We start from the raw sequence: 72,089 nt of genomic DNA, 5'->3' as shown, positions 1-72,089 counted from the left end.
ATATCAAATTAAATTTCCTACAAAAGTGGCTGGCCATGCTTAGTGGATTTGGGCCTCACTTTTTGCAATTTTGCAGTTTTACCTTTTCTGCATCTGATTTTCTCAAAAAACGCCAATTTTCTAATTCAACCATTTAAATGTCAATTCTAACTATTTAATAACTATAAATAATTATTAAATAATATTGTCATTTATCATATTTATTAATTGAACCATACAAAGTACCATAATTAACAAATATGCCCCTAAAATTCTTTCTTTACAATTTCGCCCTTACTTAGTGAAAAATTCACAAATAGGCATAGTCTAATTTGAGAATTATAATTGATTAATCAAAACCAATTACATGAGTCTTACAAGCAATATTATCTCAACTAGTGGGGGGACCATGGGTCTATATAACCGAGCTTCCAATAAGTAGATCAAGAATTTAGGACTAAAATTCACTGACTTATTAATTCTTCGTTGAATCCACACATAGAACTTAGAATTGCACTCTCAGTATATAGAATGCTCTATATGTTCCACCATATAGACACATCATTAGTTATCCATTGTTATAATCCTAATGTGATCAATGATCCTCTATATGAATGATCTACACAGTAAAGGGATTAAATTACCGTAACACCCTACTATGTATTTTATCCTTAAAACACTTGACCCCGTATAAATGATATTTCAGCTTATGTGAAATGAGATCTCCACCATTTATTTTCGTTTGGTCAAGCTCAAAGGAGATCATCCTTTGCTTACTATTCGCCAGATAGAAGCTATAGATTCCATGTTTATGCTAGCGCTCCCACTCAATTGCACTACCGTGTTCCCAAAATGTACGTATCACCCTGACCTAAAAGTAGGCTTAACTAACAAATCAAAGAACACGAATAGCCTTTCAAGATTGAGCCTAATCATAACAGGATTAAGATCATTTGATCTAGGATCAACTAGGCGATATTGACTTGAATAGATATTACGGTAAGTTTAATAAATCTAAGTCAAAGTTCAATATCGGTCCCTTCCGATGCATACTCCATGCATCCAACCTGAGCTTTACTTTAACCAATGCTCTGGAAAGAACATAGCACTTCTCTAAATGCAAGTAAACTCTGTTGTAGATTATCATATCAGTATAACCCTATGTCTGATAAATCTAGGAAACTTTATTCACATAGTCATGTTTACTTTCCAATGTGTTGACGGCACAATAAACAGGATCAAGTATGTGAAAAGGGTTTCAAATGAATTTATACATTATGTACATATAATCATGAAATAAATCATGTGAACCATGCAACATTAAATGTTATTTCTGATCTATATTAATAAGTAAATCTGATTATATTGAAATGAGTTTTATTTAGGGCATAAAACCCAACAAACTCCCACTTGCACTAATATAAAACAAAAAGTGCGTTTCAAATAATCTCAACACCTTGATATACAAATCAAGTGTAGTAGTAGTAAACTCCTCGTAATAGGATCTGAAAGGTTGACTTAACCACAACCTTTTCTCCACTATTACTCTTCCTTAATCACAAAATCATTGATAATGTGAAATTCCTCTCTATATGTCTACTCTCTTGGGATATTGGATTCTATATCTTTGGCAACTACTTTTGGTTAATCAGGAAATTAACACTAGTAGTTTAAGGCAATTCGGAATGATGCCAAAAATGTATAGAACTTTCCTTAGACTGAATAAGTACCTTTCCTGCAACCTTAACATTCAGTCCCTCTCTGGTAGACCTAGAGACTTCAGATAGGTTTTTACACTTCTCCAAAATCACTATTCCACCCCCAGAGTAATCACCATCTTATCAGAAAGATTTACTAGCACAAAGGCAAATTTTGAAATCTGATGTGGTGTAGTCTAAGAGTTTTAAACACACTCTTATAGACTAACATATAGTTCCTCTTCTTAATCTTAAAATTTACTTGATTGTCTTCCAATGTTCTTCTCCTGGATTAATCTGATACCTACTCATTACTCCCACTCAACAGCAGGTGTCTGGTCTAAGGCATACAAAAGCATATCTAAGACCTCTCACTGTTGATATAAGAAATTCTTTCATGGCTTTATCTTTTCTGGAATAGTTGAGACTTTTCCTTAGATAAATAAAATCTATGTCTAAGAAGTTGTGAAGCTTCTATAGATTGCCATTAGAAAGAAAATGCTTCAGCATCTTACTAAAGTAAGTTGCTTGCATTAGAGTAAGTAATTCCCAGGTATACCACAAGCCATAGGTTTAGATAAACTCAAACCTATAATACTAGGAACAGGAAGTTTTGTTAAGTCCATAGAATAGACTTATTAACTAAAATTTCCTTTTATGTCCTTGTAATAGAAAACTTAAGGTTACTCCATGTGAATGGATTAAACCATAGTTCTATTGGCTTTCTTCTTAGTTTCTTATCTTGACAATCCATTACTTGTTTAAACTCACAATGGATTTTAATCACTAGTGTCTCCCAAGTCATAAGAAGGTGAGTTCCTAGAAACTCTCCCACTACGACAAGGCACCGTGAATTATGTCTAAGAAAACTAAATGGTATTGATCTCTTCGGTTGTGACAAGACAACAGAGGCAGTGGGATCATCATATGTTATATAAGATGATAGAACACTTTTGGAATCAAGAATTAAATATCTCCTTTATTTGCTACTTGTTTTTCAGACCTAGTCATTTTCTTAGAAAAGTAGTATTTTTTTGAACAAACACTTTCTTATCTATTGACAATGGGATGGTCCACCCCTAATCACTTAGAAAAGCTAACAAACCATGGTTAACAGTTCTAGCTTTTCTTAAGATTTTGATTAGGTCATCCATGAATCTAGTAATGATTTACATTAAGTACCCAACCATTACATCATTCTGAAATCGTATTACCATAGAAGGAATTAGGCAACGACTAGTAACTAATCATCAACATGCAACTCGAAATTTCTGGGGAGGTAAGTTTGGATATAATTCAAAAATCAATTTAATGATCTTTGAACTGCATATCTACTAACTATTTCTCCACCCCTATCAGTTCGCAAGATCTTTAACCACTTACCTTAATGGTTTTAACCATTGCTAGAAATTATGAAATTTTTCAACATTTCAAATTTCTTTGCATAAGGTATAATCTAGAGTTATCGTTTTAAGAATACAACGAAAAACTCATATCCACCCCTGAATGTACATCCATCTGCGAATGAGATGAACTACTTTCAGTGGATATAGGCATATTAACTCTTTGCAGAGATTGATCTTGTCAAATCCACTATGAACAAGATACAAATGCCATAGATTAAAAAAAATGTGGTAGTGTCTTTTGATGACTTAGGTATAGTTACATCAAAGAGTTCTTAGAATACTTCAAGTGGATCCTGGTCACAGAATACCTAACTCATATTCCATTAATAGAAGATGGATATTAAACACTTGGAAAGTGTAACTGTATTGCTTCCTGGAAATAGAAATATAAGAAAATTTCTGTTTGGATTATAAAATTAAAGTCAAAGACTTAAATTTATACCAAATATTATGAGTAATTCTATCTTGGACCACCACTACTAATTTAACTCTAAGTCAGATTTGCCCATACAAGTAGGAGATTTCTAAGATTGAGGATTTATATCAATTGGGAATAGAATTTCGGGATTATAATCATAAGCGTCATTTAATTTTCTTAAGAGAAAATATAGAATGACATGAAATGATTTATACACCATTCATCCAATGATTTGTTTTTAAAGCTAATTCGAAATGAATAAGCTAAGAGGAATTAGGATAATTTCGTTTATAAATAAGAATCCAACGATGCTTCGATTAGCGAAAGACAAAGTAATCTTATTTATGTAATCTTCTTGTTTCATATTGTAAAAATACTAGTCTAAGGTGTCATCAATTGATGAACAGCTAGATGTTGCATATACAATATTTATCTTTCGAGATCTTACACTATTATGTATGACTAATGGTGAAAATCCATTAGGGATTTATCTCATTAGAAAAACAAACATGTTAGACCAACAATGAAGATTCGAAATTAAACTACAACTTAATAACAGAAAATAACATGGTTCAATATAAATTCATACACAATTCAGAAATTATAAACATATAGCAAGTAGGAATGACTAGTGAAAATACTAAAACATACAATCCTAAATAATTTCCAAGGTTTTCAACAAGGCGATACGAAAGTGTCCGGTAGGCGAGAGTCAAAGCATCATTTATTGAATAGAGTTGTCAGCTCATCTAAAATAGAAACCATTCTAGCAACCTTTTATTCGATCAAAATAAGAATCCAACGTTGTCCCGGTAGGCGAGAGTCAAGGTTATTCTCATTTTATGAGCTTCCACCATTGTTTCATGTTTTATGAGTTTATCTCTAAGTAGTCACCGTAGGGGAGAGTCTAAATAGAGACGAAAACTCACAAAACACTTATCAAATGAAATCTTACGGTGTTAAATGCGTTCAACGAATAACCATCCATAGGGGGACGAAGTCTAGCGTCTCGAGGTGATATTAAAAACATTTAACTTTTGTAAGACCAACAATGGAGATCGAATATCTTAATAATAATCAAGCTCATTATTTAAACTGATTTGTATTTTCTTTGATTCTCTTTATTTAATTTATTTATTTTAAATATATATTTATTTAAAATTTCCAATTTAGAATGAAAAATTCTAAATATAAATTTTAATTTAATATTTATAAATTTTACTTAGATGGATATGAAAATAACATGAATTATTTCCATCTTAGTAATAATTTCCAATGAATATTTAGAAAAATATTCAATTTAAGTTGTTACAAAATTAATATAAATTAATTTACAACTCAAATTTAATTTTCTATAAATATATATTGCATTTCGAAAAATTAAAGTATTTAAGAATACAATTTTCGAAAATGCATGTTAAAATAAAAAATTAATCCTGGAAAAATTATTCTAATTTAATGTTGGCCCAAAATTAATTAATAAAATTAATTTACAACAAAAAATATAATTTTCCTATTTAATTAAATATATAAGAAAAATTTCAAATATTTAAGTGTGATGATGAAAATCAACTTAAATATTAATTTTCTATTTAATTAAATACACTAGAAAAATACTTCAAGCAAAAATATCATCTATCTAGATTTTCCTTTGACTAATTAATTTAATTTCTAATAATATACTTTAATTCAATTTATTTTAAAATTAATCAATAAATGAAAAAATCATTGATTTAAGTTGATCCAAGAATTAATTAAAATAAATAATTAATTTACAACTTAATCTATTTTTCAAATAAAATTTGAAATTCCAACATTTAAGAAATGCAATTTCGAAATTTGATTAATAAAATAAAAAAAATATATATTTTGAAAATTATTTAAATTTAGTTGAAAAAATAAATTTCAACTAAAAATAATTTTCTATTTAATTAAATGTCATGAAAAAGAAATATTTAAGTATTATGATAAAAATCAACTTAGATATTTAATTTTCAAATTAATTAAATGTATTAAATTCAAGAAATAAATAATTAAGTGTAGAGAAGGCTTAATTATTAATCTCTAGTTTAATACTAGGAAAAATATACTTAAAATAAATTGTACCAAAATTAATTAATAAATAATTAATTTCACAATGTATAATATTTTCCTTTTAAATATTAGAAATAATAAGTAGTCTAGAAATAACTATCTAGAAAATATCTTATTTGACTAAGTATCTTTTCCACAAAATTTGAAAAAATATCTAATTTAGGTTGTATTAGAAAAAATCTAGGACCTAAATATTTTTCAAATTTAAATTTAATTAAATATCAAAAATTAAGTTGTAACCACTTAATTTGAAAATATTCCATTTTAAGTTAATATTCGAAAAGATATTAACTTAAAAAATATCTAAAGAATCTTAATAACCAATGCCTAAAATTCCTCAACTTAATTTTGAAATTTGAAATTCAAAAGATATTCAGATTTAAGTTGGTTAGTTGTAGATAACTAAATATCAACTTAAATAAGAATATTTAATGAAAAATTTAAATTAAGTTCCAGAAAGAATCTAGATGGTTATAATTCTATATTTAATTAAATACAAGAAAATACATATAGTTTAGCTTAGAATAAAAAATTCTTTAAACTATAATTTTCTTAAATTAATTTCAAAATAAATGAAATTAATTATGTTGCTAATCAATTTTATTAGGTTAAACTAGTGTAATTAACCTAGTACAGTTGTTCAAATCAGGCAAATGGGCCTTCACAATTGGGGTGGTTCATGTGAGGGGGTGCTGGGTTCAGTATGTCGTACCCACTTCTATGGCTCCCAACTCTCACACAAGGCCCAAAAGAGAGAAATTTAACCTTAATAAGAACAACTGTTATTAATTGAATAAGCCCAATAACTAAATGGGCCTAAATAAATTCTATCAAGAACTATGATAATTTATTTTAGCAACAACAACCTATATGTATCTATAATCAAATTAAACACATAGGCTCACACAGGCACACTTTGGATGGGTCCTATCATGTTGCTAGGTCATACACAGATGAAAGAAAATTGTAAATATAACTATTACAAATTATTAACTTGACCAAGGGAGCCATCAGATCATTAGATCTGGCAAAAAGTAACCATGGCTATTTGCAATCAAGTAATAATAGGTTTTGAAAACTTACAAACAAGCTAAAACACATACTCTTGCAACAAGGTTAGCTGGATAGTTGGATGTAGGATTTATTTAATTTTAAATTAAATAATTAATTTCGAAATAATTAATTAATTAAAAAATAATTTTTCGAAAATTTTAAAAAAAATTTGAATCATTCAAAATTTAAAAAAATTTAAATTTAAAATTAAACCTACAATTTTGAAAAATTAGGTTTCAACCAACCTAAATATCATTTCAAAATTTGCTAACTACTTTTAAAATTTAAATGTTATTTTATAAATAAAAATTAAATAAAAATTAGAAAAGATAAGTTAAATATCTTTTTCAGATTTTAAATTTAATTTAAATAAAATAACAAAATTTAAAAGTTAGCAAAATATCTTACATCTATTTAAAATTACATGATTATAATTATCTTATTTTAAATTTAAATAAGGTCAAAATATCTAAAAAAGATTTAATTTAGAAAATATATATAAAATCTGACCTTAAATTTAAAATTAAGATAAGATATAATCAAATTTAAAAATAAGATAGATTTTTAAGCAAGAAGATAGATACTAATTCTATTCAAATTCAAATTACACTAATATCTTCAATTAAATTTAAAAAATATTAAATTCATTCAAAATGATAATTAGAATTGAATTAGGAATAGTAATAGTATAAATACAAAACTATACGAAAAATCAGAAGTTAATTCCATGAAAAAGCATGAAAAATCGAAGAAAAACGAAAAAATTGTGAACTGTACGGACAGTTTTCGCGATCGTAGGAAAATTTCAGCACAGCTCTGATTTTTTCGAATCTTCAAAAAATCATAACTAATTCAAATAAAATCGAAATTGAGTTCTGTAAAAGGCTAACTTGCTTAATTTACAAACATCAATCAATCATCAAATAACACTCAATACAACATGATACCATCCAAAAACATACAAACAATCGTTTTAAAGTCCTAATTTCTTGCAAGTAAATCAATTACCATGGCTCTGAGGCGAGTTGTTGGAAATTATTTTACCAGGATCTTAGATCTACTCACAAGTATGTTTATTAACATCATAAATAAGAACTTTCTAAAACGATAAATTAAACACATATAAAGTTTAAGAAACCTTACATTGGGTGCAGCGGAATTAAATGACTCCTTCCGTTCAGATATCTAGCCCTTGATTCCTTTCTGTAGCAGAGCATTATCAATATCTGAACCGGGATCTCTTTCTCTGAATCTTTGATGCTGAAACTCCTTTGCTGATGATCTTTCTTCACGATCTTCCTCACTATGATTGAGGTATCACTTGCTGTGTGTGGGCACTACTCATACACTAAGGATTTCGAAATATTGAAGAAGAAAAGAAGAGAGGGAGTGGTCAGCCAGATAGGGAGAGAGAAGGCTCAGGTTTTTCTCTGAAGGAAAAATAGAAAATTTAAGTGTTATTTTCCTGAAGCCTTCACTATCTATTTATAGCATTCCACTAGGGTTAGGTTTGAATTATTTGGCATTAAAATAATGAAAATATCAGATTAAATTTCCTACAAAAGTGGCTGGCCATGCTTAGTGGATTTGGGCCTCACTTTTTGCAATTTTCCAGTTTTAACCTTTTCTGCATCTGATTTTCTCAAAAAATGCCAATTTTCTAATTCAACCATTTAAATGTCAATTCTAACTATTTAATAACTATAAATAATTATTAAATAATATTGTCATTTATCATATTTATTAATTGAACCATACAAAGTACCATAATTAACAAATATGCCCCTAAAACTCTTTCTTTACAATTTCGCCCTTACTTAGTGAAAAATTCACAAATAGACATAGTCTAATTTGAGAATTATAATTGATTAATCAAAACCAATTACATGAGTCTTACAAGAAATATTATCTCAACTAGTGGGGGGACCATGGGTCTATATAACCGAGCTTCCAATAAGTAGATCAAGAATTTAGGACTAAAATTCACTGACTTATTAATTCTTCGTTGAATCCACGCATAGAACTTAGAATTGCACTCTCAGTATATAGAATGCTCTATATGTTCCACCATATAGACACATCATTAGTTATCCATTGTTATAATCCTAATGTGATCAATGATCCTCTATATGAATGATCTACACAGTAAAGGAATTAAATTACCGTAACACCCTACTATGTATTTTATCCTTAAAACACTTGACCCCGTATAAATGATATTTCAGCTTATGTGAAATGAGATCTCCACCATTTATTTTCGTTTGGTCAAGCTCAAAGGAGATCATCCTTTGCTTACTATTCGCCAGATAGAAGCTATAGATTCCATGCTTATGCTAGCGCTCCCACTCAATTGCACTACCGTGTTCCCAAAATGTACGTATCACCCTGACCTAAAAGTAGGCTTAACTAACAAATCAAAGAACACGAATAGCCTTTCAAGATTGAGCCTAATCATAACAGGATTAAGATCATTTGATCTAGGATCAACTAGGCGATATTGACTTGAATAGATATTACGGTAAGTTTAATAAATCTAAGTCAAAGTTCAATATCGGTCCCTTCCGATGCATACTCCATGCATCCAACCTGAGCTTTACTTTAACCAATGCTCTGGAAAGAACATAGCACTTCTCCAAATGCAAGTAAACTCTGTTGTAGATTATCATATCAGTAAAACCCTATGTCTGATAAATCTAGGAAACTTTATTCACATAGTGATGTTTACTTTCCAATGTGTTGACGGCACAATAAACAGGATCAAGTATGTGAAAAGGGTTTCAAATGAATTTATACATTATGTACATATAATCATGAAATAAATCATGTGAACCATGCGACATTAAATGTTATTTCTGATCTATATTAATAAGTAAATCTGATTATATTGAAATGAGTTTTATTTAGGGCATAAAACCCAACAAAAGATATTGATAATGCTCTGCTACAGAAAGGAATCAAGGGCTAGATATCTGAACGGAAGGAGTCATATTATTCCGCTGCACCCAATGTAAGGTTTCCTAAACTTTATATGTGTTTATTTTATCGTTTTAGAAAGTTCATATTTAGGATGTTAATAAACATACTTGTGAGTAGATCTAAGATCCTGGTAAAATAATTTCCAACAACTGGCCTCAGAGCCATGGTAATTGATTTACTTGCAACAAATTTGGACTTTAAAACGATTGTTTGTATGTTCTTTGGATGGTATCATGTTGTATTGAGTGTTATTTGATGATTGATTGATGTTTGTGAAATTTTCGTGAAAAATAATTGCGATTTTATCACTGCAATTATTTTTATTGGATAATATGGAAACAATTAAGCAAGTTAGCCTTTTACAGAACTTAATTTGGATTTTATTTGAATTAGTTATGATTTTTCATGGAATTAACTTCCAATTTTTTGTATAGTTTTGTATTTATACTATTACTATTCCTAATTCAATTCAAATTATCATTTTGAATTAATTTAATATTTTTTAAATTTAATTCAAGATATTAGTGTAATTTGAATTTGAATAGAATTAGTATCTATCTTCTTGCTTAAAAATCTATCTTATTTTTTAAATTTGATTATATCTTATTTTTTTTTAAATTTAAGGTCAGATTTTATAAGATATTTATAAAATCTTTTAAGATATTTTTAAGATATCTTATCTTTTAAGATATTTTTAATTATATCTTATCTTTTAAGATATTTTTTTTTTTAAAATTAAATCGTTTTAGATATTTTGACCTTATTTAAATTTAAAATGAGATATTTATAATCATGTAATTTTAAATAGATGTAACATATTTTGCTAACTTTTAAATTTTGTTATTTTATTTATTTAAATTAAATTTAAAATCTGAAAAGATATTTCATTTATCTTTTCTAATTTTTATTTAATTTTTATTTTTAAAATAACATTTAAAATTTAAAAGTAGTTAACAAATTTTTGAAATGATATTTAGGTTGGTTAAAACCTAATTTTTCAAAAATTGTAGGTTTAATTTTAAATTTAATTTTTTTCAATTTTTGAATTTTTTCAATTTTTTTTTAAATTTTTCGAATTTTTTTTTATTATTTAATTAATTATTTTCGAAATTAAATATTTAATTTAAAATTAAATAAATCCTACATCCAACTATCCAGCTAACCTTGTTGCAGGAGTATGTGTTTTAGCTTATGTGTAAGTTTTCAAAACCTATTATTACTTGATTGCAAATAGTCATGGTTACCTTTTGCAAGTGGACGGACGGCCCACTATTACAATTATGAATTATTTGTTTCAATATTTATATTGAGTACTACCAATGTCTAATAATTTTTATAATAGGGTCTCCCATGATTAAATTAACGATATTATTTAAAAAAAATTCATTTATATGAAATACTAATAAAAATATTAGACACTAATAATATCTTTTAACAATTCTTTTGTAAGAATTTATTGTTATAATAATTAATGCATTATGTAAGTTCAGTTTTGCACACTAGGTTAAAAATTGTGACACAGATAATATAACTTGAAAATAATAGGAATATGTTTAAGTGATACATTTAATTTTTGTATCATGCATAAACATGTTGGTTAATATGTTTTATTTGAAAATAATATAATTATAGCACGTATAAAAAACTGTAATTAAGTATTTTAATTTTGTATATTATGTAAATAAAAAGAATTTATATCTTACAAACCTTATTTTCTTCTTATTCTCTTAAGAAAAAACTATTAAATATTAATATTACAATTAATATTAAGTTATAGTATCATAAAGTGTTTATAATGATATCGCGTGTTAAGATAATAATTTGTAACATGTATATTTACAATCTTCTTTCATCTGTGTATGACCTAGCAACATGATAGGACCCATCCAAAGTGTGCCTGTGTGAGCCTATGTGTTTAATTTGATTATAGATACATATAGGTTGTTGTTGCTAAAATAAATTATCATAGTTCTTGATAGAATTTATTTAGGCCCATTTATTTATTGGGCTTATTCAATTAATAACAGTTGTTCTTATTAAGGTTAAATTCCTCTCTTTTGGGCCTTGTGTGAGAGTTGGGAGCCATAGAAGTGGGTACGACATACTGAACCCAGCACCCCCTCACACAAACCACCCCAATTGGGAAGGCCCATTTGCCTGATTTGAACAACTGTACTAGGTTAATTACACTAGTTTAACCTAATAAAATTGATTAGCAACATAATTAATTTCATTTATTTTGAAATTAATTTAAGAAAATTATAGTTTAAAGAATTCTTTATTCTAAGCTAAACTATATGTATTTTCTTGTATTTAATTAAATATAGAATTATAACCATCTAGATTCTTTCTGGAGCTTAATTTAAATTTTTCATTAAATATTCCTATTTAAGTTGAAATTTAGTTATCTACAACTAACCAACTTAAATCTGAATATCTTTTGAATTTCAAATTTCAAAATGAAGTTGAGGAATTTTAGGGATTGGTTATTAAGATTCTTTAGATATTTTTTAAGTTAATATCTTTTCGAATATTAACTTAAAATGGAATATTTTTAAATTAAGTGGTTACAACTTAATTTTTTATATTTAATTAAATTTAAATTTGAAAAATATTTAAGTTCTAGATTTTTTCTAATGCAACTTAAATTAGATATTTTTTCAAATTTTGTGGAAAAGATACTTAGTCAAATAAGATATTTTCTAGATAATTATTTCTAGACTACTTATTATTTCTAATATTAAATAGGAAAATATTATAAATTGTGAAATTAATTATTTAAATAATTAATTTTGGTACAATTTATTTTAAGTATATTTTTTCCTAGTATTAAACTAGAGATTAATAATTAAGCCTTCTCTACACTTAATTATTTATTTCTTGAATTTAATACATTTAATTAATTTGAAAAATTAAATATCTAAGTTGATTTTTATCATCATACTTAAATATTTCTTTTTCATGACATTTAATTAAATAGAAAATTATTTTTAGTTGAAATATATTTTTTCAACTAAATTTAAATAATTTTCAAAAATATATTTTTTTTATTTTATTAATCAAATTTCGAAATTGCATTTCTTAAGTGCTGGAATTTCAAATTTTATCTTGAAAAATAGATTAAGTTGTAAATTAATTATCTATTTTAATTAATTCTTGGATCAACTTAAATCAATGATTTTTTTCATTTATTGATTAATTTAAAATAAATTGAATTAAAATATACTATTAGAAATTGAATTAATTAGTCAAAGGAAAATCTAGATAGGTGATATTTTTGCTTGAAGTATTTTTCTAGTGTATTTAATTAAATAGAAAATTAATATTTAAGTTGATTTTCATCATCATACTTAAATATTTGAAATTTTTCTTATAAATTTAATTAAATAGGAAAATTATATTTTTTGTTGTAAATTAATTTTATTAATTAATTTTGGGCCAACATTAAATTAGAATAATTTTTCCAGGATTTATTTTTTATTTTAACATGCATTTTTCGAAAATTGTATCCTTGAATACTTTAATTTTTCGAAATGCAATATATATTTATAGAAAATTAAATTTGAGTTGTAAATTAATTTAAATTAATTTTGTAACAACTTAAATATTTTTACTAAATATTTATTGGAAATTATTACTAAGATGGAAATAATTCATGTTATTTTCATATCCATCTAAGTAAAATTTATAAATATTAAATTAAAATTTATATTTAGAATTTTTCATTCTAAATTGGAAATTTTAATTAAATAAATATATATTTAAAATAAATAGAATAAATAAAGAGAATCAAAGAAAATACAACTCTTTTTTTAAATAATGAGCTTTATTATTAAGACATTCGATCTCCATTGTGGGTTTTACACCGCGTTTGTTTTAGTGAGTAATCCTCCCTAATGGAGGAACGTTCATTAGCAATTTATCACCGTTTAACCTCGCATGATAAGTAGTTTGTAAGTGTTTTGTATGGTATGGATCACCCTAATGGTGGCGACCATACTTGACTTGCAAATTATGAAACAATGGTGGAAGCTCATAAGATAGAATTGCCTTGACTCTCGCCTAAACGGGACAACGCTGAAATCCAATCTTGATCGAATAAAAGGTTGCTAGAATGTTTAACATTTTAGACGAGCTGACAACTCTATTCAATGAATGGTAGCTTTGACTCTCGCCTAAACGGGACACTGATATCAGTTTGTTGAAAACCTTGGAAATTATTTAGGATTGTAAGTTTTAGTATTTTCACTTGTCATTCCTACCTGCTATATGCTTATAATTTCTGAATTGTGTATGAATTTATATTGAACCATGTTATTTTGTGTTATTAAGTTGTAGTTTAATTTCAAATCTTCATTGTTGGTCTAACTTGGCTTGTTTATCTAATGAGATAAATCCCTAGTGGATTTTCACCATTAGACATACATAATAGTGTTAGATCTCGAAAGATAAATATTGTATATGCAACATCTAGCTGTTCATCAATTGATGACACCTTAGACTAGTATTTTTACGATATGAAACAAGAAGATTGTATAAATAAGATTACTTTGACTTTCGCTAATCGAAGCATCGTTGGATTCTTATTTTAAACGAAATTATCCTAATTCCTCTTAGCTTATTCATTTCGAATTAGCTCAATAACATATCATTGGATGAATGGTCTATAAATCATTTCATGTCATTCTATATTTTCTCTTAAGAAATTAAATGACGTATATGATTATAATCCCGAAATTCTATTCCCAATTGATATAAATCCTCAATCTTAGAAATCTCCTACTTGTATGGGCAAATCTGACTTAGAGTTTAAATTTGTAATGGTGGTCCAAGATAGAATTACTCATTATATTTGGTATAAATTTAAGTCTTTGACTTTAATTTTAGATTCCAAATAGAAATTTTCTTATATTTCTAATTCCAGATACAATACAGTTACACCTTCTCAAGTGTTTAATATCCATCTTTTATTAATGGATTCAAACTGTATGGAATATGAGTTAGGTATTCTGTGACCAGGATCCACTTGCACTATTCTAAAAATTCTTTGATGTAACTAAACCTAAGTCATCAAAAGACACTACCACATGTTTTTTAATCTATGGCATTTGTATCTTGTTCATAGTGGATTTGAAAAGATCAATCTCTGCAAAGAGTTAATATGCCTATATCCACTGAAAGTAGTTCATCTCATTCGCAGATGGATGTACATTCAGGGGTGGATATGAGTTTTTCGTTGTATTCTTAAAACGAAAACTCTAGATTATACCTTTTAGCAAGAAATTTGAAATGTGTAAAAATTTCATTAATTTCTAGCAATGGTTAAATCCATTAAGGTAAGTGGTTAAAGATCTTGCGAACTGATAGGGGTGGAGAAATAATTAGTAGATATGCAGTTCAAAGATCATTAAATTGATTTTTGAATTATATCCAAACTTACCTCCCCAGAAATTTCAAGTTGCATGTTGATGATTAGTTACTAGTCGTTGCCTAATTCCTTCTATGGTAATACAATTTCAGAATGATGTAATGGTTGTAAATCATTACTAGATTCATGGATGACCTAATCAAAATCTTAAGAAAAGCTAGAACTGTTAACCATGGTTTGTAAGCTATTCTAAGTGATTAGGGGTGGACCATCCCATTGTCAATAGATAAGAAAGTGTTTGTTCAAATAAATACTACTTTTCTAAGAAAATGACTAAGTCTGAAAAACAAGTAGCAAATAAAGGAGATATTTAATTCTTGATTCCAAAAGTGTTCTATCATCTTATATAACATATGATGATCCCACTGCCTCTGTTGTCTTGTCACAACCGAAGAGATCAATACCATTTAGTTTTCTTAGACATATTTCACGGTGCTATGTCGTAGTGGGAGAGTTTCTAGGAACTCACCTTCTTATGACTTGGGAGACACAAGTGATTAAAATCCATTGTGAGTTTAAACAAGTAATGGATTGTCAAGATAAGAAAATAAGAAGAAAGCCAATAGAACTATGGTTTAATTCATTCACATGGAGTAACCTAAAGTTTTCTATTACAAGGACATAAAAGGAAATTTTCGTTTATAAGTCTATTCAATGGACTTAACAAAACTTCATGTTCCTAGTATTATAGGTTTGAGTTTATCTAAACCTATGGCTTGTGGAATACCTGGTAATTACTTACTCTAATGCAAGCAACTTACTTTAGTAAGATGCTGAAGCATTTTTCTTTCTAATGGCAATCTATAGAAGCTTCACAACTTCTTAGACATAGATTTTATTTATCTAAGGAAAAGTCTTAACTATTCCAGAAAAGATAAAGCCATGAAAGAATTTCTTATATCAACAGTGAGAGGTCTTAGATATGCTTTTGTATGCCTTAGACCAGACACCTGCTGTTAAGTGGGAGTAATGAGTAGGTATCAGATTAATCCAGGAGAAGAACATTGGAAGACAATCAAGTAAATCCTAAGATTAAGAAGAGGAACTATATGTTAGTCTATAAGAGTGTGTTTAAAACTCTTAGACTACACCACATTAGATTTCGAAATTTGCCTATGTGCTAGTAAATATTTCTGATAAGATGGTGGTTACTCTGGGGGTGGAATAGTGATTTTGGAGAAGTGTAAAAACCTATCTGAAGTCTCTAGGTCTACCAGAGAGGGACTGAATGTTAAGGTTGCAAGAAAGGTAGTTATTCAGTCTAAGGAAAGTTCTATACATTTTTGGCATCATTCCAAATTGCCTTAAACTACTAGTGTTAATTTCCTGATTAACCAAAAGTAGTTGCCAAAGATATAGAATCCAGTATCCCAAGAGAGTAGACATATAGAGAGGAATTTCACATTATCAATGATTTTGTGATTAAAGGAAGAGTAATAGTGGAGAAAAGGTTGTGATTAATTCAACCTTTCAGATCCTATTACGAGGAGTTTACTACTACTACACTTGATTTGTATATCAAGGTGTTGAGATTATTTGAAACGCACTTTTTGTTTTATATTAGTGCAAGTGGGAGTTTGTTGGGTTTTATGCCCTAAATAAAACTCATTTCAATATAATCAGATTTACTTATTAATATAGATCAGAAATAACATTTAATGTTGCATGGTTCACATGATTTATTTCATGATTATATTTACATAATGTATGAATTCATCTGAAACCCTTTTCACATACTTGATCCTGTTTATTGTGCTGTCAACACATTGGAAAGTAAACATGACTAATGTGAATAAAGTTTCCTAGATTTATCAGACATAGGGTTTTACTGATAGGATAATCTACAACAGAGTTTACTTGCATTTGGAGAAGTGCTATGTTCTTTCCAGAGCATTGGTTAAAGTAAAGCTCAGGTTGGATGCATGGAGTATGCATCGGAAGGGACTGATATTGAACTTTGACTTAGATTTATTAAACTTACCGTAATATCTATTCAAGTCAATATCGCCTAGTTGATCCTAGATCAAATGTTCTTAATCCTGTTATGATTAGGCTCAATCTTGAAAGGCTATTCGTGTTCTTTGATTTGTTAGTTAAGCCTACTTTTAGGTCAGGGTGATACGTACATTTTGGGAACACGGTAGTGCAATTGAGTGGGAGCGCTAGCATAAACATGGAATCTATAGCTTTTATCTGGCGAATTGTAAGCAAAGGATGATCTCCTTCGAGCTTGACCAAACGAACATAAATGGTGGAGTACTCATTTCACATAAGCTGAAATATCATTTATACGGGGTCAAGTGTTTTAAGGATAAAATACATTGTAGGGTGTAACGGTAATCTAATCCCTTTACAGTGTAGATCATTCATATAGAGGAGCATTGATCACATTAGGATTATAACAATGGATAACAAATGATGTGTCTATATGGTGGAACATATAGAGCATTCTATATACTGAGAGTGCAATTCTAAGTTCTATGCGTGGATTCAACGAAGAATTAATAAGTTAGTGAATTTTAGTGCTAAATTCTTGATCTACTTATTGGAAGCTCGGTTATATAGACCCATGGTCCCCCCACTAGTTGAGATAATATTACTTGTAAGACTCGTGTAATTAGTTTTGATTAATCAATTATAATTCTCAAATTAGACTATGTCTATTTGTGAATTTTCACTAAGTAAGGGCGAAATTGTAAAGGAAGAGTTTATAGGGGCATATTTGTTAATTATGATACTTTGTATGGTTCAATTAATAAATATGATAAATGACAATATTATTTAATAATTATTTATAGTTATTAAATAGTTAGAATTGGCATTTAAATGATTGAATTAGAAAATTGGCATTTTTGAGAAAATCAGATACAAAAGGTGTTAAAATTGCAAAATTGCAAAAAGCAAGGCCCAATCCATTAGTGTATGGCCGGCCACCTTTGTAGCTATTTTAAGTTGATTTTTTCATTATTTTAATGCCATATAATTCAAATCTAACCCTAGTGGAATGCTATAAATAGATAGTGAAGGCTTCAGGAAAATTACACTTTTCTTCAGACTTTCTGAATCAGAAAAAACTGAGCCTTCTCTCTCCCTATCTTTAGCTGACCACTCTCTCTCTTCTTCTTCAATATATTTCGAAATCCTTAGTGATTAGAGTAGTGCCCACACACATCAAGCAATACCTCAATCATAGTGAGGAAGATCGTGAAGAAAGATCATCAGCAAAGGAGATTCAGCATCAAAGATTCAGAGAAAGATCCAGGTTCAGATATTGATAATGCTCTGCTACAGAAAGGAATCAAGGGCTAGATATCTGAACGGAAGGAGTCATATTATTCCGCTGCACCCAATGTAAGGTTTCCTAAACTTTATATGTGTTTATTTTATCGTTTTAGAAAGTTCATATTTAGGATGTTAATAAACATACTTGTGAGTAGATATAAGATCCTGGTAAAATAATTTCCAACACTCGATTCGATTGAATAATCACAACTTCTTGCTGTCAAAACAACAGATCTTGGGTGAAATCAAAGGAAATCGATTAATGAAATACATCAGAGAACTAGCTCCAGATGAGTTCTTGAACGAAGGAGATGTTGCAACCAACAAGATCAATCCTGCTTATCCTGAATAGGAAGTGCAAGATCAACTCGTGGTTTCGTGGTTGTTGTCATCCATGACAGAAAGCTTACTGGCGAGAATGGTTGGCTGTAATACATCGCACTAGATCTAGAACACCTTAAAAAAACACTTCACCTTGAAGGTTTCATCAAAAATTCTTGAATTTCACACCAAGCTGCAAAACTTAAAGAAGGCTCATTGAGCTTGAATGATTACTTGATGAAAGTTAAACAAACAGTCGATCTCATAGCCTCGGTTGGAGAAGTGTTAAGAGATCGTGATAATGTAGCTGCGATCTTTAAAGGATTGCCTAATGAGTACGACACATTTGTCATCTCCTCAAACACTAGGATCGAGAACTACATTGTTAGGAAATAGAAGCTCTGCTCTGGGCCTCTGAATCAAGGATCAAGAATCAAACAAAGAAGTAGATCTCAGTGCCAATTTTACAACTTCTAGTCTTGATCCAGCTGCTGAAGCTAATCTAGCCTTCAGAAGATTCAGGCAGCAACAATATGCAACAAGAGGAAATATGCAATTCTCTAATACTGGACAAGGTTAGTTCAACAACAGAAACTATATGCGTGCAAATGACTCAGCTTTGAACACTAACCAAAAATTTTGGATGTAGAGGTAATTTTAATATGAACAGAGGTGGTAGATCTGGTATGAATCCCAATAACATGCCTCAATGTCAACTTTGTTTACGATTTGGACATATTGTTCAAGATTGTTTTTATCATTTTGACAAAGCTTTCTCAAGACCCTCTCTAGGCTCAACCAGCTGCAGTACTCAACCATTTACTCAACCTCAGACACAAGCTAATCTTGCAACATCAAACAACATTGGTGATGCCAGCTGGTACCCAGATTCTGGAGCCACAAATCATTGTACTCCACAGACTCAGAATCTGGCAAACTATTATGACTATGATGGCCAAGATTAGATGTATGTTGGTGATGGCTCTTAGTATCTCAAAATTTGCTCATGACAATAATGTATTCTTTGAATTCCATGATGACATGTGCTTTCTCAAGGACAAATTGACTCATTCTATCTTGCTGATGAGGAGGCACAAGAATGGCCTTTATTCTTTTGAGCCATCTCAATTCAGCATTGGCTCCTCAAAATCTCAGCAACCTGTGTCACACTAGCAACCCAACCTAGTAGTAGCTGCAATCCTACATCAAAAAGCACCTTTGTTATTACTCTCAGTAACTCTAGAGCCACTGTTTCTAGCTATATCAAGTGTAATTCTGATGTTAAAAATGATTTCACTTTATGACACAATAGGTTAGGACATCCATTTGAGAAAATTGTACAAAGAGTCTTGCAATCTTGTATCATTCATTTAAGCAATAAAATTTCTCAATTTTCAATATATTCTGCCTGTTGCCTTGAGAAAATTCACAAGTTTCCCTTCCCAAAGGCTTCCAATAATGTTATTTTAGAACCGTTGCAGCTAGTGGTTTCAGATTTATGGGGACCATGTCACACAACCTCCTTTAATGGCTATAAATATTACATCCATTTTGTTGATGTTTTCTCTAGGTTTACATGGTTGTATCTGCTGAAAAACAAGTCAGATGCATTCAAAGTTTTTCTAAACTTTAAATCTGAAGTAGAACTCAAAAGTTGTAAGCCTCTCAAAGCCTTGCAAACTGACTGAGGGTGAATTTAGATCATTTTCTAACTATCTTACTAAAAATGGAATACATCACAAACATCCTTGCCCCACCACACGCCAACAAAATGGTCTAGCTGAGTGCAAACATAGACACATTGTTGAGAATGATCTTGCTTTGTTAGCTCAAGCTTCTCTATCCCTTAAGTTTTGGGATGAAGCTTTCAGAACTGTTGTGTACATTCACAACAGGTTGCCTACACCTGTGTTAGGCAACAAATCTCCCCTTGAAACCCTGTTCAACATTCAACCAGATTACACATCCTTTAAAACATTTGGTTGTAAATGTTTTCCTAATATAAGGCCATACAATATACACAAACTTTAGTTTAGATTTGCTCCATGCACATTTCTAGGCTATAGCTTGAATCATTAAGACTATAAATGCCTTGACAAAAATGGAAGACTTTATATCTCAAGAGATGTTGTCTTTGAAGAGTTCTCTTTTCCTTATGAGGAGTCTGGTGCTCAATCCATTCCTAATTCCTCTCAGCAAGCAAAGAACTCCTTTGTGTCTGGCATTATCCCTATTTGTCCTCACTTTAAATCACCTTACACCATGATAGATTTGTTAACTTATAATTTGTAGATTGACCACCATGTTGTACCTGAAAATACTGAACCATTTGTGCAACCAACCAACAAATACATTTGATGTTATGACTAACAGTTGGCATCAAAGTCAACCACAACATGTTGATATACATCATGAGCAACCTGTGCATGACATTCAACATCTATAGAGTGAGCAATAGCCTGTGCATAATATTCAACCTGTGTAAGAGGAGCAACAAAGTATTTCACATGATCTCTCACCAGATTTACCTCACATACCCCAAACTACCTCTCTGCCAACTGACCCTGCAAGAAACCTTATCTCTCCCTCAGTCTCACTTGAAACTAATCATCCAGTGCCAACATCTTTACCTGACATTATTGCAGGGTGTCAAAATGCTTCTGAACAACAAAATAAACACAACATGAAGATTAGGTCTAAGTTATCGATTCACAAGCCAAAAACCTATTTAGTATCCAAAGTTCCCACAACACTTCAAGAAGCATTGCAACAAATTCAATGGAACAATGCAATGGTTGATGAAGTCTTAGCACTCACAAGAAACAAAACATATACTTTGGTCAAACTTCCACCAGGAAGAAAGGCAATTGGATGCAAGTGGGTCTACAGAATTAAAGAAAATATTGATGGCACTGTCAACAAACACAAGGCAAGACTGGTTGCCAAGGGCTTTCATCAGCAGCCTGGGTTCGATTACACTAAAACATTTAGTTTTGTGGTGAAACCAGTCACAATTACAGTGGTCTTAACACTTGCTTTATCCAAGGGATGGACAATAAGACAACTAGATGTCAATAATGCTTTTCTCAATGGAGAATTGCAGGAAGAAGTGTACATGGTGTTGCCACCTGGGTTTAAAATTCCTAGAAAAATTGATCTATTTTGCAAGCTTCACAAAGCCCTTTATGGCCTCAAACAAGCTCCTAGAGCATGGTTTAACAAGCTACAAAATAATCTTTTATCTCTTTGTTTTGTTTCATCCATTTCAGATCACTCTCTGTTTATACTTCATACTGATGAAGTTGTCACTTTGGTACTTATGTATGTGGAGAATATTATCATCACAGGAAGTGACCATAATGTTGTTGCTGAGCTCATCTCAACTCTCAATACTCTATTTGCTCTCAAAGATCTGGGTCCTCTACACTATATCTTTGGTATTGAAGTACATCACACTAAATAAGGGTCTTCATCTCTATCAAGCAAAATATGCTCGAGACCTACTTGTAAAGGCTCAAATGGCTGATGCAAAACCTTCTCCTCAACCAATGATCAGTGCCTTTCATTTGTCAGCTCACCAAGGGGAACCACTGGCAGATTTTGTACATTATCGTTCTGTAGTAGGAGCATAACAATATCTTATAATCACAAGGCCTAAACTTTCATTCAGTGTGAACAAAGTTTGTCAATTCATGTAAAAGCCTTTAACCAAACATTGTCTGCTATCAAATGAATTCTTAGGTACATCAGTGGCACCATCAACTTTGGTCTTCATCTAAAAAGACCTAACTCTTATGATTTTATGGCCATTTGTGATGCTGATTGGGCATCAGATCCAGATGACAGGTGTTCCACTACTGGTTTTGCTATTTGCTTTGGCTCCAAGTTGATAACCTGGAATAGTAAGAAGCAGCCAACAATATCTTGTTCAAGTAGTAAAGCAAAGTACAGAAGTGTGGCTAATAGCAGTACTGAGTTATCATGGTTGCATTATTTGTTCTCTAAACTTAGAATTCAGCTACCTTAGCCACCCACAATTTGGTGCGACAACTTAAGCACTGTCTTGTTAACTCAAAATCCAATTCTACATGCTAGAACAAAGCATATTGAACTTGATTTGTACTTTGTTCGAGAGAAGGTGTTGAACAAGATGGTCCAAATCAGACATGTTCCCGCCTATGATCAGTTGGTTGATGGTCTAACCAAAGAAATCTCGAGCTAAAGGTTCTCTTTGTTCAGGAACAAATCAACATTGAAAATGCTTCAATTGTGAGTTTGAGGGGAGGTGTTATAACTGATTAGTTGATTAGTTAGTTAGAGCTAGTTACCTAACTCATCCTAGTCAGCATTTGTTAGTTTGTGGAGCTGCTACCACTTGATGTTGTTAGTTGTTTTCTGTTTCAATGTACTTGTATATATACTCTCCCCTGCTTCATTGAATAACAAGATTTTCTTTCACAATCTTCAACCTTTCCTTTTCTTTCTTCTTCTTCTTCTTTTCTTTCTATTCATTACTTTAAGTTCAACAATGGCCAAGATTTAACATTCGGAAGAAAAAACAAAGAATGAAAAGCTTGATATATGTCTTAAAACATTAAATGTCCAACTTATATCTCATTTGCTAAGAGGTATTAAAACAAGTTAAGTGGCTGTAAAAAATAAAAACAAATAATCTTAATGAGTATAAATCTGACCTAATAAGATTTAGCTCTTCATTAACTGGAAACAAATACAGCCTTAATATTTAACTACTTTTTATCACACTAAAAGCTTGAAAAATTTGAATACTTACCAAATATGACGACTTATTCCTTTCACTAAAACCTTTAATACATCAAGTCCAAGCAAAAAAATCAAAAATGAAAGAAAAGGAAACACAAGCAGAATGTTGTGCTACTTGGGTTCAATCTTTGTTGAGAGTACGTATCCACCACCACCACTATAATCAAAGTGGTCACTACCACTAACATCCTTTTTAAGCAAAGCAACATTACTATAAGGATGTCTAAGAGGGCCTTTGGCATTTCCAACAAAATCAGTGGCGGAAGAGGATGCTGATGTTGAGTTGGTATTAATACCATCATTCTGTAAAATGGTTTCAATAGCCTTAACAACTTCACTCATTGACGGACGATAAACAGCTGTCTCTTCAACGCATTGCATGGCCAACTCCAAGAATTTGCCAAAGCCAATAAGAATTGGAGTATTTCTAATGGATGGATCAATCATCTCCTTCATGCCGTAACTCTCCACATCGTTTCTATTCAATGACATTCGTACTTCGCGAACAATATACTTTCCCTTCTCGATTGGTTGCTTCGAAGTTATAAGCTCAAGCATAACAACACCAAAACTATACACATCACTCTTCTCTGTTAATTGGTTAGTCATGTAGTACTCCGGATCAAGATAACCCTGCAAATTGACCAAAAAAAAATTAGCATAATACTCACTATTTGGTGTTGATCATGCCATTGGATTAGTTCTTTAGAAAGAAAAAACCTAAATTTTGAATTAATTATAGAGAAAAATATAATAATGATAGTTCCAAGGAAAAAAGACTTGGATCACGCCCTTTTACTTGAAAATGGAGTTGAAAAGACAGTTAGCCACTCTACAAAGCATTGCTCCTCTGTTCAGAAGCACAATAATTTTCATTTTCTTCTTTGTTTTTATCATAATATAATTAATATTAATTTCGCTCATATTTGCCTAATGATGCGCAGACAACAAGTTCCTCGACCACTTAAAGAGTACAGCTGATGTTCTCAGCAGTGTTCTAGCTCATTAAAAAGTATCATAATGAAACTTTACATTTACTAAAAAAATGTATCTTAATACTCACCAGAGTGCCTTTGACTTGAGTTGAAACATGTCCTTTTCCGCTGTCTGAGACCAGCTTAGACAAGCCAAAATCTGCAACCTTTGCTCCTAAAGTTTCATCTAGTAGAATATTGGTTGTTTTGACATCCCTGTGAATTATTGGAGGATTTGCTAGCTCATGTAGGTAAGCAAGTCCTCTTGCTGAGCCAAGAGCTATGCGAAGTCTCCTCTTCCAATCGAGATGAATACCAGATTTGCCTACAATTCACATGATGTGGATTGTATTTTGGTCAGTTTAATAATATTTGTATTAAAGAAAGTGTAGGTTGTTAAACAAGTTCTATGACTTTTTTTTTGGATGAGAAATGCAATGAACAAGTTTATAATAATGAAATTTCTTCTTTCATGTACCATAATATGTTGTTAAATAACATGATTAGTTCAAATGACTAGAATGTTGAAAAATATCTCTCTATCTATTCCTTTTATATGGCAAGTTCTAACACAACTAAAAGACTGTACCCAGGTTTAATATTATTCAAATTACTTGGATTTAATAACTTTTCTTATGTTTTAATTTGTCAATTTAAAGTTGGAAGATAGAAAATTTACCGGACAAGCTTTCCCTTAGCGTTCCATTTGGCATATACTCATATACCAACATTTGTTCTCCTTGATCAAAACAAAAACCAAGAAGGCCAACAAGATTTTTGTGATGAACACGAGAGAGCAACTCAATTTCAGTCTTGAATTCGAGTCCACCTTGCATTGATCCTTGTTGAGCTCTTTTGACAGCCACTACTTGTCCATCAGGAAGCTGTCCCCTGTAAACCTGTCAAGAGAAACAAAAAAGATGAAAACAACAACTTGAGAAAAATCAAATGTGTTGATGAAAGGCATGAAGCTTGAACTTTTACTTTGCCATAGCCACCAGATCCAATCTCATTACTTGAAGTAAAATTACTGGTGCACTTCTTAAGTTCATCATATGAAAACTGTCGTGCTCCCTTGAGTTGTGGTGCACCTCCACTCTCTCGCCCACTTGGTGCCCAGGAAGCTGGAACAAAGTGAAGATTTAGTAATGTAAGCTAACCAGTTCAAGCCATGTCTATGTGCGCATAATGAAGTTTCAAATGGTAAAGAAAAACAATGGCTACATATGAATTTCATTTATTACCGAAAGGTCTACTTAATCTTATGGCCTTTTCAGCACGTTTTTTCTGACGAACGGCATATACTGCTATGGCAACAAGGCCTACAACCAAAACTGCACAGCTAGCTGCTATCCCAGTAATTGCTCCAGTGCCTATAGAATTTCCTTTATGTGCTCCTGAAACAAGATCATGTTTTTGTTATTGTTAATTCAATTAACATAAGATTAAAAAGCTTAAATTCCTACTAAAGATTCCCCACAATTACCTTGAAAGGAATAAGGAGATGCAATGAAAATATATGGTCCAAATTCTGGTGGCGGCTTGTAAATTTGTTTATTCAATTGAAAACTAATCCTCAGAATCTCAGATATATCAAAATACTCTACTGTAGATGGAAAGAGAGCCAACCCAATCTGAAGATAGTCATTAGTATCGAAGGTGGGGCTTTGAAGAGACACTGAACCTTGATTAAGGCTAAGGTTTTTCCAAAGGCTCTCTGAAAGATTATAAAACCTATCATCTGTAAATTGCCTGAAGGAAGGTCCTCTAAAAATTAATGTTCCCTCAAAAGGATATTTACATTCACAACTCTGAGGACTGGGCTTTTGATATAAAGGGCATGATGTACGTCCACAATCAAAGCTTGTCGAATATGTATCTGTAGATGGCTGCTGATGTCGGCAGTAATTGTAATCTGCAATACTAGTAGTCTCACACACTGGATTCCCTACAAGTCTATAAACATAAAATTGATATTTAGGAAGTGATGACCTTTAAGAGCTGGTTAGTTTCATTTAAAACAAAGATGATTGGAAATAAATTATCTCACACTAATGTTTCTTTGTAAAGTCCAGCTCTTACTGATTGAATATCATTATTTTCCAAGTCAACTAGCTGCAATTGGGGGCTGATGTTGTCACCCATGTTCAATGTGTTATTGAAATTATTATTTTTCAGTTTCCTGCAGGAGTTGATAAGCAAAATTGTGAGCTGACTATTTCAATAAATTTCAACTGTAGTGATCAAGTCTTTTAGTCCTCATATTTCTACTTACACTTGCTGCAACAGTGAAGAGTTGAATAGCTCAGTTGGAATTCGCCCTAGCAGAGGCCCATTTTCAACGAACCTGGAGTTTAAGAAATGTTCCAATTTACAATTATAGGACATTTTAATGAAGGCTACAATGACAAATTTGTGTAACCTCCAAATAACTTACATAGTTGTGAGTTCTTGCAATGATGAAAACCAAGTTGGAGGCTCTGTTGCATCAAATGTGTTGTTACTCAGGTCCCTTTAGAAAAGAAGCAAAAGATCTTTAGTAGAAAGAAATTACAAATAATAGATTGAAAGAACATGAAACTATCGACTTACAAATAATTTAGCTTATTCATTCCGGTTAAGTCTGGAAACGAGCCATTCAATTTGTTAAAGGCCAAATTTCTGTCAAAAATATACAAAAATCAAATATTTGTATCTGCTTATAAACAACACTTATATGCTCTTTTTGTTCAGAAAAAAATAAAACATTAAAATAAAAAAATAAATACTTCATACACTCTTTGATAATTTTGTAGTACTCACAATTCATTCATATTTATAAGGTTGTTGAGATTTGATGGGACTTCCCCGGATAGATCATTTCTATCAAGCCGACTGTAGACAAATTGAAAATAATGACTATTAGATCTATCAACTTTGCACTGTCAATAAGTTAGAAAGTAGCAAAAGTCTAAAACGTAAATGGTGAACAAAAGAACACAAGTCAAGAGGGATGTTACTTACAGAACCTCAAGAGTGGTAACATGTCCTATTGTTGATGGGATAGTTCCAGTAAATTGGTTTCCATCAAACAATCTGTCAATGAACAAGTAGAGGATGTTAGATAAGTAAACACAAACATCAAATAATTAAAGATGACCAAGATATATATGTTAATTTACTTACATGTGTAACAGTTTCACCTTAGAGCTAAAAAGTTTTTCTGGAATGGGACCGGAAAGCTTGTTCTTATTGAAATGTCTATCATTTAGATAAAGTTTACGCAATAAGTCTCACAAAATCAAAATATAAATGTAAAAGTATATCATATCTTTGATGCCTTGGTTGCAGAGTAGGGAACTATATTATAACTCACAAGTGCTTAGCCTTAAGAAGTTGGTCCAATCCTGGGGTGGTAGAGGTTGAAACAGGGAGAGTTCCAGTCAACTCATTTTCTCCCAAGTCCAGCCAATAAACGTTCAAAAGCTTACCCAAAGAAGCAGGTATATTGCCAGTGAAGTTATTTAAATTCAGAGCTCTATAAAGAACAAGTTATCAATCAAAACTTCAAGTAACCAAACCAAAAAAAAAAAATAATGAATAAATTATTCAGCTATAATCATCATGGTGTTTCTTACAAGAAGGTCAGCTCCTTAAGATTGCCTATTTCATCTGGAATTTTACCACTAAAGCTACAACCAAGTAGGATTCTGAAATATTTAAAGAAAACAAGCCCTTAAACAACATACATAAATTTTTAGTAGGTAGGAACTTAAATACAAACTGCTTGGTTATTTATTCTTACAAACTATTCAAGTTTTTCAAATCGCCTAACCGGGGAGAGAGAGGACCTGTAAGGTTTCTGTTAGAGGATAAGTCCCTGCAATAACATTGAAGCCTAAATAAGCATAAAGTTTAATTAAGCTTGGTCTTTAGTAAAAGTTAACATTGAAACATACAAGAGTAATAATGTCTCAGTGAGAATAAGAATAAACTCACAAGGATCTTAATTCAGTAAGGCCCCCAATATCACCTTCAAGTCTCCCTTTGAGTCCTATTGATGGCAATGTCCTGTAAATTTTGATAAATCATTATAAAGAAGTTGCAAATTTTAGCAGATCATTGTAAAGAAGATTTATAATGAAGTGAAGAGATTAATCAATCATTGCAGCAATCTTGTTAACTTATTTTATTTTCTAACGGGTACTAAAAGCAAAACTCACAATTCAGTCACTCTTGAGCCTTCACAGCTCACCCCATCCCATTTTAATTTTACTCCACAGGGATCTTGAGATTCTGACCAGCTACTAGGTAAATTTTCCCAAGCCACCTTCAATGACTGGAGAACCGCAACTAAAATGACAAAATTTGAATTAGTTAAAAGGTTGATCTTGACTGTCTAACAAATGTCTAAATTTGAATGGAACTTTTTTTTTGATAGAATTTAAAGCTTCTACTTTTGTTTTGGGGTTATTTCACAAATGCACAAAAAAAAAAATAAAAATTACAAAAATATAGTCGTAAAATTTTTTAAATATTTTTACGATTTTTATAATTAAAAAATACAATCTTGTGATGTTTTCATGTTATTTTTATATTTTAATTTTGTTATTTTGTTGTTAATTTTTTATTATTTTTATATTATTTTAATGTTGTTTAAATGTTATTTTTTATTACTTTCATGTAATTTTTTTGTTATTTTCGTATTACTTTTATAAAGCACCTTAAAAATATATATAAAAAATTAAACGTAAAAATATAAAAATTTTATCAAAAATAGTATTTTGTGTAAATTTCTAATTTGTATTTCTTTATTATAATAATTCTACACTACATCTCCCAAAAACGTTATACATATTCTATCTATCTATTTTGTTTTCTAACTTCAAAATTTAAACGTGTAATTTCTAGTTATTTAGAAAACCATATAAATCTTTGGGTAAGTTCATACACTCTGTTTCAGTTGTTTTTATCTGTTTCGGTATTTAAGAGAGTTTTTTTTTTAGTCTAATTTTTTCACAGTTGTGTACGTTATAGATATTTAGGAATTTTTTAAAAAAATCAAGTAGTTTACAGTGTAAAAAATAAATTTCACATATTTTGTTGCGTGTGCAATTATTTTTCTTATAAGCGTATAATTGTTTAAACTTTATTTCGGCGCCAAAATTATTCAGAATTTTTTAAAAATTTATAAGTGTTCCTAAATAATTATAACGTACACGATCATAAAAAAAATATCAGATTAAGAATTTTTTCTGAATGTCAAAATAAATAAAAGATTTACCGAATAAAATTTTCTAAATCTTTGAAAAGTTCTATAAATTATTCAAAATATTTTTCTAATATATCTCTACTAAATAATTGTTTGAACTCAAATAAAACAACACATCATTCCTTTAAATATTTTCTTTCTTTTTTTTTCAAATGATTTTTTTCTTATATGTATATTAGATAATTATTTAAATTTTATTTTTGATATTATAAATTATTTTTAAAATTCTTTGAAAATTTACTCTAAATATAACTATATCATGCATTATAATAAAAAGAAATAGACAGAAAACCTTTCTTAAATGACAAAACAAATAAAAAGTGTAAGAGATGGATTTTTAAAAGGCATACTATAAATTTTTTCATTTAAGTAAGGGTAAATACTTTTTTAGACCCTCTGTTTTGCAAAAGTTACAGATTGAACATTCTATATTGTGAAATAACAAAATGGACTTTGTATTGTCCAAATGGTAAAAATAGGACCCTGACTTTAAATTTCAACAACTTTTTTTTAATATAACCAATTTGAAGACAATTCTTAACATGAACAGATACAAAAAATATAAACAGTTTTGTCATAACACATTTAGATCGGAATTATTATTAAATTTTATTTTGACAAAAATCGGTTCAGAATCCTATTTGTACTGACCTTAAAAGTTCAAGGACATAATTTATTACATGTCAAATTCAGGTGGCGAAAATTCTAATTAGTCTAGCTCAAAATTGAAAATTAATATGTTTTTTTTTATATCAAACAGCTTAAGTAAACTGAAATATTTGCATTGCTTCATAGACCTTAATTTTTTTTTTTGTTCTTTAGCAAAGAAGCAGATCAAAAAACCAAAGTTAAGATTGGAGAAAGGTTCTGAAGTGCTTACCATCGCTGGGATCGGTAAACGAAGACATCGAGTGAATTAGTACAGAGAAGAAACCCAAAAAGAGCTGCAACGACCTACCTCCCATAGCTGCAGTCCAAGTCCCCCCTTAACTCAACTCAACTCTCAATTATATTAACAAGCAGTTGATATACTCGTTTAACAAAAACGACTACAGAAACCTACCAAATTTCACAAAAGCTTAAACATTTTTCCATGCATGCCAACGTATAGTCGATTATTACGTCAACAAAAAAGTAGAAGAAAGTGTCTATCTAAAAAGGTACCTAGGGAGATAGAGAGAGATAGATAGATAGAGTACTGATGTGATCTATTTAACAGAGGGAGAGAGAGAGAGTTAAATGATTCTGCTGTTTAGTTGTATTTATTATATTATGTTATGATTAGTTCTTTGAGTTACGAAAGTATATAATATACACAATTATAATATTATAGTTGTTGATTTCAGAAAAAAAAATATGAAAGTTGTATCACTCAGTCATAACCACTTGAGGTTAGTTGGTATTGGGGTGTGTGTAGGTGTCATGGATCCAATATTTATAAAGACACTTCTAAGAAAAAAGAAAGAAAAAAATTGTCTGTCAAAATGTCAATGAACGTTTTTATTGACCATGTCTCAGCGTTTCCTTGGTCCACCGCGGATTGTCCAAGTAAGTCTAAAATGATCCCCCACATGCCAACTTGTCTTCCATTCAGATGATACAAGGCCCAAGCATACAAAAATCTTTCCTAAACAAAAAAAACATGAATAAAATAGGCTACTTATATACTAAAAAAAGACCCAAAATTTTAATAAATACTAGGACACAGTAGAGTTTACATTTATACTGTTCCAATTTATTTTTCAACTTTTATACTGTGGAGGAGCGCCCTATTCATCTTCAACCTCAGCAGCCACGATCGACAGCCACCCAACAATCACAAATGAGCCAGAAAACAACCATAATATCCGACAATACAAGGCGACTTTAGAATGATGTGAATCAATATCACAAATAACCTTGACAACATGCTAAAATCACTCGAAAACAAAAAATAGAAGGAAAACTCAAATTCATTAACACTACTATAAAAATTACTTTTCCCAACCATTTATAACTATCTTTTATAAATCTAAATAATGAACAATTAACAATGTTAATCAATTGTTCTGATAAAAACTAAATCTAAACAACTAATGGAATCACTGCAGATCTGATATAAATAGTTGGAGGAAAGTATCAATATATAATAATTTTGGAATTGACATTTTTTGAAATCATGTCAAAATTATGGCTATTCTTTCTTCTATATAAATTATCTCTTGATCCGGGTTGTTTTGGTGTTGTTTGTGAATAATAAACTAAAATTCAATAGAAATTACTAATATAAAAAATAATGAGATATCTCTTGATAACAAGGAACGTATTTTTCAAAACAACACTATAGTGATAGTTGTTCTAATATTATTTTGTTGAAACAACTTTGTTGAAATTTTGTTGTATTGTTAAATTTTTATAGGGCATGCAATCTATACTAGTACTAATAAAGAGCAACCGAAAATTCATCTCTAAGGATTGCAAGTATGAACAGCTGGTATACATACTAATGTTATCATTGGCATGCGATACCACAACAACATGTTAACCCAAAATATGTTTTCAAGAGGGGGTGAATTAGAAATATAAACTAATTTCGGTAAATTAAAACTTTTAACACAAAACTATGTAACTAAACGCTTAATCAAATAAATGCAAGTAATATAGCAATCAATAATGTATAGCAAATAATTAAACTTGTAAAGCAAAGAGTTTAAGGGTAAGAAATCGCAAACTCTCAATTTTCACAAGGTTCGGTAGAGTTAAGCCACCTACGTCCTTGGTCTTCTAAGCTATAGACCTAGCTTTGACTTCCAATATCGAGCCAAATTAATGGACTTGACTAACCCTTACAACCGGGAAATTTTTACCAATGTATTTCTAAACTTCTTACAATAGTTTTACGCCACCAAGGATTATTGTAGTGATAACCCAGTTGTTTACAAAATCGATGCCAACCTCACCACAATCACAATATGAAAATGTGTTTGAAATTACAAGCAAATTCACTCTAGAAGTATGTGTTGGGTTTTGTACCTTAAAATAAAACTCATTTCAATATAATAAGATTTACTAATTAATATGATATCAGAAAACGCTTTTATGTTGCATGGTTCACATGATTTATTTCATGATTATGTTTAATGTATAAATTCTATTAAGTTCAGAACATATATAAATATTTATTTATTCAGGATTATAGTGTCGATAGCATAGTGAAATATAATCATGATTACATGTTCAAAAGTTTAATTTTTGTGATTTATCAGTTCACTGGATTTAGACTGACATTAATTGGTGATGAGGTATACTTACACCTTGGATAAGTGTTATGTCCTTTCCAGTGTATTGGCATAGTTTACTAGTATCGGATGTATGGAGTATACATTGGAAGGGACTGATATTGATCTTGGGTATAAGATATCTTAAACTTATCGTTATATCTTTCTAAGTCAATATCAATGGTTGATCTTAGGTCTATGGATCTTAATCCTGATATGGTTAAGTTCAGCTTAGTTTTATTATTTATGTTCTTCAAGTTGTTCGTTTATGCTAACCTATGGTTCTAGCGGATATTTACATCTTGGGAACATGGTAGTTCAATTGACTGGGAGCGCTGATCATAGCTATGGAATTTATAGCTTCTATAAGTATTTAGAAATGAAACGATGATTTCCTTCGAGCTTGGCTGAATAGAGATAAATAATTGAGGCCTCATTTCAGTAATTATATTAGTTTACTGAAGTATCATTTATAGGTAGCTAAGTGTTTTAAGGATAAAATACATTGAAGGGTAGAACAGTAAATTTGTCCTTATTCAGTGTAGATCATCTATAGAGGATCTTTGACTAATAAGATTATTACAATGGATAATCATAACTATTTATATCGTGGTACATATAGAGCGTTCTATATAATTGAGAGTGTTATTCAATTCCAAATCTATAGTGGCGCAAGACAGAATTAATAAGTTAGGGAATTTACTTGGTAAATTTTAGATCTACTTACTGAAAGCTCGGTTATATAGGCCCATGGTCCCCTCACTAGTTGAGATAATACTGCTTGCAGACTCAGTTAATTAGTTTTAAATAATCAATTATAATTCTAATATTAGACTATGTCTTATTTATGAATTTTCACTAAGTAAAGGCTTAATTGTGAAGAAAACAGATTTTAGGGTCAATTTATTAATTAAGAGACTTTGTTTAGTCTAATTAATAAATAATATAAATGACAATTTTATTTTATAATTAATTATAATTATTAAATAAATATTTTGGCATTTATAGGATCGAATTGGAAAATATGGTATTATTGAAAGAAGAATAAGTGGTTGAAAAAAGTGACAAAATTGTAACTAGAGAATGGCCCCTTTATATGGCCAGCCTTAATTGTATTTTTGTCCAATATTTTATTCTTTTCTAATCCATATAATTCAGTCCTAAGCCCTAATTGAAACACTATAGAAGGAACATGATGCTCTCACTCATCCACTTTATGCCTTCAACCAAATCAAACCTAGTTTTCTCTGTCAGACAACTAGTAGATGAGAGAGTCCCTTCTAAAGTGATTTCACCTCCTTTATTATTCTTCCTATTTCGGCCTATAGTGAAAGAGTGCCATGCCCAAACATAGCAAGTCAAGTACTCAATCATAGTTAGTAGGACGGTGGTAACCGAACCCGAAGGAGAGAAAGAGATCCAGGCTTAAATCTTGATAATACTCTACGACAGAAAGGAACAAGGATTAGAGATCTGAGTAGAAAGAGTCATTATATTTCGCTCCAACCAATGTAAGGTTTTCTAAACTCTTATGTGTTTAATTTCATTGTTTTAGAGATATTCATATTTAGGATGTTAATTAACATACTTGTTAGTAAATCTAGATCCTGATAAAATATTCTCAACAGGTTCCTCTTTGGGAGTTTGTGAAGGAGCATTGGAAGTCTCACCAATATCAAGATTTGGAAACTCATCTCCCAAACCAACAACATCATCATCATCTAAAATTTTCCTTGTAGGCGGGTTAGTCTCATCAAAAGCAACATGAATAGATTCTTCAACAGCATTGGTTCTTTTGTTATATATGCTACAAGTTTTACTATGTGTTGAATACCTTGAAAATTCTAACATTGGATTTGGCATCAAATTTTCCAAGGTTTTCCTTGGTGTTTAAAATATAGCATTTGCATCCAAAAACCCTAAAATAGCCAATGTTAGGTTTTCTCCCTTTCCAAAGCTCATAAGGAGTTTTATTCATGTTGGGCCTAATGAAAAGACGATTCAAAATATAACAAGAGATATTAATGGCCTCAACCCAAAAATATTTTGGTAGTGAGATTTCATTTAGCATTGACCTAGCCATTTCTTGAATTGTTCTATTCTTCCTTTTGACAACTCCATTTTGTTGTCAAGTTCTTGGAGCCAAAAAGTTATGGTTAAAATCATGTTCATCACAAACACAATTCTAAGGCATCATTGTCAAATTCACCATCATGGTCACTTCTAATGGAGGTAATAGAATAACCTTTTCCATTTTGCACACTCTTACTAAATTTGACAAGATTTTTTAAAACATCACTTTGAGTGTCAAGAAAATAACCTATGTAAATCTTGAAAAGTCATCAACAATCACAAATACATAGTATTTACCACCAAGATTAGAGATTCTAGAAGGAACAAATAAATCGATATGAAGCAATTGCAAAGGTCTAGTGGTTGAAAATCTCTTTCTTGGAATGAAAAGATGTTTTAATTTGTTTTCCAAATTGACATGCATCACAAAGTTTATCTTTGACAAAAGGAATAGATGGAAAACTAATAACAAGATCTTTTCTAACCAATTTTGAAATAGAATTTTCACTAGCATGTCCTAATCTTCTATGCCACAACCAAGAGTTATCATTCACAACAGTTAAACATTTATTTTTACTATCAAAGGAATCAACATCAATTACATACACATTATCCTTCCTTTCTCCATGAAAAATAACTTCATTGGTTGAAGCATTTTCAATGGAGAATTTTTAGGATTCAAAAACAACACAAAAACCTATATCACATAATTGACTAATACTAAGTAAGTTATGTTTAAGATTATAAACAAGAAGCACATTTTTGATACATGAAGAGTATACATTACCGACATCACCAATGCCAAAGATTTTCCTTTTTGAATTGTCTCCAAAAGTGACAAAGCCACTTTCCTTGCTTTTAAAGCTTGAAAATCTTGATGGATCACTGGTCATAATATTTGAACATCCACTATCCAAGAACCATAAGCTTCAACTCTTTCTTGTTGATTCCTACAAAAATAAGTTCATTTGTTGGTTTTTGGTACCCACATAACTTTGGATCATTTCTTGTTAGTTCTAGAACTATTGGTACCCATTTAGTCTTGTCTATTTATGCATATTTCTTCATATGACAATAGGAAATAGTATGACCATGTTGGTTACAATATGTGCATGTAAAATGAGGTAGGCTAGATGATTTCACAAAAAAATTTCTCAAAAACTTTTGTTTTCTACTAGGATTATAGCCAATGCCACATTTTAAAAAACTTCATGATTGACTCCTAGCATGAGATCATAATAATGGTGCCAGTGAGTATTATTATAAATTGATAATGTCTACTAGAAATTTAAAATGTCATAATTCTTTTTTTAAAGTGTTAATGGTTTTATTCTCTTATTAATTAACATATATCTATGTCAAATTCATTTTAAGAATACTGATTCAAGCACAATTTCTTCATGTTATACAAGGTAAATAAAATATTCTTATACTATTTAAAAATCACACTTTTCTAAGGTGATATTCATGCATCATTCAAGTAATTCAATTAACCCTATTTTTTTTTTCCAAAATCAATATTAGCTAGTACATACTAATGGTGATCAAGCAAAAGTAAGCGATTACATAAAATTCTCTTAAATGAACAAAACCAATTCACTAAACGTAACAAAAAAAATACAAAATCATAAGTTTTAGTCAATAAAATAACTCTAACAAAAAGAAAATTAACTCATCACAAATTGTGCAAAAATTACAAAGTACAAAAGTAGAGAGATAGAAAAAAAAACCATATGGAGTTTGTCACAATACTCCAAGTTTTCTTTTGCCAAAATCCTCTACTTCTTCCTTCAAATATATGCCAATCTCTCAAATAAAAATGTAAAATTAAAACCCTAAATAACAATAAAATGAACTCTCTATTTTTTTCCTTCTTTTTCTTCATTTTTTTCTTTTTGTTTTTCAGCGTCAAGAGATCCACTACCAGCGCCTCCTTTTCTGTTTTCATGCCTGCTTTTCTTCTTTATACATACATCATATATATATGATAGAAAAATTATAGTAAAGGACCTCAAATCATAGAATTATGTTAGTAAATATCTCTATTTTAAAATTTGTAACAAAATGTCTATTTTTTTAGATTATTTATTATTTATATTGTCTTTTGTCACATAAGAAAATTAATAATTTATTTTTCATATTTTTTTTTTTAGAATTAGAAGTAAATTACTTAAAAATTATGGTATATCTATTTTAGTTTTGTTAAAATCTTTTTTATTTGAAAGTTATGTTGATTTTTTTTATTTTTTATGAGTTGTTGGGGTTGTTGGTATATAGATTTTATTATACAATATAATTTTTTTTTTTTTGTATAGTATATTATTATTCTTAGATGATATTTGTTTTCTATTTTGTTATGTATAATAATGGTATATAATTTTGTGAGCATAATACAAATATTTTAATATATGTATATAATTTTATTGGCATGCTACATATATTTAATTATTATTTTTGTATATTTTAATTGTATTATATATATTTATTTTAAATAATATTTGATTAGTTTCTATTTTCTTATATATAATGGTGGTATACAATTTTGTTATCATGATATATATATATATATATTTTAATTGTGGTATATAACTTGGTTAGTGTATACATATATATTTATTAGTAATATATTTTTTTGTTATTATTATTAGTATATATATTTTAGTGAATGCTATATGTACTTTTTGTTATACGGTATATAATTTTTTTAAAATAATATTTAAGTTCTATTTTCTATTGTACTTTTGTTGGTATGATATATAATTTTATTAGCATCTTATATATTTTTATTTTTATTTGTTGTTATTATATATATATATATATATATATATTTTGATTGTAAGCTATATATTTTTTGTTATATGGTATATAAATTTTATTCTATAGTATATCATTTTATTTTAGATCATATATGTTTAATTTTTATTTTATTATATATAAAGGTGATATATAATTTTATAAGTATATATGCTATAATTATTTTATGGTTGTATATAATTTTGTTAATATGGTATATATAATTTTGTTAATAATATTATTTTATTTTATATTTTACTGTAGGTATATATATTTTGTTGTATGGTATATAATTTTTGTTGTGTACAGTATATCATTTATTTAAGATGATATTTAATTTTTATTTTATTATATAAAAAAATTTTGGTGTGTATACATATTTTAATAGTGGTATATATAATTTTGTTAGGATGATATATTTATTTTTTGAGTATTAAATTAGTTTTTTTATAATTTTTTTTGTGGTATATAATTTTATTACTACGATATATTAATTTGGGTAAATACCATTTTAGACCCTGTGTTTTGCAAAAGTTACAGATTGGACCCTGTGTTTTGTTAAATGACAAAAAGGACCTTGTATTTTCCAAAATAGTAAAAATAGGACACTGAGCTTAATTTTTGACAACTTTTTTTTTTTTAATATAATCAACTTGAAAATAATTCCTAATACGAACAGATATAAGAAATGTAAACAATTTTGTCATAACACTTTTAGATCGGATTATAATTAATTTTTATTTTGACAAAAAATCAATTCAGGGTCCTATTTGTACTATTTTAGAAAATACAGGGTCCATTTTATCATTTAACAAAACAGAGGGTCCAATTGATAACTTTTGCAAAACACAAGGTCCAAAATGGTATTTACCCTATTAATTTTCAATGTTACAATGTATTAAATACTGTTGTATATATTTAATGATCTAATATATTTATTCGTTTTCGTTACAATATAATAATATGCAATACTAAAAATAATTATATAACCTCATTTAACTATTATAGATTTTTTTAAAAAAAAATATATGTAATATATGTATTTTTATAATTTCTATTATTTAATTTATTATATTTGGCCATTTTCTTATTTTTTTTAAAAAAGAGGACATTTACTAACTTAGTTTTCAAAATTATGACCATTTTGCATCTTAGCCCTATATAATACTCTTGTTTCCTTTATGTGGCCCATGTTATTTTCCTTTATCACATATATAGAAGAAATTACACTACATACCTTTTTTAATTTAATACTTTTAATTTTTACCCTCTTTTTCAAAATTTATTGTATTTATCTCTTTTTTCAATCATTCTACTAATTTTACCCCTATCACTTGACGATAATTTTCATTCTTCTCTAATCAAAATTTTGGCCCAATTTTCTCATAAACATACACATGTATCTATAAAGAACACAAATTTTTTATGTTTGGAATTATGTCTTAATTATGTGAGTGTGTGAGGATAATTTCGATATAATACTCATAAAAAGATGTATATTTGAATTAAATTTTATATGAAGAAAAATTTGGTTAATGTATAAAAGAAGTGGGTATTCTTCAACTTCTCCCACATATATACACATATGAGTTTGTCAAGGGAAATTTGAAAAACTATACTTTAAAAACCTTAATATTTTATTCTTAAACCAATACATTTCAAGCTAAAAAATATATGACACTTTTATAAAAAAATCCAAAAATAACCCTCACATAACAACACCCCAACTCTCTCTCTTCCTTTATCTCTCTCTTCCACTCAAACTCTCTCTCGGTCCCTCTTTCCTTCGCCCGATTCCAGCTGCCTCACACAAGCCCAGTCGACTCCGACTTCGCCTGAACCCCAGCCACCTCACACAACCACGAACCGAACCGAACCCCCCACCGTCCCGCCCACCACGAGTCGAGCCCCACCTCCGACCGACACCAGTCCGACGGAGACCCACAGCCGCACCATCTCAACCCCACACCACCTCGATCGAACCCACCTCGCCTGTCGGACTGGTTGCAGTTTGGGGAAGATGGGGGTCCGATGCTTGCGAGTTGGGAAAAAAAATTGGGTTGGGCCCGACGGGTCCGATGGGGACCGATGGGGGGGTCCGACGGGGCCGATGGGGACCCGATTCGGGGGGGGGGGGTCCGATGCTTGTAAGCTGGGGGGGTCCGACGGGTCCGATGGGGGGTCCGACGGGTCCGATGGGCCCGATTGGGGGGGGGGGGTCCGATGCATGTGCAGGTTGGGAAAAAATGGGGTTGAGTTATGAGAGGGGTATTTTTGGATTTTAGATAAAAGTGTCATATATTTTTTAGTTTGAAATGTATTGGTTTAAGGATAAAATATTAAGGTTTTTAAAGTATAGTTTTTCAAATTTTCCTTTGTCAATTCCCTTTTTTAAAGCTCAGCATCTTTTATCTCTTTTTTTTTCTTCTCTCTTTTGATTTAAACAAATAAAGCCCATTAGATATGAGCCCAATCTAATTAGAAATGTGTCCAATTTAAATAAGGATAAGTTGAGGAATACCTCTTTTATATATCTGTTAATCAAAAATACTCTCATATTATATTTCATTAATATATACCCACTTTTCCTAGTGGGTTGCCCAATATACCCTCACCCTCCACTGAAGTCTAATACATAATTTACATTAGCCTAAGGAGTATAATGGGAGTATCATCTATAAAAGTAGATATATTTTAAATAATATAAAAATTAAAATAAATAAAATAAAATAGGTATACAATATAATTTTCTCAATAAAATAACTACTAATCAATTTGGACTTTGGGTGAATAGGCATAAATTGTTCTTTGATCTCTTTTAATTTTAATATTTATACTTATGCTCCTAAAAGTACAAAAAATTAAGATTAATAATTATAGATAAGAAACTAAATAATGTCAAGATTAATATTTATTAAAAACTAAAAAAAATAATTAAAACTCACTAAATTTACTAAAAGTTTGAGAACAAAATTATTTAAATGCATTCTTCAAAAAAAACAAAAAATTATTTAAATACAAAAAAGCTAAATAATTTTATTTTCATAGAGTTATCCTTAATTTCTAATGAGAAATTTGATTTTCTATACTTAAAAAATCTTAAATTTTTTTCCCTAAATACATACTTAATAATATTGGTCATATATGACCACATTCCTAATATCCCACAAATACCCCTCCCATTTGAAAAAAAAAATCAAAAACTCAAATCATCCATCCATGGCTGCCTCATCCCGAACCTCTCTCTGCCTCTCGCTGTCCACGGCTTCAGCGCCCGACCACCACGCCCGGCCACCGACGACTACCCACCACCCTGACTACGCACGACCACCGTCCGAACCACACACGACCCAACCCCTTCTCTCGGACCCAACCCCTCTCTCTCTTCCTCTCTCTCAAACTAAAAAAAAAAACCAGAGGTCCGATGGTCGGACCACATGGTCTGATGTGGTCCGACCAATCGGACCATGGGTCCGACCATCGAACCAATGTGTCTCTTTGCTTTTTTATTTATTTATTTTTGTTTCAGTTTGAGGAAAACAAAGAGACACATTGGTCTGATGGTCGGACCACATGGTCCGATGGGGAATCGGACCCATCAGACCATGGGTCCGACCATCGGACCTCTGTTTTTTTTTTTTTTTTTCAGTTTGAGAGAGAGGAAGAGAGAGAGGGGTTGGGTCCAAGAGAAGGGGCTGGGTCGTGCGTGGTTCGGACGGTGGTCGTGCGTAGTCGGGGTGGTGGGTAGTCGTCGGTGGTCGGGCGTGGTGGTCGGGTGCTGAAGCCGTGGTCAGCGAGAGGGAGAGAGAGGTTCGGGATGAGGCAGCCATGGATGGATGATTTGAGTTTTTGATTTTTTTCAAATGGGAGGGGTATTTGTGAGATATTAGGAATGTGGTCATATATGACCAATATTATTAAGTATGTATTTAGGGAAAAAAATTTAAAATTTTTTAAGTATAGAAAATCAAATTTCCCTTTCCAATATAACCCTAGCACAACCTAGTGTAGACAATTAAATCCTCAAATTTAATATATGAAATAGTTAAAGGGAAATTTGATTATATATGCATACTAATGGGGGAAATTATTTCCCTAAACTTATGCATTTCAAAATTAAAAAAATATGACCACTTTACATTAAACCCAAAAATACCCCTTTCATTTTTCAAACCTCAACTCTCTCTCTCTTCCTCTATCTCTCTCGTTGTTCTCTCATCATCTGACCCTCACCAAATCACCAAATCACCACCACCGAGCACCGAATCACCGCCTACCCAGACCACCGACCACCGTGAGACGCGACTCCAACCCTCTACCACCGAGCTTTGAACGGAGATGTCGAAGGCAAACCTTCGGATCTTTTTTTTTTTTTTAATTTTTGTCGGATGTGATTTGGAAAAAATTTGGGTTTGGGGTTTGATTTTGTCAGGCCCGATGCAGGCCCGACACCGGTCCGATGGTATCACAGGAAAATTAAGGAAGACAAAGGCCCGATGGGTTCGATGGGGCCCGATTCCTGTGTAAAAAAAATAGAATTTGACATGGTCCGATGGGCCCGATAGTGGGCCCGATGCTTGTGTAAAAGAAATAGAATTTGATATGGCCTGATGGGTCCGATGGTGGGCCCGATGGGACCCGATGCCTGTGTAAAAAAATAGAATTTGGTATAGCCTGATGGGCCCGATAGTGGGCCCGATGGCTTGACAGTGTGGTGAAATAAAAGAGAGAAGAAGAGAGAGAGGGAGGTGATGCAAATGGAAGTATTTTAGGGATATTATAAAATGTGTCATATTCCACAAATATCAAATATTATGAGTAGAGAAAAAAAATTAACCATGCATAAAGGGAAATTTGATTTTTTATGCTTACATTTGGTTAAAAAAAAAATTCTAAACAAATAATAACTAATATTTGTAAGATATGACAATTTTTATGATATCCCTAAAATACCCCCATTTACATCACCCCATTTACACCATCGGACCACCCATCGGGCCACCCCATCGGACCACCCATCGTGCCACCCATCGGACTACCATCGGACAAAATCTGCTACCAATTTTTTTTTATGTTTTTGTACATACAAAAGTAGCATCAGGTGACCATCGGACCCCATCGGACTACCAATTTTATTTTTTTTTTTATGTTTTTGCACTAAAAAAAAGTATGGAAAATTTGAGAGGGGTATTTTTGGGTTTTAGATAAAGTGGTCATATATTTTCAATTCTGATATGTATTAGTTTAAAAATAAAATATTAAGTATATATAAGTATAGAAAATCAAATTTCCCTGCATAAAAAATCAAATTTCTCATTGTTAGAACTATTATTTTCTATAGTGACAAATTATGTCCTGTAGCATTCCAGTTGCGTCTGGGTCTCGTAGTGTTTTGTCTGGGGTTCGTACTGTAAGTGTTAGTCCACGTCAGCAAAGATATTTTAGGTTTTAATTGTTCAGATCGTAACAGCTGTCGATTTCGGGTTTCTTGGTTTAGCTGGGTATAAATACGATTTCTAGATATTTTGTTGACGTACTTTTGATCGGAGATTTGGGATTACGTTTCTTTCGTCTTGTTTCTTCTGTACGTTTCATGGCAGGTCAGATCTTGGAGCTTGAGGATGTTCATCAATGGCGGAATGATCTGAATCTGGAATTGCTGAGTTCAAACTGAAGGGAGTTCAGTGTCATCTTCATCATCAGATGTGAAGGGATTTCAGGTTGAAGACATGTTGAAGAAGAGCTCAGTTGCAGCACAAGGGATTGTGCATTAACAATCAGTGTTCTTGATTGTTGTTGGTAATTCATTACTAATTATTGTTAAGGTTGTATTTGATTCCTTTAGAGAGAATTGGAAATTGTAATATGAACCTTTGAGAATTAGTGGATGAATTTACCCTGGTTCGGGGAACCCAAGCACTAGTCGGCTGAGATGTGTTCTCAGTGCAGATGAAGCTTGTAAAATTCTGGTGTTGAATCTTTGATTTTGTTCTTTTTATATTCAAGCTTAAATCAAGATAAAATCAATCTAAATATGAAAAAGATAGGTTACACAAGAACTTGGGCTTACATTTGGTATCAGAGCCAGCTATTTCTGTTAAAAATATTGATCCTTAGGGTTCTTGCAAGATTCGTTATTCTGAAATTTATTGTTGCTGCAATTCTTGATTTTTCTGTATTTTTTCTTATGGCAACACCCAGTTGGAACTAACCCCCTCTCCAGACACGACTCTGGGAGTATATTGCTCTCTATCTTTGTTTTGTTTTTCCTTGTTAGTACAGGAATGGAGATGTTCAGAGAAGGAGGGTCCACATCACGACCCCCAATGCTGGAAGGTGCTAATTACCCATACTGGAAAACCAAAATGCGAGCATTCTTGAGGGCGGAGAATGAAAGAGTTTGGATGGCCATAGAAGATGGTTGGACATGCCCAACGATGATGGATAACGGTGTCACCAAACCAAAACCTACGAGCTTGTGGACTCCAGATGAGATGGAGAGGGCCAATTTTAATTCGAAGGCCATGCATGCTTTGTTCAATGCAGTGTCCACAAATCAATTGAAGGTCATTGCAAACTGTGAGATGGCCAAAGAGGCTTGGGAAAAACTACGAATTAAAAATGAAGGAACGGATGCTGTAAAGAAATCCCGTCTTCGTGCTTTGGCAAAAGCGTTTGAAGATTTATCAATGGAGGAAGAAGAAACGGTGGCTGAGTTCCATGCTAAATTGTGTGACATATAAAATGAATGTTATGCTTTGGGAAAGACTTATTCTAATGCAAAACTGGTTCGTAAAGTCCTTGGAGTTCTACCTAGGAGATTTATGTCTAAAGTAACCTCCATTGAAGAAATGAGAAACGTGAAGGAACTGGATCTTGATGAACTGATTGGATCCTTGCAGAATTATGAAATGTCATTAACAAGGTGGAAGAAAGAAAAAAAGAAGATGGATGTGAACAAAGAAAAAGGGGACAACAATATTGCGTTCATTCACAAAGAAGAAAATAAGTCTATCCCAGATTTGTCTGCTGGTTTCTCAGATGAAGCTGTAGATTTGCTAACCAAGAACTATGCAAAATTCTTGAAAAAGAAGTACAAGAAACTATGTTCTGAAGGTAAGAAAAATGCTTCCAAAAGAAATCCTCTTGAGAACTTCTGGCATGGTCAGCAACCCAGTGATAATAAGAGCATGGGCATTCAGTGTAGAAAATGTGATGGGTTCGGACACATTCAGGCCGAGTGTGCTGACACTCTCAAAAAGAAGAAAGCCCTTGTTGCCACCTGGAGCGATAGTGACGAAGAAAAAGACTCTATTGCAAGCAAAAGTTCTAATGAGGATAAACAGGTAGTGGCTTTCATGGCTCAAAGTCATCAGTCTGTTGAATCTGAGGATGATGGAGTCTCCACTGTGTCTGAATTCGACAGTAATGGAAGACAAAATGCATATGACGAGATGTTTGCTCAATGGGAATATATGACCAAGCAGACTAGAGGTCTGAATAGTGCCAAGGAGCAGATAGAGTCTGAAAAAGTCAAGCTGGAGGACACTGTTAAGAATCTCAAAAAACTTCTTGATGAGAAGGACAATGAGATCTACAAGCTTTCAGCTGAACTCATAAGTGCTAAACAGGCTTTAGAGTTTATCCCTCCAGGAACGGCTGCCATCAATCAAACTCTTCAACTTCAAAAACCTTATGGTGATCGAACCTCTATTGGATACAAGATGTTGTATAAGCAAGGAGATAACTTGGGGGTAGAAGAGTCCATTACACCAGTGATCAACCTAGACAAAAAGGATGACAAGCAATCATCATTTCCCTCAACACCTCAGTCCTCAGACCCCACTGGAAAATTCCATGTTCCATCTGGACCTACCAAGGTGAAGTTCGATAGAAGAAGAATTGCCTGGGAGAATATATCTCAGATGGAGAGATTCATCCCAGTGTGTCACTTCTGTAACAGGAGGGGTCATATTAGACCCAGATGCTATAAGCTGCAGAACTACTTGAAAGCTATGATCAATCGACCTATGAGTTTTCAAAAACCCAATAAAACTCGAAAGGAAGGATCTCAATGTGAGTGGAGATTGAGGGCTGATCGTGAATCGAATGTTGGGTTGGTAGCTCAAGTTTCACTATCTGCATTTCTGGAAGGACAGTGGTACTTGGATAGTGGTTGCTCTCGACACATGACGGGCAACAAGAAATTGTTAGTCAATTACAAAGAAGCAAAGGAGGGAGTTGTAACTTTTGGTGATGGAAATAAGGGCCATATTATTGGAAAAGGAGACTTGGTGATGAGTAGAGCTGCACCTTTTACTGAAGTACTGTATGTGAAAGGACTCAAGGCAAATCTGATAAGCATCGGTCAACTTTGTGATGCAAATTACACTGTAAGCTTTTCTAAAACTCATTGTTTAGTTTCATTTGATGGGTGCTCAGTCTTAACAGGGAAGAGATCTAGTGATGGTAGTTATTTGTTGGACAATGTTGTCCTATGTAATAGTGCATCATTGGATAAATCAGATATTGGAGACCTTACTGCTATTCTAAAAGTTTTAACCAAAAGAAATAAGAGTGTTAAATCATCACCTCGTCTTTCAAGAGCTCATTCACTATTATTAGTGCTATGGTATGGTCTTCTAAACCTTATACTGTTGAATCTTGGGTTTAAACAAAGAAACGATGATGTTTTTGTCCTAGTGTATGCTGGTTTTGATCATGTTGTACATCGTACTCCCTTGCTTCAAAAGAAATATGATACACACATGATATGTTGTCTAGTGTTCCTCATTGCTTGTTTATGTGTCTTCATGTGTGATAATGAAAGTTCCACAAACATTTCTCACAATGCACGTTGACTCAAAATATATAGATAACGGATATCATTTTTTTAGAATTGGTTGAGTAAAAATACATTGGATAATCACATATTATTCTTGATGCTCTCTTGGATTTTTGTTTAATAAAGCCTTGAATTCTCATATTAATGTGTGCAACTTGGGAAGTTTTTTTATGTGTTCTCTCTGATTAATTCGTTGTGGTATATGATCATTATCTTTCTCTGTCTGTTCAGCTAAGCCTTGATTGCTATCATTTTTTTTCTATGAGGCACTTCATGTCCCATCTACAGGTTCTCCAGTTCTATCGAGGAAGCTCTAAATAGGTGAATTTTTCAGGATCTTTTGAACCTTTATTTTTGCCAGCTAAAAAGGCTACCTCTTTTAGATGCAATGGGAAGAGCTTTCTTTAGTCCATCTACTAATAAGTAGTATGCTCCTTCTATATTAGTATTTCTGATTAAAAGAGGACGGCTACATCTCTGAGGGAGAGTGAAAGCCGTAGCTGGTTGCAAAAGAAAGAGCCGGAGTGTCTAAAGATAAAAAAAAATGGGCAGCTTAATAAAAATTTTGAGAGAGTGAGCCAATGTTCTCACATGAGGTCACTTGCACACACTAAAGAAAAATCTTGGTTCAAAATCCTGTAAAAAATTCCTTGTTTATTGTCTTTCTCAAGTGTGTGTGAATATGTGGATTGGTAGAAGTTGTCTCATCTTTTTATTAAGTATGGCTCATCGTGAAGTTGAATGAATTTGTTATTTGCTCAAATGATCATTGCTCACATGTTAATTGATTAGGCCACTCATTGTGTTTCCTCTTTACAAGTTGAACATGTTAATTCTTGAGATATATCATTTGGCATGTTTTTGATTGAAATAAAAATAAATCTCATTTGTAGCATCATTCGTAATATTGTGGTGATCTGATTGTTTTGCTTAGTCAATCTCTCATTTTTTTTATATCTAATATCTACATGTTTTAGGTCATGTTGTGAGATGGTTTGTCTTTCTTCTTTAATGTTGTAATAGATGTTGGGTTTTATGCCCTAAATAAAACTCATTTCATATAATCAGATTTACTTATTAATAAAGATTAGAAATAACATTTTATGTTGCATGGTTCACATGATTTATTTCATGATTATATGTGTATATAATGTATGAATTCTTTTTAAATCCAGAACATATGAGTTGGTTAAAGATTATAGTGATGTCAGCACAGTGGAATATAATCTTTATTATATGTTCAAAAGTAGATTCCCTGATTTGTCAGAACACTGGATTTAGACTGACATGGTATAATCAGCGATAGGTATTCTTACACCTTGGAAAAGTTTACCAGTATCGGATGTATGGAGTATACATTGGAATGGACCGATATTGAACTTTGAATTAGATTTTGAAACTTACCGTAAATATCTATTCAATTCAATATCATAAGTTGATCCTAGATCACATGATCGAAATCCTGATATGGTTAGGCTCAATTTCAAGAGTATTATTCGTGTTCTTTGATTTGTTAGTTAAGCCCAGTTTTGTATCAGGGTAATACGTACATTTTGGGAACACGGTAATACAATTGAGTGGGGGAGCGCTAACATAAATATGGAATCTATAGCTTCTATTTGGCAAATAGAAGTAAAGGATGATTTCCTTCGAGCTTAACCAAACGAAGATAAATGGTGGAGATCTCATTTCACTTAGGTGAAATATCATTTATACAGGGTTAAGTGTTTTAAGGATAAAATACATTGTAGGGTGTTACGGTAATTTAATCCCTGTATAGTGTAAATCATCTATATAGAGGATCATTGATCACATTAGGGTTATAACAATGGATAACTAATGACGTGTCTATATCGTGGAACATATAGAGCGTTTCTATATGACTGAGAGTGCAATTCCAAGTTCTAAGTGTGGATTCAATGAGGAATTAATAAGTTAGGGAATTTACTTGGTAAATTCGGTTCGGCTTATTGGAAGCTCGGTTATATAGACCCATGGTCCCCATACTAGTTGAGGCCATACTGCTTGTAAGACTCAGTTAATTGATTTTAATTAATCAATTAAAATTCTAAAAGTTAGACTATGTCTACTTTATGAATTTTCACTAAGCAAGGGCGAAATTGTAAAGAAAAGAGATTTTAGGTTTATTTATTAATTAAGATATTTTATATGTCTAAATTAATAAATATATTAAATGGCAATATTATTTGATAATTATTTCCAAGTTATTAAATAATTAGAATTGGCATTTAAAAGGTTAAATTGGAAAATTGGCATTTTTGAGAAAATGGGAATGGAAAATAACAAAATGGGAAAGTTGCAAAGTGAGGCCCAATACCCTTTGTATGGCCGGCCCTTGCATAGGAAATTCAATTTGTAGTTTCCATTATTTTAATGTCATGCAATTCTAACCTAAACCTAGAGGGTTTTCTATAAATAGAAAGTGTTGGCTTGAGGAAACTAAGACACACATCTTTGATCACTTTGTTTCTCTCAGAAAAAGCCTCACACGCCACCTTCTCTCTCTCTTTTCTTCTTTATAATTTTGAAACTTTGAGTGAATGAGTAGTGCCCACACACATCAAGTGGTATCTCAATCATAGTATGGAAGACTATGGAAATTCTGCATCAAAGAAGGAGAAAAGAAGATCCAGATTCAGATCTTGGTGATGCTCTGCTACAGAAAGGAATCAAGGGCTAGAGATCTGAACGGAAGGAGTCATATTATTCCGCTGCACCCACTGTAAGGTTTTCTAACTTTATATGTGTTTATTTTCATTGTTTTAGAATTCATATTAGGTTGTTAATCCAACATACTTGTTAGTAAATCTAGATCCTGGTAAAATAATTTCCAACAACTGGTACCAGAGCCATGGTAATGATTTACTTTCATGTAATATGAATTAAAACGATGATTGCATGCTCTGTTTTGATTTGGATGGTTTCATGTTGGTTTATGTGTTGTTTGATGAATGTTGATGTTGTACAGTTTCGTTTTCCATGAAAAATATTTTTTCAATTTTTAAAAATATTTTATTTGGATTCCTTGTGAAAAATTAAGCAATTTTGTGTTTTACGGAACTCGATTTCGATGAAAAACGAGAAAGTTATGAATTTTGGAAAAATAGGGATTTCGGGTATGCATGGTGCTCAATCGCACGCGTGTGACACGTCCGAGTGCACCCTGCCAGCGCCCGTAAGCCTCGCCCATGCACCCTGCTGACGCCGAGAAACCTCGGCTGGGTGCCTTGTGTCCGCGCGCGTAGGAGGCTGCGTGCAGCCTATCTGGGCTGCACGTGCAGCCTCGTGGGCAGTTTCCCAAAAATTGCGATTTTTTGAGGTTTTTTCCCCAAAAATCCAATTTTTTCATGGGATTGTTTCCCAAAATTTATTTTTCCAATTTTAAATATTTCTAAATTGAAATGTTTCCAATTTTAAATATTTTCAATTTGGAATTTTTCCAATTTTAAATATTTCTATTTTGGATTGTTTCCAATTTTTAAATATTTCTTGTTATGGTCAGATTTAAAAATTTGTTAACTTCTTTAATATTTATTTATTATTTAATTATAAGATTGGATATTTTGATATTTAAGATATTTTAAATTAAAAGATAACTTTGTCTTTTTATTTAAAATATTATATTAAAATTATCTTATATGACAAATTAAATAATTAATAAATTTGTAATTAACATAGATATTTTTATAGATATACTTACCATAATGTTTTTCAAATTCAAAAATTTGTTATTTTGTTAAATATTTAATTATTTATAAATTATAAGTTTAAAAATGATATTTTTTCTATATATATCATTTTTTCCTTATTAGAAATTTATAAATGATATCTTAAATATTTAAATAACATAGATATTTTTGTAGAGATTTGAATATTGCTTAATTTGAGATATTTTGACATATAATTATGGTAATTATTATTTAACCAAATCTATTTTAAAATTGGTTTATTTTATTAAATTATAAGATCTGAAAGTGATATTGAAGATTCTTTCCTTTCAAATCATTGATCTTATTAGATATTTAATTTAATTCAAATAAACCTAGATATTTTAAAATTAGTTTCCTTTATTTGGTTAGTTTAAGAATTGTCATACCCGGTTTAAAAAAAAAAATTTAATTAAACTGGTATTCTTACGAGTGGAGTAAATCATTTAGGTAGGCCTTATAGAGGAGTCCATTCAAGTATTGGACATTATTTAAGTACTAATAATTAAAAGAATTTATAGATAGTTTTGTAGATTATATTGTGAGTAATTTAAGAAATGAAAGATAATATTTGAATTTCTATTGTTGGCCGAATTATGATAGTTGTTATTTTCAATTTAGATTAACAATTGGTAAAAAATAAAAGAAGGATGATTGATTTATAGAATTGGTTTCTTTTATTAATACCTGTCAAGTACCTTATTATTATTATTATTATTATGATCATTGTTGTGTTGTTTTATCACAAATATTATTATTATTATTATTATTATTATTATTATTATTATTATTATTATTATTATTATTATTATTATTATTATTATTATTATTGTGGTTGAAAGCTAATTTTATTTTAAGTTATAGTGTTGCCTAAATATATGGGATAGTTGAATATATTATTAATTTAAGTCATGGTTTATGTTTGTTGGTAATAGTGGAGTAAATTATGGGATATTTGTGTATTACGGTGGAAATTTTAAAAAGAGATAAAATAGGGAATTTATTATAATATGAGAGTGTAAGGAGTTGAATGGGTACGCGTTAGTTGAAAAGCATGATTAGCCTAGATAGATTAGAGATATTTTAGGATTTTCAAATTTAAACCAAAGTGTTATTGAGGGTTGATAAGTTTGACTAGATATCTATATATAAGGGTACAGGGGTGAGGCGGCTTGGGACTTTGCTGGAGAAAGAATGATAAATAAAACAAAAGGCTATGGTGAATTAGGAATCAGAGTGAGTAACCAAGAGTGTTCATAACGCTTGAAGGAGAGAGTGACTTGAACACAAAATTGAGTCAAGAGGCATCCTCATTCATTAGTGGCTTGCGGAGATTTCAAATATAAGACAAGGATTGAAGTAATTACTGGTCACGCTATTAAGGGTTGTTCTCGATTATATTCTTGACGATCTATACTTTGCAATTACTCTAATTCTCGAAATTTCTAAGGTAAGGAAATTAAGTAGTTTTTATGTGTTGAACTGCATAATTTAAATTATTTGTCTATTGAAATATTATTTGTGATGTATTATTATGAATGTATATATAGTACTGAGAATGTGTGGTATGGACACAATATGGGTTTGAGAATCGAAATATATTATGGTTGGTACGATTTGTATGTTGTATGTTGCATGATGTATGTGGTGTGTTGTATGTTGTATGTTGTATGTTGTATGTTGTATGCTAACGTCTCAGGTACAAATGAGGGGCCATGGTGGGGTATGATACGGGGTAAGGCCGTTGAATGTAGAGATACCCTACACTACATTTGTCTGATTCGTGTATGACATTGTTATGGTGGGGTATGATACAGTGATGTACTGTTGAATATAGAGGTACCCTATCCTATAACAATGGTAGGGCTACATAGGCCCAGGTTATTATATGGGCAGATTAGGCCCAGGATATTGTAGGGCCAGGCTAAGCCCAGGTTATGTAAGTAATGGCTATGATATGCCAATGTTGTGATAATGACATATTTTATAGTATTGATATGATTATGCGCTATGAGTATGATATTGGAGTTATGAGTTCAACTTATGTATGTTATGAATAATTAGCGTGGACATATATGATAAAGGTCTCATGGGTGCAATTACTTAGTAAGGATTATAAACTAAGGTATATGATATTGTTAAAACTTAATTAGTATATTATAATGATATATGTTATTGTATGGTATTGCATGCTAGGCATTTCCTTACTGGGCTTTTAGCTCACCCCCCTTACTTTCCCCTACAGGGAATAGACAGGGAACATTGAATGTAAGTTTGATGAGCTGGGTCAGTTCTGGTATGTATACTGCGAGGGGCTATGGACGAGCAGACGGTCTAGAACGCCGGTGGAGCCTTGGTTTTTTTTTTTGGTTTTTTTTTATATATAGTAGAGTATTCTGAGCTCAGCGGGATGTTGTGAATTTTTTTTAAAAGTGCATTCAACTACTTATTTTATTTTAATATGAATGATCATTCGTCTTTACATATTTAAAGTAAAACCCGCTGTGTATTTCTAAACAGTTTTGAGTCTTTTCAATTTGTGCATCAAAGTTAGTATTTTGTAAAACAAGGCAAAATTTTGGGGCGTTACAGTTGGTATCAGAGCCGATCGTCCGTTAGCCCGAAGGATACTCATAGTATACATACAGAAGACTGAAAAAGATCCCTCTCACTATAACGTAAGTGTTACTTTTAGTATGCTTGGTATTGCCATTAATTGTTGTATATGTGATACGCAGATCTTTGATAAATATGCCTCCTAGAATAAGAAAGTCGCGTGAAGTGGTACTTAGAGAAATCAAGAGCATCTTATCGCTTAAGATTGACTATGTTTTGGGCAAGGAAGATAAAATACTTAGAGCTCTGAGGGAGATTATCGCTATCAATGGGGAGATTAATAAAATTGTAAGAAAACGGGGAGCCTTGATCTGGTCACAAGAGAAATTTTTAGTATTAAGGGTGGCATTATCTCACGTCCCCGAATTACTTTATCATATCGATGAAATTTGGCATAATACCACAAAGAATGTTGAGGAGACAACTAGGTACACAATATTGATACAGGAATTTGCAACGAAATTCCATAGTTTCTCTTTTGAGAAGGCTTATACTATAGAAGTCAATGGTGTGGAGGAACCATGCATCAAGACCGTACGGTACAAACTTAGTGATAAGAGTAAGAAAGATATTATCGATTCCATTGACCCTACAACTGAACGAGACTGTAAAGAAACAAAAAGGCCTGACTATTTCGAGGTGACAGAAAATATGTTAGTAGTGGAATTAAAGAGCCCACCAGAAATTGAAGTAGAAGAGATAGTAGAAACGATGGAACTCCTTTCGGACTCAAAATCTGAAGATGAAGAGATGGAAGAAAATTTAGACGAATCAGAGTATTCTCCATCGTTGGATAATGAGGAATTAGAAAATGCAGAACTGTCTCCAACAACAAATGATAATAAGTCAAATGGAGATATACCAGATTATCATTTCGAGGTAAAGATCGAGGAATCAGAGTCAGAAAATAAAAATTTATCGGCATACCACCCATCACCAGGAAAGGAGTCTCAGTCGAACCAACACCAATTCAAGAGGATGTGGGAGTGGAGTAGGACTTGAAGAGTCAGTAGTTGATTCATGTGTGAAGGACAATTAGTTATTGAATTTTTTTTAGTTGTTTAGCTATTTAGTTTGTTTGTTGTTTTTTTTTACTTTTCACATTTCAATTTTATTAGTAAGAAGGAAAGGAATTTAACGCTTTTCTTAAAAATTTAGAAATTATGTTATTAAGAATTCATAAGACTTTTTTTGATGAAAAAAAAAATGTATTAGTTTTGTTTGACAACATTAAGTTTGGATATGTGCATGGAATCTTCTCTTCCTAGAATTTAACTCTTTTGTCTTTATCAATCTTTTCAATGTTTAGGCTTAGATTGTGAGGGATCACAATTGCAACTAAAAGGTCAATTAGAATCAATGTGAAAGGAAAGACCAATAGAGGTGGGGGCTAAGGATGTATGTTCCGCTGACCCACATATGGTTGATTTTTCCAGAAAACCCAATAGTAGTTAAGGCTAATGATCTAATAGGGGCATTGAAAGGAATGCGAGCATGACTAAGATGATTTGTTGAAGATTTTTCACAAGCTCAGCGCACTAAATCACCAACACTAGTAGTGGAACTTAAAGCACATAATGAAATGTACCAATAGCCAACTAAGTACCGACGCATATATTTTCATCTATCTATGAATGGTTGAAGAAGCGGTCTCTGCACCTAGCTATGAATGGAAAACCCAACATATAGAAAGTAGGGATGACTAGAATAGTAGAAGTTGAACTAGACTGGAATAGTATATGTTACGAAACCCACTTATTAAGAAGGATGAAAGAATATATCTTAAAGGAGCAAGTACTATCTTGTTGGATATTCTATAAGTTACACACTCCTAAGTTAGATGGTATGAAGTATGAATACTGTATGCAAAGACTTTAGAGAGAAGTCTGTTATAGAAATGAGTCAAGAGAGGACGATGCCATCATATAGAAAGGAGTGTAGCATGCTGAATAGAATTCAAAATAAGAAGCTAGAAAGAGACATTTTCAAAGGAGAAAGACAAAGAAGGTCCAGGCACAGTTAGCAATTTGGGTACAACATGAATGAGAGACTACAAGAGGACAACTACTTGGAACAGGTCACAATTGGACATTTAATACATTGCGGATACAATGTTGTGGTGGGTAGTACAACAAACAACCATAGAGAGGAGATCACAAATTCAAAGAGGAAGAAGAGAAATTAACTTTCACGAGTGACATACTTAGATTCTACATACCCGTCGATACAACAATAGAAGGGTAGTGCATAACTTTAAGAGAAAACGTTAGGAAAGACTCCCTAATATTAGAGACATGGGAAAAGTGAGAGTACACATATAAGGCCAAAATGACGTATCTTGAAGAATTTCATGGCATGACAAGACGAGTTTTTGAGAAGTGTTGGGATTAGAAAATGCTCATGAAACGTAAATGGATTAAAGGCACATCGTAAGCAAACAAAACTACGAACCACTCACAATTTTGCTTTATGGACAATAATATAAGTATGTTGGAGTGTCATCGTAAGGAGAAACTAACAGGAAAATTCACAGAGTCCAGTCCTGATGAAAAGAGATGGTGTTTCTAGGCCCTATAGTGCCCGAGAAGAGGATGACAATGGATTTGTCAAAAGCTAAAATTGTTAAGAGCAAAGGATTTGGAAAAATATTAGATGTTTTTCTCAATCTAAAAAGCTAGTAATAGAAATTTTTGGAAGGACTCTCTCAAGCCGACAGTAACTAACTTATTAGACACAAGTAAGTTTCGTCCAATTGAAAGTGGAGAAATTAGAAGAAAAGAACAAGATAGGTATTGATAATTTGATTGCGCTTGGATATAAAATAAAATGCTGAAAGGAAGTATTGACTTGTGCTTAAAGGTAGTGTGGGATGTAAGAGTCAAATACCCTTGACTAAGGAATTATAAATAGTGAGTCTCTAGTAGTAAATCAAATACAAGTAGGGGTATAGGAGAAATATTAGTGATGGACAGAGTAAGGTCTGTTCGGCATGGTTTGCCAATTATATATAGTATCCTTACCACGATAACTTGGCTGATTAGTACATTTTAAGATTGGTATAGATGACCTATTGTTAAAAGTCAACAGAAAGTAAATAGTTGAGCTACGATAACCCATGGTAAGGTTGAACTTATTTTAAAGGGAATATTAGTGGGCTTTCTATGTTTTAATACAGATATGGTATAGTCTTAAGTAGATAATCATCGCTGGAATATAAGTTTGTTCTAAAGATTTGGAGGTATTGGCAGGGCAATTTAGAAAGCGAGAATTTTTGCAAAATAAAAAGGCTTTCAATTATGTTTCAATTGAAGAGAATCAATATACAATACACAAACATGGTTGGAGCAATCGATGGTATCATAGGTATGTAATATTGTGTCACCTGGGAAGACTGGTATGAAGGAAGAGATACTCACTGCATATGACGACACACTTCTATTAGTGCCACAGTAATAAGCTTGACCACTAGAACAATAAGTTGTCAATTCAAATGCATGAAACAAAAAAATAGAAGGAAGGACAAGTGCAACGAACATACGACATAAGGAAGCTAAGAAGTTATATCTCATGTTCATTGGTGGTATTAAAATTATATAAAGAATTTTAAAAGGGTCTATGTTGATTTTCTCGTATCATGGGAACAAGTATCTATAGATGATAGATTAACAACTACAAAGCTATAGGTGGCACCGTGACTCTATGGTGGGAATATATTTCTCTAGAAAATTAAGCTTTCTGTATGTAATAACATTCAAAGGAGGAATGAGAATAGTTAAAGAGAAGCTAACATAAGATCTTCTGCATGCCCTTTATTGGATGTTATTTTATGTAGTATATAATGTTTCTGATGTGGCATGTAAGGATGTCTATAAGAGGAAAAAAAAATATATATATATATAAATATCTTTACTCTTAATGGCATGTAAGGATGTTCATAAGAGAATAAAAGCTTTTACTCTTAATGGCATGTAAGGATGTTCATAAGAGAATGAGAACTGTTATAATTAATATCATGAGCATGCAATTGCAAAAACTTGTATATTTAAAGTGTATGTGCAAGTTATTATTATGAAGTAAGTTTTGTTGTTAAGTAAAGTATGGTAGCATAATAATTCTTAAATTAAGTAGTATATATCAAATGTGTTATGATTTTACAGTTAGGGCAAACCTGTATGTTAGGCCCATAACATAGATAGAAAAAAAAATGTAGTAGGTGGAAAAGGGCATGATGTGACAATACTCCGAGTGTTTAGAAAGTTAAATTTCGAGGACGAAATTTCTTTGAAGGGGGGTAGAATGTCATACCCGGTTTAAAAAAATAAAAAAAAAATTAATTAAACTGGTATTCTTACGAGTGGAGTAAATCATTTAGGTAGGCCTTATAGAGGAGTCCATTCAAGTATTGGACATTATTTAAGTACTAATAATTAAAAGAATTTATAGATAGTTTTGTAGATTATATTGTGAGTAATTTAAGAAATGAAAGATAATATTTGAATTTCTATTGTTGGCCGAATTATGATAGTTGTTATTTTCAATTTAGATTAACAATTGGTAAAAAATAAAAGAAGGATGATTGATTTATAGAATTGGTTTCTTTTATTAAAACCTGTCAAGTACCTTATTATTATTATTATTATTATGATCATTGTTGTGTTGTTTTATCACAAATATTATTATTATTATTATTATTATTATTATTATTATTATTATTATTATTATTATTATTATTATTATTATTATTATTATTATTATTATTATTGTTGTGGTTGAAAGCTAATTTTATTTTAAGTTATAGTGTTGCCTAAATATATGGGATAGTTGAATATATTATTAATTTAAGTCATGGTTTATGTTTGTTGGTAATAGTGGAGTAAATTATGGGATATTTGTGTATTACGGTGGAAATTTTAAAAAGAGATAAAATAGGGAATTTATTATAATATGAGAGTGTAAGGAGTTGAATGAGTACGCGTTAGTTGAAAAGCATGATTAGCCTAGATAGATTAGAGATATTTTAGGATTTTCAAATTTAAACCAAAGTGTTATTGAGGGTTGATAAGTTTGACTAGATATCTATATATAAGGGTACAGGGGTGAGGTGGCTTGGGACTTTGCTGGAGAAAGAATGATAAATAAAACAAAAGGCTATGGTGAATTAGGAATCAGAGTGAGTAACCAAGAGTGCTCATAAGGCTTGAAGGAGAGAGTGACTTGAACACAAAATTGAGTCAAGAGGCATCCTCATTCATTAGTGGCTTGCGGAGATTTCAAATATAAGACAAGGATTGAAGTAATTACTGGTCACGCTATTAAGGGTTGTTCTCGATTATATTCTTGACGATCTATACTTTGCAATTACTCTAATTCTCGAAATTTCTAAGGTAAGGAAATTAAGTAGTTTTTATGTGTTGAACTGCATAATTTAAATTATTTGTATATTGAAATATTATTTGTGATGTATTATTATGAATGTATATATAGTACTGAGAATGTGTGGTATGGACACAATATGGGTTTGAGAATCGAAATATATTATGGTTGGTACGATTTGTATGTTGTATGTTGCATGATGTATGTGGTGTATTGTATGTTGTATGTTGTATGTTGTATGCTAACGTCTCAGGTACAAATGAGGGGCCATGGTGGGGTATGATACGGGGTAAGGCCGTTGAATGTTGAGATACCCTACCCTACATTTGTCTGATTCGTGTTTGACATTGTTATGGTGGGGTATGATACAGTGATGTACTGTTGAATATAGAGGTACCCTATCCTATAACAATCGTAGGGCTACATAGGCCCAGGTTATTATATGGGCAGATTAGGCCCAGGATATTGTAGGGCCAGGCTAAGCCCAGGTTATGTAAGTAATGGCTATGATATGCCAATGTTGTGATAATGACATATTTTATAGTATTGATATGATTATGCGCTATGAGTATGATATTGGAGTTATGAGTTCAACTTATGTATGTTATGAATAATTAGCGTGGACATATATGATAAAGGTCTCATGGGTGCAATTACTTAGTAAGGATTATAAACTAAGGTATATGATATTGTTAAAACTTAATTAGTATATTATAATGATATATGTTATTGTATGGTATTGCATGCTAGGCATTTCCTTACTGGGCTTTTAGCTCACCCCCCTTACTTTCCCCTACAGGGAATAGACAGGGAACATTGAATGTAAGTTTGATGAGCTGGGTCAGTTCTGGTATGTATACTGCGAGGGGCTATGGACGAGCAGACGGTCTAGAACGTCGGTGGAGCCTTGGTTTTTTTTTTTTGGTTTTTTTTTTTATATATAGTAGAGTATTCTGAGCTCAGCGGGATGTTGTGAATTTATTTTAAAAGTGCATTCAACTACTTATTTTATTTTAATATGAATGATCATTCGTCTTTACATATTTAAAGTAAAACCCGCTGTGTATTTCTAAACAGTTTTGAGTCTTTTCAATTTGTGCATCAAAGTTAGTATTTTGTAAAACAAGGCAAAATTTTGGGGCGTTACAAGAATAATAATTTAATTATATTAATATCTTGATTCACATCTGTTACATGGACAATGTATTATATTAATATCTTGATTCACATCTGTTACATGGACAATGTTTGTTTATTTGTATTGTTTATTCAAAATTTTTTAACAAACCTATTATTTATCTGATCTAAATTGCTATGATTAACTTGTTGACAGATCATGATCCAATGATCTGATTTTAATCATAGTCCAATTGACGATAGATCTTATAAATAATTTGTAACAGGTAAATTTTGTACTTCTTTCATCTGTGTAAACCTAGTAACATGATAGGGGCCATCCAAATCATTTGACCTGTGTGAGCCTATATGTTTGCTTTTGGGCTTAGATACATATAGGGAGCCCATTTAAGTTTTTACTAAGTAAATGGACTAGGTTGCTAAAATAAATTTTGACATAAGGAAATTTATTTAGGCCCAATTAGATTTGGGCTTATTCAATGAATAACAATTGTTTATTTTAAGGTTAAATTCCTCTCTTTTGGGCCTTGTGTGAGAGTTGGGGGCCATAGAAGTGGGTACGACATACTGAACCCAGCTCCCCCTCACATGAACTACCCCAATTGTGAAGGCCCATTTGCCTTATTTAAATAATTGTATTAGGTTAATTATATTAGTCTAACCTAATTAAAATTGAATTAGCAACATAATTAACTTTTAAAATATATGAAATTTATTTTTCATGTAATATTTTAAAGTTAATTTTAGAAAAACACTTAGTCAATGATATATTCTAGATAGTTATTTCTAGTACTAGTTATTATTTCTAATATTAAATAGGAAAATATCATTGATTGTGAAATTAATTGTCTCATAATTAATTTTGGTACAATCTAAGTTTAGTATATTTTCCTAGTACTAAACTAGAATTAATAATTAAGTTTCCTCTTTACTTAATTATTTATTTCTTGAATTTAATACATTTAATTAAATTTAAAATTTCAATATCTAAGTTGATTTTCATCATGATACTTTGATATTGTTATTTTCATGTTATTTAATTAAAGTTGAAAATTATTTTAAGTTTAGAATCTTATTTCAGAATAACTTAAGTTTGAATAATTTTCAGAATATATTTTATTTTATTTTATTAATCATTTCCCAAAATTTCGAAATTACATTTCTTTAATGTAGAAATTTCGAATTTTATTTGAATAATAGATTAAAGTTGAAAATTATTTATTTAATTTTGGACCAACTTAAATCAGTGACTTTTTCATTTGATGGTTAATTAAAATAAATGAACTAAAATATATAATAATTAGAAATTGAATTAATTAGTCTATGAAAAGTCTAGATAGTTATTATCTGTTTTGCTTGAAGTATTTTTCTAGTGTATTTAATTAAATAGAAAATTAATATTTAAGTTGATTTTTTAATCATGATACTTAAATATTTGAAATTTTTCTTAGATATTTAATTAAATAGGAAAATTATATTTTTGTTGAAAATTAATTTTTATTAAGTAATTTTGGGCCAACATAAAATTAGAGTAATTTTCCAGGATTTATTTTATTTTATTTTAAAGCATTTTCGAAATGCAATATATATTTATAGAAAATTAAATTTGAGTTGTAAATTAATTTAAATTAATTTTGAAACAACTTAAATTGAATAATTTTCTAAATATTTATGGAAATTATTACTGAGATGGAAATAATTCAAGTTATTTATCTATCTAAGTATAATTTATAAATATTAAATTAAAATTTATATTTGGAATTTTTCATTCTAAATTGGAAATTTTAATTAAATAAATATATTTAAAATAAATGGATTAAAATAAATATTAGAAGAAAATACAACCCTTCATTAAATAATGAGCTTTTTGTTATAAGGATATTTGATCTCCGTTGTTGGTTTTACATAGCTATTGTTTTAGTGAGTAATCCTCCCTAATGGAGGAACGTTCATTAGCAAGTTAGCACCGTTTAATCTCGAAAGATAAGTAATCTTGTAAGTTTTTTTATATAGTTTATGACCACCCTAATGGTGGCGACTGTATAAGACTTGCAAGAATATGAAACAATGGTGGAAGCTCATAAGATAGAATAGCCTTGACTCTCGCCTAAACGGGACAATGCGGATTCACATCTTGATCGAATAAAAGGTTGCTAGAATGTTTGACATTTTAGATGAGCTGACAACTCTATTCAATGAATGGTAGCTTTGACTCTCGCCTAAACGGGACACTGATATCAGTTTGTTGAAAACCTTGGAAATTATTTAGGATTGTATGTTTTAGTATTTTCACTTGTCATTCCTATTTGCTATGTGCTTCATAATTTCTGAATTGTGTATGAATTTGTATTGAACCATGTTATTTTCTGTTATTAAATTGTAGTTTAATTTCGAATCTTCATTGTTGGTCTAACTTGATTTGTTTTTTCTAATGAGATAAATCCCTAATGGATTTTCACCATTAGACTAACATAATAGTGTTAGATCTCGAAAGATAAATATTGTATATGCAACATCTAACTGTTCATCAATTGATGACACCTTAGACTAGTGTTTTACAATATGAAACAAGAAGATTGTATAAATAAGATTACTTTGACTCTCGCTAATCGGAGCATCGTTGGATTCTTATTTAAAACGAAATTATCCTAATTCCTCTTAGCTTATTCATTTCGAATTAGCTTAATGACATATCATTGGATGAATGGTCTATAAATCATATAAAGTCTTATTTTCTCTTAAGAAATTAGATGACGCATATGATTATATTCCCAGAATTCTATCCCTAAATGATATAAATCCTCAATCTTAGATATCTCCTACTTGTATAGGCAAATCATAGAATTAGATTAGTAGTGGTGGTCCAAGAAAGAATGACTAATTATACAGTTACACTTTCAAAAGTGTTTAATAACCATTTTCTATCAATGGATTCAAACTGTATGAGTTTAGTATTCTGTGACCAGAATCCACTTGCACTATTCTAAGAACTCTTTGATGTAACTAAATTTAAGTCATCAAAAGATACAACCACATATTTTATAAATCTATGGCATTTGTATCTTGTTCATAGTGGTTTTGACAAGATCATTCTCTGCAAAGAGTTAATATGCCTATATCCACCGAAAGTAATTTCATCTCATTCGCAGATGGATGTACATTCAGGGGTGGATATGAGTATTTGTTGTATTCTTAAAACAATCACTCTAGATTTTACCTTATGCAAAAGAAATTTGAAATGTTTGAAAATATTTCATGAATTTCTAGCAATGGTAAGTGGTTAAAGATCTTGCGAACTGATAGGGGTGGAGAAAAAGTTAGTAGATATGCAGTTCAAAGATCATTAATTTGATTTTGAATTATATCCAAACTTACCTCCCCAGAAATTCGAGTTGCATATTGATGATTAGTTACTAGTCGTTGCCTAAATCCTTCTATGGTAATAAAATTTCAGAATGATGCAATGGTTGTATACTTAATGTAAATCATTACTAGATTCATGGATGACCTAATCGAAATCTTAAGAAAAGCTAGAACTACTAACCCTGGTTTGCATGTTTGTTAGCTATTCTAAGTGATTACGGGTGGAGCATCCCGTAGTCATTAGATAAGAAAGTGTTTGTTTAAACAAATACCACTTTTTCTAAGAAAATGACTAAGTGTGAAAATAAAGTAGCAAATAAAGGAGATGTTTTTTTCTTGATTCCATAAGTGTTCTATCATCTTATTCGTTACAAGATGATCCCACTGCCTCTGTTGTCTTAACACAACTGAAGAGGTCTATACCATTTAGTTTTCTTAGACATAGTTCACGGTACCTTGTTGTAGTGGGAGAGTTTCTAGGAACTCACCTTCTTATAACTTGGAAGACACTAGTGATTAAAATCCATTGTGAGTTTAAACAAGTAATGGATTGTCAAGATAAGAAACTAAGATGAAAGCCAAGAGAACTATGGTTTGATCCATTCACATGGAGTAACCTAAAGTTTTCTATTACAAGGACATGAAAGGAAATTTTCGTTAATAAGTCTATTCAATGGACTTAACAAAACTTCCTATTCCTAGTATTATAGGTTTGAGTTTATCTAAACCTATGGCTTGTGGTATACCTGGTAATTACTTACTCTAATGCAAGCATGAGATGCTGATGCATTTTCTTTCCAATGGAAATCTATAGAAGCTTCACAACTTCTTAGATATAGATTTTATTTATCTAAGGAAGAGTCTCAACTATTCCAAAGAAGATAAAGCCATGAAAGAATTTCTTAAATCAACAGTGAGAGGTCTCTGATATGCTTTAGTATGCCTTAGACCAGACACCTGCTGTTGAGTGAGAGTAATGAGTAGGTATCAGATTAATCCAGGAGAGGAACATTGGAAAACAATCAAGTAAATCTTAAGATTAAGAAGAGGAACTATATGTTAGTCAATAAGGGAGTTTGTTTAAAACTCTTAGACTACACCACATCAGATTTCGAGACTTGCCTTTGTGCTAGAAAGTCTGCTGATGAGATGGTGATTACTTTGGGGGTGGAGTAGCGATTTTGGAGAAGTATAAAAACCTATCTGAAATCTCTTGGTCTACCAGAGAGAGACTGAATGTTAAAAGTTGCAGAAAAGATACTTATTCAGTCTAAGGAAAGTTCTATACTTTTGTGGCAGTGTTCCAACTTGCCTTAACTACTAGGGTTACTTCCTGAATAACGAAAGAGTAGTTGCCCAAAAGTATAGAATCCAGTATCCCAAAAGAGTAGACATATAGAGAGGAATTTCACATTATCAAAGATTTTGTGATTAAGGAAGAGTAATGGTGGAGAAGAGGTTGTGTTTAATTCAACCTGTCAGATCCCATTACGAGGAGTTTACTACTATTACACTTGATTGGTATATCAAGGTGTTAATGATTATTTGAAATGCACTTTTTGTTTTATATTAGTGCAAGTGGGAGTTTGTTGGGTTTTATGCCCTAAATAAAACTCATTTCATATAATCAGATTTACTTATTAATAAAGATCAGAAATAACATTTTATGTTGCATGGTTCACATGATTTATTTCATGATTATATGTGTATATAATGTATGAATTCTTTTTAAATTCAGAACATATGAGTTGGTTAAAGATTATAGTGTTGTCAGCACAGTGGAATATAATCTTTATTATATGTTCAAAAGTAGATTCCCTGATTTGTCAGAACACTGGATTTAGACTGACATGGTATAATCAGCGATAGGTATTCTTACACCTTGGAAAAGTGTTATGCCCTTTCCAGGACATTGGCAAGTTTACCAGTATCGGATGTATGGAGTATACATTGGAATGGACCGATATTGAACTTTGAATTAGATTTTGAAACTTACCGTAAATATCTATTCAATTCAATATCATAAGTTGATCCTAGATCACATGATCGAAATCCTGATATGGTTAGGCTCAATTTCAAGAGTATTATTCGTGTTCTTTGATTTGTTAGTTAAGCCCAGTTTTGTATCAGGGTAATACGTACATTTTGGGAACACGGTAATACAATTGAGTGGGGGAGCGCTAACATAAATATGGAATCTATAGCTTCTATTTGGCAAATAGAAGTAAAGGATGATTTCCTTCGAGCTTAACCAAACGAAGATAAATGGTGGAGATCTCATTTCACTTAGGTGAAATATCATTTATACAGGGTTAAGTGTTTTAAGGATAAAATACATTGTAGGGTGTTACGGTAATTTAATCCCTGTACAGTGTAAATCATCTATATAGAGGATCATTGATCACATTAGGGTTATAACAATGGATAACTAATGACGTGTCTATATCGTGGAACATATAGAGCGTTTCTATATGACTGAGAGTGCAATTCCAAGTTCTAAGTGTGGATTCAATGAGGAATTAATAAGTTAGGGAATTTACTTGGTAAATTCGGTTCGACTTATTGGAAGCTCGGTTATATAGACCCATGGTCCCCATACTAGTTGAGGCCATACTGCTTGTAAGACTCAGTTAATTGATTTTAATTAATCAATTAAAATTCTAAAAGTTAGACTATGTCTACTTTATGAATTTTCACTAAGCAAGGGTGAAATTGTAAAGAAAAGAGATTTTAGGTTTATTTATTAATTAAGATATTTTATATGTCTAAATTAATAAATATATTAAATGGCAATATTATTTGATAATTATTTCCAAGTTATTAAATAATTAGAATTGGCATTTAAAAGGTTAAATTGGAAAATTGGCATTTTTGAGAAAATGGGAATGGAAAATAACAAAATGGGAAAGTTGCAAAGTGAGGCCCAATACCCTTTGTATGGCCGGCCCTTGCATAGGAAATTCCATTTGTAGTTTCCATTATTTTAATGTCATGCAATTCTAACCTAAACCTAGAGGGTTTTCTATAAATAGAAAGTGTTGGCTTGAGGAAACTAAGACACACATCTTTGATCACTTTGTTTCTCTCAGAAAAAGCCTCACACGCCACCTTCTCTCTCTCTTTTCTTCTTTATAATTTCGAAACTTTGAGTGAATGAGTAGTGCCCACACACATCAAGTGGTATCTCAATCATAGTATGGAAGACTATGGAAATTCTGCATCAAAGAAGGAGAAAAGAAGATCCAGGTTCAGATCTTGGTGATGCTCTGCTACAGAAAGGAATCAAGGGCTAGAGATTTGAACGGAAGGAGTCATATTATTCCGCTGCACCCACTGTAAGGTTTTCTAACTTTATATGTGTTTATTTTCATTGTTTTAGAATTCATATTAGGTTGTTAATCCAACATACTTGTTAGTAAATCTAGATCCTGGTAAAATAATTTCCAACAATAGATACTTTGGAATTTCTTTGCAATGAGGAGTCTATGTTGCATTTTCTGTCGCCATTAAGGGGGAGCTCTTTGATAAACTTCTTATTTTCTTAGGGGGAGAATTTGGTTTAGGACAATATTATTGACATGGATTATGCTCAATGAAAGGGGAGAAATACTTGCATTTGCTATTTGGTTGTTTAAAGTGTTTGCTTTTCTGTTTGTTTAGACTCCGTTATATTTTGATGTTTGCTTTGTTTCGCACTGGTATTGTTGTCATTGACCATAATTTGTCAAGGGGGAGATTATGAGAACTATTATTTTCTATAGTGACAAATTATGTCCTGTAGCATTCCAGTTGCGTCTGGGTCTCGTAGTGTTTTGTCTGGGGTTCGTACTGTAAGTGTTAGTTCACATCAGCAAAGATATTTTAGGTTTTAATTGTTCAGATCGTAACAGCTGTCGATTTCGGGTTTCTTGGTTTAGCTGGGTATAAATACGATTTCTAGATATTTTGTTGACGTACTTTTGATCGGAGATTTGGGATTACGTTTCTTTCGTCTTGTTTCTTCTGTACGTTTCATGGCAGGTCAAATCTTGGAGCTTAAGGATGTTCATCAATGGCGGAATGATCTGAATCTGGAATTGCTGAGTTCAAACTGAAGGGAGTTCAGTGTCATCTTCATCATCAGATCTGAAGGGATTTCAGGTTGAAGACATGATGAAGAAGAGCTCAGTTGCAGCACAAGGGATTGTGCATTAACAATCAGTGTTCTTGATTGTTGTTGGTAATTCATTACTAATTGTTGTTAAGGTTGTATTTGATTCCTTTAGAGAGAATTGGAAATTGTAATATGAACCTTTGAGAATTAGTGGATGAATTTACCCTGGTTCGGGGAACCCAAGCACTAGTCGGCTGAGATGTGTTCTCAGTGCAGATGAAGCTTGTAAAATTCTGGTGTTGAATCTTTGATTTTGTTCTTTTTATATTCAAGCTTAAATCAAGATAAAATCAATCTAAATATGAAAAAGATAGGTTAGACAAGAACTTGGGCTTACACTCATAATTAAATAATATTCTCACGACAATTTTACCGTCTCTATCGGTCATTAATTATTTACAAAAAAAAAAGACTTAAGTGGATTGTGTGAATTTTCCAAAAACTAATTACATAACTAATGCTAAAAAAATAATGACATGATTATAAACTTCTCTGTGTCAACTTTTTTCTTTTGCTACATGTATATATATCAAACATTACAATACCGTACGGTACAGTAAACTTTTTCCAGCCAAAAAATAAAAATAAAAAATCAAATGAGAAAAAAGAGAAGAGAAACCCAAGCAGAATGTCGTGCTACTTGGGTTCAATCTTTGTTGAGAGTACGTATCCACCACTATAATCAAAGTGGTCACTATCACTAACATCCTTTTTAGGCAAAGCATCATTACTATAAGGATGTCTAAGAGGGCCTTTGGCGTTTCCAACAAAATCAGTGGCGGAAGAAGACGTTGATGTTGAGTTGGTATTGATACCATCATTCTGTAAAATGGTTTCAATAGCCTTAACAACTTCACTCATTGACGGACGATCAGCAGCTGTCTCTTCAACGCATTGCATGGCCAAATCCAAGAATTTGCCAAAGCCAATAAGAATTGGAGTGTTTCTAATGGATGGATCAATCATTTCCTTCATGCCGTAACTCTCCACATCGTTTCTATTCAATGACATTCGTACTTCGCGAACAATATACTTTCCCTTCTCGATTGGTTGCTTTGAAGTTATAAGCTCGAGCATAACAACACCAAAACTATACACATCACTCTTCTCCGTTAATTGTTGAGTCATGTAGTACTCCGGATCAAGATATCCCTGCAAATCGACGAAAAAGAAAATTAGCATAATACTTTCTTATTTGGTGTTGATCATGCCATTGGATCAGATCTTTAGAAAGAATAAACAAACCTACTTATAATTATCATTTTCTTCTATATTTTTATCACAATATAAAATTAATATTAATTCCACTCATATATTTGCTTCATGATGCGCAGACAACAAGTTCCTCGACCACTTAATGAGTACAGCTCATGTTCTCAGCGTTCTAGCTCATTTGAAAGTACCATAATTAAGTTTGATATTTTACTAAGTAATGTAGCTTAATACTCACCAGAGTGCCTTTGACTTGAGTTGAAACATGTCCTTTTCCAGTGTCTGAGACCAGCTTAGACAAGCCAAAATCTGCAACCTTTGCTCCTAAAGTTTCATCGAGTAGAATATTGGTTGTTTTGACATCCCTGTGAATTATTGGAGGATTTGCTAGCTCATGTAGGTAAGCAAGTCCTCTTGCTGAGCCAAGAGCTATGCGAAGTCTCCTCTTCCAATCGAGATGAATACCAGATTTACCTACAGTTCACATGACACAGAATGCATTGTGATCAGTTCAACAATGTTTGTGTTAAAGGAAGTGTAGATTGTAAGTATGTGATATGCCTTTTTCTTTTCTCGGATAAGAAATGCAATGAATTTATATAAAAATGAAATTTCTTCTTTCATGTTCCATAATATGTTGTTAATAGCAATATATGGCAATTTCTAACACAACTAAAAGAATGAAACCATATTTAATGTTATTCAAATTACTTGTATATTAAGAACTTGTCTCAACTTTTAATTGGGCTATTCAAAGTTGGAAGATAGAAAATTTACCTGACAAGCTTTCCCTTAACGTTCCATTTGGCATATACTCATAGACCAACATTTGCTCTCCTTGCTCAAAACAGAAGCCAAGAAGACCGACAAGATTTTTGTGATGAACTCGAGAGAGCAGCTCAATTTCAGTCTTGAATTCAAGTCCACCCTGCATTGATCCCTGCTGTGCTCGTTTGATAGCCACTACTTGTCCATCAGGAAGCTGTCCCCTGTAAACCTGTTGAGAGAAACAACAAAAATAAAAAAATGAAAGGCAGCAACTTGAGGAAAATCAAACGTGTTGATCAAAGCCACGAAGCTTGAACTTTTACCTTGCCATAGCCGCCAGATCCAAGCTCATTACTTGAGGTAAAATTACTGGTGCACTTCTTAAGTTCATCATACGAAAACCATCGCGCTCCCTTGAGTTGTGGTGCACCTCCACTATCTTGCCCACTTGGTGCCCAAGAAGCTGGAACAAAGTGAAGAATTAGTTATGTATGCTAAGTAGTTTCAAGCCATGTCTATGTAAACTAAAGTGAAGTTTTAGATGATAAAGATGAACAATGGCTATATACAATTTATTTATTTATTTATTTTATTACCAAAAGGTCTACTTAATCCAATGGCCTTTTTGGCGCGTTTTTTCTGTTGAACAGCATATACTCCTAGGGCTACAAGGCCTAGAACCAAAACTGCACAGGCAGATGCTATCCCAGCAATTGCTCCGGTGCTTATTGAATTTCCTTTATCTTCTGAAATACATAATGTGTTTCTTTGTTGTTAGTTCAACTAATATAACAACAAAATAATTATTCCTACTTAATATTTAACCTCAATTACCTTCAAAGGGATAAGGATCAGCAATGAAAAAATATGGTCCAAATTCTTCTGGTGGCTTGTAAGTTTGGTTACTCAATTGAAACCCAAATCTCTGAATCTCAGATATATTAAAACGCTCCCCTGTAGATGGAAAGAGTCCCAGCCGAATCTGAAGATAATCATCAACATCGAAAAAGGGGTTTCGAAGGGACACTGCACCAGGATTAAGGCCAAGTTTTGTCCAAAGGCTCCTCTCTAGGTCATGGAACTTATTGTCATCAGACAATTGCCTGAAGGAAGGTCCTCTAAAAACTAATTTTCCTTCATAAGGATATTGACATTGACAACTCTGAGGATTGAGATCTTTATTCATAGGGCAGGATTTAGTTCCACAAGTAACTAAGCTTGTAGAATAGCTCTCTGTTGTTTGCTGCTGAAACTTGCAGTAATCTGCACTACTAGAAGTCTGACACACTGGATTCCCTTGGAGTCTATAAAAAAACATATATTTAGAAATTATGATTGTAAGAGCTGATTAGTTTCATTTGAAAAGAAAAATGAATGACAATAAATTATCTTACAATAATGTTTGATTGTATAATCCAACTGTCACTAATTGAATATCATTGTTTTCCAAGTCAACAAGATTCACTTGTGCGCTGATGCTGTAGCCCATGTTCAATGTGCCATTGAATCTATTATTTTTCAGTTTCCTGCCAAAAGTTGAGCATAAGTGTGAGTTAAACTATTTCAACAAATATCTCTAAATGTCATCAAGCTTTAAGTCCTCATATCTGTACTTACACTTGCTGCAACTGTGGAGAGCTGAAAAGCTCCTCTGGAATTTGCCCTTGTAGCGGTCCGTTTTCAATGATGCTGCAGTTCAAGATAAAGTACATGAATTTACAATTAAAGGACTTTTGAATAAAGGATGGATGAACAATCTGAGTAACCTATACAAATAACTTACATAGTTGTGATGGCTGATAATGATGAGAACCAACCTGGGGATTCTGTTGCATCAAATGTGTTGTTACTCAGGTCCCTGCAGAAAACAAGTAAAAGATCTTTAATAGATTGAAATTACAATGTAATAGATTGTACGAACATAAAACTGGATATGACTATTGGCTTACAAATAGTTTAGTTTAACCATTTTGGTTAAGTCTGGAAAAGAGCCGTTCAATTTGTTAAACGCCAAATGCCTGTCGAAAAACATACAAGGTACCAAATAATTAAGCACTAGTCAAATATTTGTATCTGTTCATAACCAACACATCCTATACTCTTTGATAATTTTGTTGCACTCACAATTCATTGATATTTATAAGGTTGGATATATTTGATGGCACTTCCCCTGATAGATCATTTCTATCAAGCCGGCTGTAGACAAATTAGAGAAGATACTTTTATCAATTTGGCTGTGTCAATAAGTTAGAAACAAGTAAAAGTATGAAAGAAGGTAAGTCAAGAGAGATGTTACTTACAGAACCTCAAGCGTGGTAACCTGTCCTATTGTTGAGGGTATAGGTCCAGTAAATTGGTTTCCATCAAACAATCTGTCGACGAACAATCAGATGAAGTTAGATAAGTAAAAACAAACATCAACTAACAATGACCAAGATATGAATGGTAACAAACTTACACGTGTATCAGTACCATCTTAGAGCTAAAAAGTCCTTCTGGAATGGTACCGGAAAGCTTGTTCTTGTTAAAATGGCTGCCATTTAGATAAAGTTCATGCAAAATTAAATCACATCATCAAAACAGAAATGTAATAGCATAAGATATCTTTAATGCCTTAAATGCACAAGGGAACTATATTATTACTCACAAGTGTTGAGCTTTAAGAAGTTGGTCCAATCCTGGCCTAGTAGATGTTGAAACAGGGAGAGTTCCAGTCAACTCATTGTCTGCCAAGTCCAACCAATGAACGTTTGTAAGCTTACCCAAAGAGGCAGGTATGTTACCAACGAATTTATTTGAATTTAGAGCTCTGTCAAGAACAATTTTTCAAGGAAGATGTCAAGAGATTAAACCAAGAACAATAATTCACAAATTATTTAGGTATATTCATTATGGTGTTTCTTACAAGAAGGATAGCTCCTTAAGGTTTCCTAATTCATCTGGAATTTGACCATTGAAGCCGCAGCCTTGTAGGATTCTAAAATATTTACAGAAGAAATACCATTAAACAACGTAAACAAATATTCAAATGGTGGGAATTTAAATGAAAATTACTTGGTTATTAGTTCTTACAGAATATTCAAGCTTTTCAAATCGCCTAACCGGGGAGA

At 31.5% G+C, this 72,089-nt stretch overlaps 2 protein-coding genes across 3 annotated transcripts in view; both read right to left on the bottom strand.

Moving 5' to 3' along the window:
- Positions 1–23,344: 23,344 nt before the first annotated feature.
- Positions 23,345–31,554, bottom strand: LOC133037845 (leucine-rich repeat receptor protein kinase HPCA1-like). Of its 2 annotated transcripts, none has more exons than XM_061115507.1 (19): positions 30,542–31,554; positions 28,613–28,742; positions 28,389–28,460; positions 28,225–28,269; positions 28,028–28,099; positions 27,766–27,927; positions 27,576–27,650; positions 27,414–27,485; positions 27,213–27,284; positions 27,003–27,071; positions 26,848–26,922; positions 26,686–26,757; positions 26,461–26,592; positions 25,897–26,366; positions 25,655–25,807; positions 25,395–25,534; positions 25,090–25,309; positions 24,500–24,735; positions 23,345–24,069 (listed from the first exon to the last, which is right to left on the bottom strand). In XM_061115507.1, exons 1-19 carry the CDS (start codon positions 30,624–30,626, stop codon positions 23,548–23,550), a joined length of 2,874 nt encoding a protein of 957 aa, XP_060971490.1. In that variant the 5' UTR covers positions 30,627–31,554; the 3' UTR covers positions 23,345–23,547. The 2 variants fall into 2 exon arrangements, with proteins under 2 accessions (XP_060971490.1, XP_060971489.1); XM_061115506.1 differs by having other exon boundaries at positions 28,195–28,269; positions 30,542–31,553.
- A 35,922-nt stretch (positions 31,555–67,476) lies between these two features.
- LOC115716666 (leucine-rich repeat receptor protein kinase HPCA1) overlaps positions 67,477–72,089 on the bottom strand; it is a 6,162-nt gene continuing 1,549 nt past the window's right edge. Inside the window, exons 4-19 of the mRNA XM_030645517.2 lie at positions 72,052–72,089; positions 71,885–71,956; positions 71,627–71,788; positions 71,438–71,512; positions 71,280–71,351; positions 71,104–71,175; positions 70,929–70,997; positions 70,763–70,837; positions 70,597–70,668; positions 70,374–70,505; positions 69,814–70,283; positions 69,576–69,725; positions 69,303–69,442; positions 68,989–69,208; positions 68,450–68,685; positions 67,477–68,151 (exon numbers count right to left, since the gene is read on the bottom strand). The exon at positions 72,052–72,089 is cut by the window's right edge and continues 37 nt beyond it. Coding sequence (XP_030501377.1) covers positions 67,636–68,151; positions 68,450–68,685; positions 68,989–69,208; positions 69,303–69,442; positions 69,576–69,725; positions 69,814–70,283; positions 70,374–70,505; positions 70,597–70,668; positions 70,763–70,837; positions 70,929–70,997; positions 71,104–71,175; positions 71,280–71,351; positions 71,438–71,512; positions 71,627–71,788; positions 71,885–71,956; positions 72,052–72,089 — 2,571 coding nt within the window. The 3' untranslated portion in view covers positions 67,477–67,635. The remainder of the gene's footprint in view (positions 68,152–68,449; positions 68,686–68,988; positions 69,209–69,302; positions 69,443–69,575; positions 69,726–69,813; positions 70,284–70,373; positions 70,506–70,596; positions 70,669–70,762; positions 70,838–70,928; positions 70,998–71,103; positions 71,176–71,279; positions 71,352–71,437; positions 71,513–71,626; positions 71,789–71,884; positions 71,957–72,051) is intronic.

This window comes from Cannabis sativa, chromosome 5 (assembly GCF_029168945.1).
Source record: "Cannabis sativa cultivar Pink pepper isolate KNU-18-1 chromosome 5, ASM2916894v1, whole genome shotgun sequence".
In the NCBI taxonomy this organism is placed as follows: domain Eukaryota; kingdom Viridiplantae; phylum Streptophyta; class Magnoliopsida; order Rosales; family Cannabaceae; genus Cannabis; species Cannabis sativa.
Note: the sequence above shows the minus strand (reverse complement) of the source record. Positions and strands in the feature narration are given on the sequence as shown.

Bases quoted from the DNA above. Each gene is read 5' to 3' on its own strand.
- LOC133037845 (XM_061115506.1), bottom strand. From the start codon at position 30,626: ATGGGAGGTAGGTCGTTGCAGCTCTTTTTGGGTTTCTTCTCTGTACTA. The intron at 25,310-25,394 runs GTAAAAGTTCAA...TTCTCTTGACAG, and splicing joins GATCTGGTGGCTATGGCAAA to GTTTACAGGGGACAGCTTCC. The intron at 24,736-25,089 runs GTAAATTTTCTA...TGTGAATTGTAG, and splicing joins GCTAAGGGAAAGCTTGTCCG to GCAAATCTGGTATTCATCTC.